Here is a 71,335-nt window from a genome sequence, read left to right as displayed (position 1 = left end):
TTCTTACAGTAGTGACAATGCGATCACCCCAGTTGATGGCATTTCTGAAAAATTCCTTGACATCCTCAGTCAGTATGGGACCAGATTCGTCAAGGAAGGATTGAAGACCGGTAACAATGAGACTTTCAAACATGTGTTTCTTTGGATGGTCATAGTCCCATTCGGCCAAACATGAGCCGAAGTCAACACTTAGAAAATTTCCCAAAGTTCGGCTTGGCATGATTATGGTCTAGAGAGAGAGATTCAAGAGGAATACAAGTGATTTTGGATGTGGTAGAGTGAGAGGAAGATGACTCCTTAAATAAGATCGGTTTTGGAGGGAAAATCTGTGCATTGATTGTCAGTTTTGTCTTATTAAGGAAGAGAATCTTTCCCTTTTAATGATGCATGGGGAAGGGGCAGATTGCAAGGCTCGAGGTAAATATTAGTTGGGAAGCGACCAGATTAGTTGGAAATTAAATATGTAGGTGGTTGGGAGTTATCTCATTAAATAAGATTATCTCATTAAGTGCATTTATCACATAAACAACATTGATTAGATAGAGACCGAAAGTGGTAGAGATAAAGCCGAAATATGTCATACAGAAATGAAAAGCACAAATAGAACCGAAGTGGACATGGATGAAGCCGATATGGTCAGATTTGAGTTGAATAATAATACATCCGGTGCATGAAGCAAAATGACCGGATGCAAGAAGGAGTGACTTAGCGGTTCCTCCTCCACTCTTCCTCAACCCGATCGTAGAACGAGTCGATGATCTCCTTGGTGAACACTTGGCTGCGGTCCAGATCTTCGCCTGGACAGGTTGGGACCCCAAGCTCCTCAAACAGTCGGCTGATCTGGGGAACGAGTGCTACTGACCTGGTGCCGATTATCCAAATAAGGACATCGAACAGCACCCTGGACCAGTTGACCGGCGTCCTTGTTATGATGGCCGCCATCATATTGAACGTTGCCGTGCAATATGTGTTGGTTACATCTTTCCCGAGGATGCTCCTCCCTATGATGTCGTTGAGGAGCTGGTATTCAGCCCTCAAGGGATATTTAGAGCCATGGTCATCGACGGGCTCATCAGATCGAGAGAGAGAGAGAGAGAGACCTCAGCCTTAGTGTCGGCTGGAGGATGGAGGTCCGTGAGCCCTTGTTTGGGCAGACCGAAGCACCGAGCAAAATCTTGCTCGGTGAAGTCAAAGAGAGTACCTCTAACTTTCGATTGGATGTGGGTATGGAAATATGGTGTCCCCCGGTACACCCTGGCATTGTTGAAAAATTCCACGACAGACTGAGGATAGATGGTTTGATTATCATCCAGAAAGTACTGGAGGCCGGTATCCTCCAGCTGTTTGATCATTCGATACAGATCATAGTGATCTGTATCGGAGCAAGATTCAAAGTTAACTTGTAGGATGTTTGTGAAGATAGACATTTTGCCTTAGAGATGGAGAGAGTGTTTTGCCTTAGCTTTGTTTTGTGAGTGTTTGAGTGAATGAGTACTCCCTTTAAATACTGGTTTCGGGGCTAGCCTATTGTCCGGGCATTAAGTGAGATGATGTGTATTAACTGCAGGGTAGGAATCTTTGCATAGAATAGGCAACTTTGCAGGTCTAGGTGTCGGTCATAGGCCTGGACTGTGAAAGATATCAAAAGATCTTCACGTCTTTTTAGGCACGACCAGGTTTATTTAAAAAGGCAATGATGCAGAGCAGAGACCTTTAACCTCTGATAACTATTCCTCTTTTGTTTGAATTTCAAATAATCTGGGGTAGCCTTTTTCCGAACCGGTCAGCTATCAGTTGTTCATCCCGATGCGGTTACGTGGTGCATGCACCAAGTGACCGGTCGGTTTGCTCTATCTGATAAACTGGGCGGTTCTTCCACAGACACCCCGAAGATTCAAGGTTCAACATCTTAGGAAGAATTACCGGTTTGTCTGTCTGAACCGATTTCCTTTTAAGTATCCTTTGGGAGGATTTGGCTAATATCGGTTAAGCCGAGAGTAAGTCTAAATTGAGAAAACTTAGCTTCCTGCAGCGGCTTCGTGAAGATATCGGCTACTTGCTGATCGGTCGGTACGTACTCCAGCCGGATATGCTTCAGCGTGACATGCTCTCGGATGAAGTGATGTCTGATGTCGATGTGCTTGGTTCTGGAGTGGAGAACCGGGTTGTAGGTGATTGCAATGGCACTTGTGTTGTCACAGAATATCGGGGACTCTTCGGCTATAATACCGAAGTCCTTCAGCTGCTGTTGGATCCAGAGGAGTTGAGAGCAGCAGCTTCCGGCCGCCAAGTATTCAGCCTCCGCGGTTGATGTAGCCACCGATGTCTGCTTCTTGCTGTGCCATGACACCAGTCGGTCACCTAGGAACTGACATGTTCCACTGGTGCTCTTCCTATCGATCTTGCACCCTGCATAATCTGCGTCTGAGTAGCTTGTTAGATTAAAGGATGAGTCCTTTGGATACCACAGACCGACATCAGGAGTGCCTTTTAGATACTTCAGTATCCTCTTTGCGGCTGTGTAGTGGGATTGCTTTGGATTTGCTTGAAATCTCCCACACACACCAACTGCAAACAGGATGTCTGGTCTACTCGCTGTCAGGTACAGTAGGGAACCGATCATGCCTCGGTATGCAATCTGATCTACTGATTGGCCTTCATCATCTCTGTCCAGTTTGATTGATGAGCTCATTGGAGTAGCCGCCGAGGAGCAGGTGTCCATACCGAACTTCTTTAGCAGCTCCTTGGTATATTTTGGTTGACTGATGAATGTTCCTTCCTTAAGTTGTTTAACCTGAAGACCTAGGAAGAAACTTAATTCTCCCATCATACTCATTTCGAATTTGTCAGTCATCATTTTTGAGAACTTGTCACAGAGCTTTGAATCGGTGGAACCGAAAATGATATCATCTACATAAATTTGAACGAGTAGGATATGTTCCTTCTTTTCAAACTTGAACAAAGTTTTATCCACCGATCCGATGGTGAAGTCATGCTCTAATAGAAATGCGGTTAGCGTATCATACCAGGCCCTAGGTGCTTGCTTTAGACCGTATAAAGCCTTGTTCAGCCGGTATACATGATTTGGAAATGCAGCATTTTTGAAACCGGGTGGTTGTTCAACGTACACTTCTTCACGTAGATCACCGTTCAGAAATGCACTTTTAACATCCATTTGAAAAACTTTAAAGTTTTTGAAAACCGCAAAAGCTAGAAAAATTCTAATGGCTTCTATTCTGGCTACAGGAGCAAATGACTCTTCAAAGTCAATGCCTTCTTCCTGTTTGTAACCTTGAGCCACTAATCTGGCTTTGTTCCTCGTGACCAAACCGTCCTCATTGAGTTTGTTTCTGAATACCCATCTTGTTCCTATGACCGATTTATCTTTCGGTCTGGGAACTAAGTACCAGACTTTACTACTCTCAAACTGGTTTAGTTCTTCTTGCATTCCCAAGATCCAATCCGGATCTGACAATGCTTCATCTATTCTTTTCGGTTCAATCTGGGATATAAACGCAGAGTTAAAATATCCTTCCAGAAGTTGACCCCTAGTTCGAACAGGTTCTGAAGGGTCACCAATAATTTGCTCAGGAGGATGTTTACTGTTTCTTCTGAGATTCAGTTCAGGAGTGTCTACCAGGTTGCCGTTTGTTTGATCAAGGCTAGACTTGTCGGTAGGTTGACCGAGATTGTCAGACCGACCGACTCCCTCGGATTGGACCGAAGTGTCAGCTTCCTGTTGTGAAACAGCTTGATCCGGCTGGGTATCAATGTTACCCATTAGGTCATGGACAAATCGCCTGAAGACCGGAGTCTCATCTTCACTATCAGAATGGATATCATTGTTTTCCAATCTGTTGTGTAGGTCAAAGCATGAAGTAGTGTTGCTCTCAACCGATTCATCGAAAACAACATGAATTGTTTCCTCCATGGTTGCAGTTCTATTATTATATACTCTATATGCTTTACTTACTGACGAGTATCCTAGCATAATGCCGGTGTCGGTCTTTGCATCAAAAGCAGTGAGTTGAGTTTTACCATTATTATGAATATAACATTTACAACCGAAAATCCTGAGGTATTTAAGTTTAGGAACTCTGTTAAAATAAACCTCATATGGTGTTTTGTTGTGAAATCTGTTAATCAAGGACCGGTTTTGTGTATGGCATGCAGTGTTGATAGCTTCAGCCCAAAATTTCTGAGCAATACCGGAATCGGCTATCATAGACCGTGCGGCTTCCTTGAGAGTCCGGTTTCTTCTCTCGGCCAGGCCATTTTGTTGAGGAGTCCTAGCACTAGACAACTCGTGTCTAATGCCGGATTCATCAAGGTATGCAGTTAATGTGCTATTAGTAAATTCGGCACCTCTATCGCTTCGAATGCAATTAATACGAGTTGATTTTTCATTTTGCAAACGCTTAAGGAGGTTGATTAGGTTTGATACCGTTTCACGTTTAGATGGTAAGAATATTACCCATGTATATCTAGAGTAATCATCAATAACTACCATGGTGTAAAGCATACCTCCTAGGCTTATGACCTGAATTGGTCCAAATAAATCCATGTGAAGAAGATCTAGACATCGGCTAGATTGGAGATTTCCTTTGCTCTTAAACGATGACCTAGTTTGTTTACCCATTTGGCATGCTGAACAAACCTTATCCTGGTTAAATACTATGTCCGGGATGCCTTCAACTAGTTTCTTACCACGAATGTAGTTTAAGGTTTTCATGTTTAGATGGTTTAGTCTTTTGTGCCATAGCCAGGTTTGATCAGTCTTAGCTATCATGCATATAGGGTGTTCTACTCTAGTTTTCCAGTCTACCTTGTAGATGTTACCTATCCTATTTCCGGTTAGTAATACAATACCTTGAGAATCCTTAACTAAGCATGCATGTTTAAGGAATTCTACCGTGTATCCGGCATCACACATCTGACTAATACTAAGTAGATTAAAACGTAGGTTTTCAACTAAGAGTACATTATCAATAGTTAGGTTACCATGGACAATCTTACCCTTGCCCACAGTTTTACCCTTTGAGTTGTCACCGAAGGTAATTGGAGCACCGGTTACTGATCTGATGTCGATTAGCAGATTGCTGTTTCCGGTCATGTGCCTGGAGCAACCGCTGTCCAAGAACCATTCGGAGTTTCCTAGTCGTTTCTTTGGATCCTGCAAAATGTACATATTTACAACTATTTGGTACCCACGTTTACTTGGGTCCACATGCGATTAGTCCCTTAGGTACCCAAACCTTGATAAATCGAACGGTCTTCTTTGCTAAAGTTTCAACTGTTCTCCTCACACTTGGTCTGGTGTATTTCGGTTTCCCTACAGATGACCTAAATGATGGTGGTCTTTGGTTTGATGATCTATAGTTTGATCTACGTGGTTCAGGGAAGTCTTTCTTATATTTGAGGATTTCTGCTTTCCTTTTCTCAAGGTCAAGCCATGAATCGGTTGGGCCAACATAGTCATACTTTGTCTTTTCTTCCCTATAATGTGCGATCTCCTCTTCTTCAGCTGTACAGGTGCTCTTAAGGAATTTTATAAAGGGAAGGTTTCCTTTTGTAAGCTTTGCTTTCCATATGGATTTTCGGTTTTTAGATCTGTTCTCTGTGTATCCTAGGCCATTCTTACAACGAGGATGCCTGTATTCTTTATTCAGATTCTTTACTATATCGCTAGATCTCCTATAGGCGGCCATCGTATACTGAAATCTGGCATTCTCTTTCTCGGTTAGTTCTCTAGTCGACTCACTAGGTTGTTCGATCTTAGGGTCTAATTCGGTTTCTAGGGTATGAGTATCATCAGATTGCATGACCTCCGGTTCGGTTATGATGGGTACCTCTGGTTCTACTGGGATAGGTACTATGGGATCGGTTTTGATGTTGAGGTGCTTAGGTAACATGGTCAATAGGTTCTTATATTCTTCTACCATGTCATTCAATGCATTGTATAACTCATCTTTAGTAAATTCTTCACAGGGAGAGTCAAATACCTGTTCCTCATTTGCCATGAGACATGTGAGGTCATCGTCACTGTCACTGTGAGCCCATAGGCTTCCTCCATCATCGGCTATCAGTGCTTTTGGCACCTCACTTCCCTCACCGGCTTGTTGATAATTGTTTCTGTCATTTTGATATTCCGGTTTCTGGGTATCCCTCCTTGGTTTCCTGCATTCCCACTTAAAGTGTCCCATACAGTTACAGTTATAGCATCTTACATTGGATTTGTCACCATAGTAGTTGTTTGTCGGTTGGCTCCTTTTCATGAACCTCCCAAACTTCTGTGCGAGCATGGCCATGGCGTCCTCAGTAAACTGTTCGGCTGTTCTGATAGGTGCGGGTGCAGGGACCGGTATCGGTGCAGGTGTGGGTACAGAAGTAGGTACAGCCGGTTCTGTAGATGTGAATAATGCTCTGGTTGATGTTGAGGCCGAGACTTCCTCTTCGGTTCTGGATTTCATTTCGAACTCGTATGCCTTAAGATCTTCGAATACATCGTATAATTTCATCTTACGTAGGCTTTTTGATTCCCTCATTACCATTGTTTTTATATCCCAGGCACTTGGAAGAGATCTCAAAACCTTCATAATGACCTCTTTGTTGTCATACTTCTTGCCCAGAGTTGCTAATTCATCTAACACACCAGTGAACCGGTCACTGTATTCCTTCATCGTTTCTCCTGGTTTCATTTTGATGCTTTCGAACTTCTGTGTAGCTACCATCATCTTGTTCTCCTTTGTTCTTTCATTTCCTTCAAAGATCTGGATAACTGTGTTCCATGTCTCCTTCGCGGTTTTGCAATCTCTGATCTTGCAGTATGTGTTTCTGTCCACGCTGTTGGAGATTCGGTTTCTTGCATGGTTGTCCAGATTGTTTCTTCTCCTATCTTCAGCCGTCCATTCTTTTCTATCTTTATCAATGACTATAGGTCCTTCGGTTAGAATGGATTCCATTTCATCATCCAAGGTGACTAGGTGCAGGTGCATGCGTGCCTTCCAGTTGGCAAAGTCATCACCTTCTAGCATTGGAGGCCTATCCTGATACATGTTTGCTTGAGTATTGAAACTAACTGCTCTGATACCAATTGTTAGGATCTAGGTCGCCGCTGGTGGACCGGGGGTTGGACCGGTTAGCGGTTCTCACTCGTAGGGTGGTGGTTAATCCGGTTAGAGATTAACACCGGGGTTTCAATACTACACAACCTGTCACAAACCCTTGAACTAAGTTCAAGCGCAGAAGAGGTTTGCTTTCAAGTTGAAGCGGTACACGTGTATGATAGGCGGAGTCGGTTTCGGATGATGGAGATTTGAAGAATGGTGGGTCGGTTTCGGTTATCTGGATATTCGGTATGGTCAGTATGGAGTTGGTTTGGGGCGGTATGGTTAAGTTAGTCGGTTATATAATGAAGCCAACAGAAAGTAAATAACACAACAGATTTTATGGATGTTCGGAGATAAAACTCCTACGTCACCCCTTCCTCTCGAAACCGCGAGAAGGATATTCACTAAGGAATACAAGTACAATTCGATCGAGACTTATTTCCTGCTCGATAACACGCTTACAATTCACACCGAAATTGTAGCACACACTTAGAATTTAGCACTTAGGCTTTCTTAGAATACCACACTGTTATCACTTGTAGTAAATGCTCTCAACGCTTCACTTGTCTCACTTAATGTCCCACTTAGTAACTCTTAGTAACTGCATTTACTCTTCTGCAACTGCCTCCTTTTATAGGTGAAATATGCCAACGGTCATATTTCGAAGCCTTGAATCTGATTGGCTGATCAGAGATGCAGTGATTCAGTGTCTCAGACCTGCCGGTCGTCTCAGACCTGGTGTCCTGTTTCAGACCTGCCGGTCTGTAAGGCAAACCTGTTGGGTTTGTCTTTTACTTGATATAGGCACTGTCTGCTTGGACAGTTGTCTGTACTTTGAAGATTTCCTTTCTGGCTTATCCCGAAGTAGAAGGATCCGGTAGTACTGTCTTCTGCAGCCTACAGGCTTTCCTCAGACTTGCATGGATATGGAAGTATTCAGTCTGTTTCTTTGGTATCATTCTCAACAGATACCCAAATTGTCTTCTTGTACTGTTCGGTCATTTGACTTGGCCGAATGTCTTTGGTAGTGAAGTAACCGGACTTCTTCCGGTTATGCTTGCCTTATGGATTGATCGGCTGTATGATGGTTCCGGTTTTTGAGCTTTGGCCGATCCTTCCTCTGTGCGGTCACGTACCGAATACTCTTGATCGGTTTGGTAGCTTGACCGGTTCGGTTTCTTCAGTTGGTTTTCTTTTGTTCATCCGGTCCGGTTTCTTGTTCCTGCATGGGAAGTTTGTTTAAGTTAGGTTTATTCGAACCGGTATGAATTTATCTAACAATTATTCTAGAGGGACTTGAGGTACATCAGATATAGGTTTTCAATAACTATGGTTCTTCATAATAATTTTTTTTATTCAATAGAGCCAAATATAAAAACAACTAAAAAAACCAGATATATTAAAGAGAGAAGAGAGCAAAATCTATGTTTAATCTGTTATGACCTAATAGTTATAATATATTACTCATCATTATTGTTTTAAAATTTGATTTTTGTTTCTCGTCTTATTATTGAAACATTATTTTTTTAATATTTGGTCGGTTTGAACAGTTTCAATGACGCCAAACCGACAAACCGAACTGTTAGAGGGATCTATTTGGTAAAAATGAAACCGTAATGGATTTGTTTGATCGGTTTGGTTTGGTTTGGTTTGACATGTGAATTGTAAAACCCTTGGCTTTTGCGTTTATTGCGAATAACTCGTACTTTTAATGAATGAGATCGACTTATATATTCATTCAATAGAGTTTTTGACAATCTAATAATTAATCAATGTTTTTAAAAGATTTAGGGAGAACATGAATAATTTTATAAAGCCTTCCTTAGATATTTATGAATTATCAACAATGTGGAAAATTTGATTAATTCTTTAAAATAGTCATGGGGCTAGGTTTGGTTTGTGTCCTTTGGTTCACTGTCGCCTTCTATCTTCTCTATCGCCGCGGCGGCGGCAAGAGACTGAGCCTGTGCCGCCTATTTTGCTCTTCTCTCTGTTTCAAAATAGTGGCGAACAATCATTCAGCCATGTCAATTAGGGATATTCATGGATTGTGAAATTGCGTCGCATAAATGAATTAGTGAAAGATGAGATCTGGTCATCATGGTTTGCTCCTGTCGGATCTGCCAGTGACTATCCACTTCTATCCAAATGGGTCATTTTTGGTGAGGTAATTAGCTTTCAATTTTTGTTTTGTTTTGTTTTTATGGTTTCTGTCTTGCATATTATCAAGGTTGTAACTTTCCACCATAATTTCACTTCTCAGCTAGTTTGTAATGGCTCATGTGATGGATCCTCGGAGGAGAGGTCAACAGGGTGAGTTATGGCTTTCATGCAATGCTGTTGTTGCACATGTAAATTCATCAAATACTTGCATATAAATTGGTTTTCATCTTATTGTCTATACCGTTCTTCCTTTAGTGATTACACTATCTATTCATATTTTTAATAATGTTTTCCATCTTTTAATCTACATTATTCTCTTAATATTAATTTCTCTTAGTATCTGCAATATTTATTCCTTTACTAGTGGCATATAGATATACATTCTTCCTAGAATAGCTGCACCATCTTTGTGGAGATGGACAAATATGTATCCCAATTCCCAGCCCACAAAATAGGATGGATCCATATTTATACAACATATTAGGAAGTTAGAATGAAACTTGAATTTGTTTGGTTTAGATGATGTTTAAGGATAAATATCTGTTGACAAATTACACTGTCACATAAACTACTAAACCAATTAATCTTGCAAAGATGAAAAGGGTTTTAATATGGTAAAAAACATTATTTCATGAGGCAAACATCTCCGACTTCTTTCACTTTAGCCCATTTAATAACTATGAGCAATATCAATAATATAACCCAACTCATGCGAATTTCCAATTGAAAATGCGACTATATGAATAGTATAACTGGTGCCATTTTTTTTTGTAATCTTCATATATTCAACCTAACATTTGTAACCTAAATCTTTCCAACTAAAGTCAATCTTTCTGCTTGGATTTGTGAATTAGTGGCAGGATTGTGTTATGTTTGTCTTCATCCATCCAGCCAACTAATTGTTCACCAAATCCTACCCAAACCATCCAAAACTTATATAGCTAGAATGGGATTTTGGTCCCTTGAATGAGATAGAAAGACACTCTAATGGATCGACATTCCTTTTAAATAACATTCTTTATGTTTTTGATGCAGATTGCTCTAGGTGGTAACATATTGAAATTGCGCAAGAAGAAATGACAGTTTGATATCATTGGTGGCGTTATATATCTTATATTGGCCTTTTCTATGTTCCCTCAGGTGGGTTTTATCAGTATACTGTTCTGATTTGGAAGATTAGTTCATTTACCATTTCTAACCTGACATTCTCTTACCATGCAAAATTGATGGTAGTAAATGCTTTTTCTTTGAAGTTGGTGTTATAGAAAATGCATTTACTATTTAATTCGTTAAGCAGATCTATGAATAATAAATGCACTTTAATCAAAAGGGTGTAACCAGTTGTGTGCAGTATATATGTTAATAAATCTACTATGCTTTTTAAACATATCAATAAAAAACTTCTGTGCAATCCCTTCCAAAATAGGCTAGTACTTTTTGTAAGTGAAGTTTGAGTGAAGCTGGATCTCCATGTGACTAATCATTTATGATTTTTCTTTCTCTTTACAGTATAATCTAGACCACATATTGCAGAGAGACACTTTTTCTGATCAGCTTGGGAGATTTCTGTACCTTCTGGGACACTCATATGTGTCCGCAGGAGGGAGGGGCTACTATGGTGTTAAATTGTTAATAATTGTCATTATTTGTGTTCCTCAAAAAGTTTCCCGAGGGAGGGAGGGAGGCAGGCTATAATTGCAACTCTTCATGTTTCAGTGCACCTGTCTGCAGCGCTAATTCTCATGTTGTTGCTGGAACTAGGTATTGAGACATGTATCCAACATAAGCTGCTCGCCACTTCAGGTCATGTCTTTGTTCTTCTGTTTTCATATGGTTTGTTCATCTTTTTATTGTGTGTTCACAAGCCACCCTTTTCTTTTGCTATACAATTTGTTGTGCATTACCTTCACCAAGGCTAAGGTCTTGTTTGATATAGGTTATTGAAAATCAGGTTATTTGGAGTTAATTGAGTAAAAAACATATATTATGTTTTTTTTTGGAAAATGACTTATTGCCATTTAATAAAACCCCAAAAGGGAAAACGAGTACATGAGTTTTGAATTAGGACAAAACAAACATTTGTCCTAATTTTGAAACAAAGAAAACATTAAACCTATCAATCCAACAAACCACAAACATGAATACAAACAACCATCAAGAAACAAATGAATACCAACAATAAGCAAGCAAATTACATCATCTCGCCTTGAACAATGAAACTTTTGTCACTTCCTCGAACTTGATTCCCTATCTTTGGCATAGCTCCCAATTGTCTGAATTAATAGGAGTCCTCCTCCAAGTATGAATAAGAGAGGCCATCGAATACAATATCACTCCATACTTGTTCCTCACCTTTCCAAACTCTTGTGAACATTCTAGCATTTCTCTCCATCCAAACATGATACACTAAGGCTCCATAGAAGCATTTGAAGATATTGGCCTTGAAAGAATTGCCTTTAGTCTTTGTGAGACTAGGCTTTTGATGTTACTCCAATCAATCGGGAAACTTTGTAAACTGAAATTATTGGCAAACTTCCTCCAAAGTGCACTAGTGAATGCTCAATCACCAAATAAGTGAGGAATTGTTTCTTCACAATTATACAAAGGACACAACTCGTATTCGGTTTTGTCATGAATTTGTTGATTCTATCCCCTAGTCATCAGCCGTCCTCTATAAACTAGCCAAAGCATAACCTGATGTCGGGAGATCTTAAAAGACCACACTATGATCTTAAAAGACCACACTATGATATTAAAAGACCACACTATGATATCATTCTACAATCTGTCCTCTAGAACGTATACAATGTCATGCCAAATTAGAATTGAACTTGTTGTTCCTTCCATTCATGCACATCAGCCCTATCATGATACTTGATTAACAACATCAAGTATTCTTACCCCATCAGGAAGTAGCTTGTTGCATTGACCCTCTTGATTAACAACATCAAGTATTCTTACCCCATCAGGAAGTAGCTTGTTGCATTGACCCTCTTTGCATAGGCGTGGGACCTTTACAAACAAATGAGGAAAAAAATAAACCTTAAATCTCAAAAAAAAATTCTCTCATTCAAACTCATCTCTCTTTCTCTTTTATTTTCATGATCTCTCTCACTCCCTTCTCATGGCAACACCACCTTCTCTTAATTTTACAAAGTCAATCGGGTCTGTCAGAGACAACCATTCCCTCATCATCATCTGTGCTGTGGTGGGGGGTGTTTTTCTCCCTCTCATTCTTGCTTATTTCTATAATTCTTATTTTCGGAACACTGAAATACTCCCTCCTCAGCCTGATAGACTCGATGATGATCACATCATCGAGTCATTTGCGATTGTCACGTTTTCGCAAGAGAGTCAACCAGAAGACTCTCCCGGTCATCGTGACTGCAGCGTATGCTGTTGCGATTTCGAGACGGGTGAGCAAATTATCATCTTCCCCGTTTGCCAACATCGGCATCATGCTGTCTGCATTAGGGAATGGTTCGGACAACAAACAACGTGTCCAATATGCCGTCACGATTACTCTGGGTGGCGACCGGACCTGGAGGTGTAGACCGTGTAGCAGGAGCAAAGGTGGTAGGGTTAAGTTCTATGCTGTTTTTTTTTTTTATTTTGAGGTGAAAGTTTGAATTACTAAGATTAGTTTTATCTACTTTCTTGTCTGTTGATCTACATATTTAAATTAATAGTAACTGAAATAAATTAAGACTTTATATATATATTACAATATTATAAATTATACAAGAAAGTGAGATTGTTTTTTTTTTTATGTATAATTTTATGCTTCCGGATGATCATCTGTTTGGCTCGAAGATGAATTATCTGGGTCAACTTTGTCTACTTCGGGTTCATCGGGAAGACATAATAAAAAAATTGTGTTACAACAAAATTTGATAAATTTGATTCAATTCATGAATTATCAAGTAGAGGTGTTTATAAATACAAACAAGAGTTAAATTTTCAATTTATCTCTCATTTGTATAACTGGCTTTGATTACATGTAAAAAAATTGATTATCTTTTTTATGATACTATTATTATTATACTATTATTGATTATTTATAACAAGAGAAAAGAAAGAAAAAAGTGATAGTAATATACCTGGAGGTATTTTATAATTAATATTTGTATTATGTAATCTTTAAGAACTTCTAATCAAATTATTTGTTTTAGATATTTATTCATTAAATTATTAATTTTAAAATGCACTATTGAATAATGTAACAAAAGAAAAAAAAAATTATTGACCAATGTGGTACTATAGTGAAAGAAAACATTGTAGGCATATTACATAATCCTCTTTTCTTAAATAACAAGCCCAATATCAAATTTCATCACAATACTGAATCATAGATCATATGTGTCACTTGAAACTATGAAGAAAATTATTGATTTAATGAATTTTGAAAAAAAAAATTATATAGTTTTAATTTATTTCATTTATTATAATATATATTTTTATTCTAGCTTGAACCATTATCAATTTTATTTTCTTTTAATATAATAAATAATTATTATTAAATAATAAACCTTTAAAAGTTGAGGGAGATAAAAAATATTTGATATGCCTTTCATAATATATATACTTAAGAATATATATACTATGTCAACCTAAAACTCTTCAAACACACTTCAAAAACATTACAAAATTATTGAAAGAGTGAAGTTGTTTCCTTATAAAAAATTTAATGATAATTGAATTTATAATGCATTGTTGAAATAACTATACATTTAGGATTAGTCTTAATTTTTGTTTTGTCAAAACATTATATATGCAATCTTATGATGTAATAACTTTGTAAGAAATTCAATATTTATATTTCATAAAATTTATCTTTTTTTTTTAACAACATGAATAGAACTAATTATATTTGTAATTAAATATTTATTTTTATTTTTATTATGTTCAATGACATACCTTTGTAAATTGAATTCAATTATGGTAAGTTGCTATTTTATTTATTCTTATTTCTTAACCCATACATCTTATTATTTTATTTTTATTATATTGTCACATAAATTTATATGTCAAAGTGTCTCTATTGATAAAAACATATTTTATGTTACCTCTCCCTTTAGATGTGAATCATGTTTATAAATAAATATTTTTGTAATAAAAGATTAAAAATGAATAATATAATAGTTTCTTTTGAAAAAATAAATGTTTATTTTTTTTTCACACAAAATTGTTAACATATGAAAGACAACTAAATTTACAAAATCAGTTTTAAGGGTTTATATGGTTTCTTCATCAACAAAGTAATAAATTGTGATGATTGAAATATCTAAAACTTTGATCATATAATAAATATTTTAAGGATAAATTTCACTTATGTCGATGGTGTATTCAATTTGAGTTTCTTTTTAAGTTAATGTGTTATTATTTGAATACTAAATTGATATATCATTCAAAATTTTAATTATTGGCTTAAAGGGTTGGAATAAGATTTATTAATGTAAACACTTTATATTTTTCTATTATCGAGTTTGTTTAGAATAAGAATAATTTATTTGTTCTGGATAGAAATGTATCTTATTATTCCTCACATGGAAAGTAATATTTTATTTCTTGCTTATTGTAATTAATAATTAATTTTTATTTTTACTCAAATACTGTTAAAAGAAATTGAATATTTTTATACTTTTAAATAATTTTTACTTTTTATTTTAAAAATTCTAAACACGGTCAAATATTTATTATTAAATTTTTTTAACGTTGGAATACAAAGCCTCAAATACTAGTTATTTAAATAACCCTTAGAGGAATCTTACAAAAAGATTATTACTTTTGGAAAGTATCAAATAACAGCTTTATATGTATGCATAACATGTATAAATGATAAGAGTAATGATAGGGGGAACGAAACATTTGCAGCGAATGGGGCAGCTAAGGACGTGGAGTGCTGACTAGACAAGCTGACTCAATATATATTTATTTTTCTCTTTATTTTCATTAATAATTTTCTCTTTCTTCTCACTACTTACCTTTTCTCTTTCTTCTCAATACTTACCTTTTATCTCTCTATTAATTAAATTAATTAAGACTCATTCAATAAAAAATCAAATATTATTATTAAAAAACATTTAATAATTATTCTCTTTAATTTTTATTATCATAAATATGTTTTTTTTAAATTATTGTAAATACGATTATTATACACATTTTAATTAGAGGAGTGATAGAGTGAGGGAATTTAGTGAGGGAAATTGGTGAGGGAATGACGTGGCATCACTTTCATTGGTTGGAAAATGTAAAAGTGAGAGGAAAGAGAGAAAAGAGAGAAATTATTTGATTTTTTCAGCGAATAAGATTATGCCACGTCATTCCCTCACCAAATTCCCTCACCAAATTCCCTCACCAAATTCCCTTACCTAATCATTTCTCTTTTAATTATTTCTCTCTCTCAATAATTTATTTTTTTATTGAAAAAAATAAATTTTATTTAATTTTTTTATTGAAAAAAATAAATTTTATTTTTAATAATAAAATTTACTTAAATTAAAATAAATAATAATTAATTGTGTTATATTTAATTAAAAATATTTAATTGGGTTAATATATTATTTTATATTAATAAATTACACAATCTAATTAAAGTAACAAAAAAATATGATCCAAAATATAAAATAAACTTACCAAAAAAACATGGTCCAAAATATAAAATAAACTTACCAAAAAAACATGGTCCAAAATGTATTATAACATCTACTCTTACAAAATCAAACAACATAATATAATCGATAAATTGTCTTTAATCATCTCATCGCAATAGTAGTTTTTACTAGTCTTCTAGTAAACATATTGAAATCCAAAATTTCAAATTTACAAGACAAATTAGAAACAATATATAATTTAAAAATAATATAATTTAATACTAAAAATAATTGTAAAACATAATAAATCAAAGCTTTTCTAGTCTTTGTAATTGATTTCTTCACAATTTGTTCAATAACATATTGTTTTCTCTTTGTGGGTGAACGACTTGGCCCTCATACTTTTTATGGAGAGTGTATTGTTTTTACACTAGATATTGTCACTCCTTTAAAGTTTTCAACAATTAAGAGTTTAAAAAAGAGAATTAATCCGTTGAGTAAAAATGATTAATAATTTATTATTATTATTATTAATATATATTATTAAATTAATAGATGATATAATTAATTATTTGAATTTAAAAAAAACATATTTATGATAATAAAAATTAAAGAGAATAATTATTAAATGTTTTTTAATAATAATAATTGATTTTTTATTGAATGAGTCTTAATTAATTTAATTAATAGAGAGAGAAAAGGTAAATAGTTAGAAGAAAGAGAAAATTATTAATAAAAATAAATATTGAGTCAGCTTATCTAGTCAGCACTCCACGTACTTCGCTACTCCATTCGCTGCAAATGTTTCGCTCCCCCTATCATTACTCAAATTATAATTGAATTAAATCGAAAATGAGATTTTGTTTTTTGGGTTGAAATAAAAAAATAATTAAATTATTAAATATGAAGAGATTTAATTAATTACAAGATTGTGGCTTTTTGGCCAGGCCACCAGTTTCCCTTAGAAACTCCTTATTTATAGATATATTATTTATAAACATCTTTATTTACAAATAAAAAAAATTAATATATAAATAAAACCCTTAAATTATTTCATATTTGGATTATTTATATATCTCACAAAATGTGACAAAGTTGGGGGCTTTAAAGGACTAAATAAAATAGAAAATAGTTTAGGGGCTAAATGTAAATAATTCAAAATAACAATGTCAAATGATGTAAATTTATTAGTAGAAATAAGAAAATATCATATAAAATGATGGATAAACATAAGAATAAAAATCTGATATACGAAAATAACATGAAATTTGATAGATATGATCATCAATAATAATATTAATATTGATTATATAAACATGTAAGGATTACAAAACATATATTCTAATTTAATAATATGTCTCTATATAACATTTTTAACATAAATTTTATGCCCTTTTTCAAGCAAACAACCTTACTTTATAATTTATACTACTCATAATTATATAAGTGACAGTAATTGATGAAAATGGTGAATTATTGTGTTAGTCTATTTTAAAATTAGTTGAAATGTGAGAATATTTTAACAAGAAATTAACTAAAATTAATTTGAAAAATCAATATTATAAAATCTTGATAATATAATGAGTCTTTTTTTTTTTTTTTGAAAAATGTCAATTTTACCATTAAACTATAACGGAATATTCACGTATATCACTTAACTAATTTTTGTTCGTTCATACCACTGTAGTTGAGTTTAATGTTCATCAATGTCACTGCCGGACAAAAATATCCAATTCCGTTAAGTTCTCCGCTAGATGATGACACGTGTGATTAATATGTTATTTTTTTAAAAAAATAATATATATTATATTTTTATTTTTATTTTTATTCATAATTTCTAAATAATAAAACTTTTATATTTTTAGAGGCATTAACCAAACAATAAAGACATTTTGAGAGACACTTACAATAATTCTTTTTTTTTTAAATTAATATATTTTTAGCATTTATTTTTATTAGCGTTATTATTTAAAAAATATTAATAAAAATAAATGTTGAAAATATATTAATTAAAATAAAGTGAATTATTGTTAATGCTTTTCAAAATATATAATTTATTTGATTAATACTCTTGAAAATATAAATTAAGTTTTATTATTTAAAATAGTGAATAAAAATAAAAATAAAAATAAAAATATAATATATATTAATTTTTAAAAAATGACATGTCAATCACATGTGTCATCATTTAACGGAAAACTTAACGGATTTGGATGTTTTTGTCCAGTAGTGACATAGATGAATATTAAACTCAACTATAGTGGTATGAACGAACAAAAATTAGTTCAATGATATACGTGAATATTCCATTATAGTTCGATGGTAAAAAATTGATATTATTCTTTTTTTTTTTTTTTAACTGTAGTTTTCTTTTTCTATTTTCCATAATACCTTGTTGTGTAGATTGTTTATAAGAAGAGATATTATATTTGACATAGTAATATGTCTTTATATAGCATTTTCTTAATATAAAATTTATTCCCTTTTTCAAGTAAACAATTTATATTACTCTACTCTTTGAAATTAAACATTTGGTATATTATTTAATAAATATACATTAATTATTTTCATAATAAAAATTAAGTTCAAATAAAATAATTTTTTAAAGTATAATTTTTAGGAATTTATTTAAACATATATACTAATTATAAAATATATTTATTATTTTATTGATAATGGAATAATAAATATGTATATTAGAATTTAGAACTTTTTAAAGTCATATATAGAATTGGGAAATTCAAAATAAAATTGAATATTTAAATATAGAGTTTGTTCTTAAATAAACTTGAGTTTATTTAAAAAAATATTGATAAGTGTTCGTTTTGAAAATGTGAGTTTTTTTTAAGGTATTAACCATCAAGTTCACAAAAAGATAATCTTAATAAATTAAAATTAAATTATAATAATTTTCTATTATTAATTACTTGTTTATGCTCCACTTGTCTTACTTATAGGCTATGACTCTAAACCCAATAAAATTCTATGGCATATCATCAATAAATTAAAGTTAATCATGAACAAATTATTTCGTTTTATTTGGTATTATCTCATTTAATTTTGTGTAATTTATTTAATTTGTATATGATAAGTTTTAGTTGAATTATGATGTTAAAATTAATAATTTATTACTTACTTGTTTATAGATAATGATGCAGTAATGTTAGATAGTCATCTATATGTGCAAATACAAGTATTTAATTAATATTATAAAATTTTAAATAAAAAAAATGTATGCACATTTAGGACTTGAAAATTAATTTGTTAAATAAAAAAAGTAATAAGTTAAATTTTCAAAAAAATAACCAAAATTTGTTAAATTAACTTTATATATAAATATTATAATATTATATAAATACATCAATATAAAGTTGATCAATTTTTCATCACATAATTTCATCCGCAACTACATTAATTTATCGAACAATGAAAACCATACACATATCTCATTGCAATTTGCAATTAAGTTGCCACTAATATAAGAAATTAAGTATTATATACAAGATGTTCAATCCTTAGTTATTTTTTTTTGTTAAATTATACAAGAAAGTGATATTGTTTTTTTTATGTATAATTTTATGCTTCCGGATGATCATCTGTCTGGCTCGAAGATGAATTATCTGGGTCAACTTTGTCTACTTCGGGTTCATCGGGCAGACTTGACTTAGTAGATTCTTGGTCTAATTGCTCGTTCTTTTTATTAATAGACGATGTCTTTGTTAAATGACTATAGTTACCCTTCTGCTTAAACAGTTGGATAAAGTGCGTTTTGCAATAGAGAAACCCGTCGAGCGCAGCATAGTTAGACATCTCAAGCTTGCATCCTCCGTGGGCACATTTGAAGCATAACTTGTGATAAAATTCTCCTTCAACCGTCACCTATATGTATATTCGCAAATTTAATTAATTACAATTTTACCCTTATCATTAATAATTATAAAAATTGAATACCTTCTCAACAGGGTATACAGTCTTCTTGCAAGCAGCACATTTATCTTGGGTACCAGAGAAAAGAGTTGAGACCTTACTTGGAGTCCTAGTCTGTTAAATAAAATTCATATAATAATTAATTTAATTTAATTAGTATAATAAATGAAATAAAATAGGTGAGAAGTAGGATTATTCACCAGCATGCTTTCCCTCGCAGCTGATAATAAAAACAAAACAAAAAAATGTATTAGTGTAACAATAATTATTTAAATAACCCTTATAGAGGAATCTTACAAAATGATTATTACTTTTAATAAGTATCAAATAACCATTAGAACTTTATTTGTATGCATAACATGTACAAATTAAAATTTAATTAAATCGGGTTGAAATAAAAAATAATTAAATTAATAAATATGAAGAGATTTTTTTATTTACAAGATTGTGGTTTTTTGGCCACGCCACCAGTTTCCCTTAGAAATTGCTCAAAATGTGGTTTGCAATACAAGACTCCTTCCACCAGTGAGTATCTACCCATCTGTAATATATAAATATATTATTTATAAACAGCTTTATTTAAAAAAAAAATTCAATATATAAATAAAACCCTTAAATTATTTCATATTTGTATCTACAAAATGTGACAAAGTTTGGGGCTTTAAAAGACTAAATAAAATAGAAAATAGTTTAGGGGCTAAATGTAAATAATTCAATATAACTAAGTACATAATTTATTTTATAATTTATATTACTCACCTCATATATAGGTGAGACATTAATATGGTGAATTATTGTGCTACTGTTTTCAAAATTAGTTAAAATGTGCAATTATGAAGATTTTGATAAGAAAATAAGGAGAATTCAAAACATGGTAATAAAAAAGGAGATTGTTTGTGTTTTATTTGAAAACGATATTTTCTTTTTTCTATTTGACACCAAACCTATCAAGTTTTGAATACTTATTATTTCTATGGATTTGAACTTGGGATAGGGTTTTTTACAAATATTTCTCGGAATTAATAAAATGAAGTTGTTAGGTACGTAATTAAATGTTTATATGTTACCTCAAGGCGACCATTGCATTGTTTACATCTAAAGCATGTCTTATGATAAGGAGTACCATCGGCTGTAATCATCTCCGCGAAATGGACAGTTTTATCGCAAGACTTGCATTTCTGCGTTGTCCCGGTGAAAGTCGACATGATAGCTTCGGCCTCTTATTATCTCAAACCCTAGACTTTGGTTGGAGATATATAGAACAAGTTACAATTTTTCCAGGATTGATTGATTGATATTTCATGAGCAATGAAATGAAACAAGGGTTTAATATGATTTCAGCTTCTTTTTTATTTTAGTATGTTTTAAGAATAGAAACAAAGGCTAGGCTATAATTGGATGCTTGGATAAGATGAATTCCTTATTTTTCGTTTTCACATTGAACCAATAAATTAAAATATTGCAACTTGTCTATTTCAAAACCATAGATATTTTAACAATAATTAATATTCAGAATTAATTAATTGGGGTCTTGACTCTTGGATTTTGTATGACATTTTGATCTTCAATCATTTAATTTATTTTTTTCTAATGTTGGAGACTGAATTATATATGGGTTAAATTAATTCTAATTAGGGTTTTATTTTTGTGAATAAAAACAATAAATTAGTTAAACCAAATAGTTAACCTTCTTTAAAAGAATCAACTAGACATTTTAGTCAACTTGATTTAAGGTAACATTTATCAAAATCTTACCATGATAAATTACTATTAATATGTTTCAACAAAATTATTTTACTACAATATAAGTTATCATTATCAGAATAAAAATACTTATTATCAATGAATTATGTTAAATTAAAGTTGCGAAGAATATAAAACTAACAAAACCGACTAAACAATCTCTTAGGAACGTAGCCTGAGGCTCGAAACTTGGCGGCCGATTCCTCCACCATGACCACGTCTTCACCTCTTTTGGCTATGATCGCAGCCCTCTTCTGTTCCGCTGCTTTTTGAACTTCAATTTGTTTGTTGTTCATTTCCTTTATTTTCTCCGCCTTCATTTTCTCATACTTTTCCTAATGAATTTTTTTTCCAACTATTATCTAATACTCAAAATTGGAAAAAAAAAACTATTTTAAAATGATTAATTACCTCAATTACCCTTAACTCGACCTCCAAAATAGCTCTTTTACTAACTTCCCAAGCACCTACTCCTGATAGTTTCTTGTATGCCCTAATTACCATTATATATTATAACACTAATTATATATCAAATCTTGTAATTTGCATCCGCTAATTACAAATTACAAAAGGAAACCATATTATCTAATTTTGGGAATTAGATAATCTTATAATTATAAGATATTTAATAATAAAAATTGTAAATTGTTATTAATAAGAAATGTTAGTTTAAAGTTTTTATTTAAAATAATAATAATTATTATGTGAAAATTGTATTCTAGAAAAAAAAAAATATTAAAAACAAATGGGTTGGGTTTGAAAGTTTTTTTAGTTATTTTTTAAAATTAAAAAAATAAATAATATATATATATATAATTATTTATTTCTTTTTTTGGTATGCTTAGATCCGCCCATATAATATCTTCTTAGGTTACATTAGAAAGACCCAACATAATTGTATTTTTTATTTTTTTTTATTCAGATCATGATAAACAATATTAAGATTCATTTCAAAATAAATTCTTTCAAAAAACAATTATAATTATTGAAAAAAAAATGATGAAGGAATTGTGATTGAAATAATTACTTGGCCTCTGCTTTGGATTTTTCATTTTCTTCCCAAGCTTGAATCAAAGCTAGTTTCTTCTCCATTTCAACTTTCTCCAGCAATCCCTCTATTTTTACCAAATTAATTATATACAACATTAATTACTACATAAATATTATATATATATATATATATATATATATATATATAATACCTCTGTCAATGGAGTCGCTCGATTCTTGAAGATCATCTGAGACCTCTGTTTTGAATTAAATAACTCAAATTATGATTAAATCTATCAAGAATTCAAGATCATACAAAAAGAAAGAGATTGGAAAAGTGAGAAACAATAATATATACGTACTTTCAGATGTAATAATTTGTGATTTGGACGTCTCTCCGGTGTTGATCGAAACGAGTGAGGTTTCGCCATCGGGAGATGGAATTTGAATCGGAGAATCAGGTTTGAAGTGAACTTTCTTCGTCTTCATCATCTCTATAATGTTAGGATTTCAAGTTTGATTTGAAATATGCAGTTTACTTTCTTAAGAGAGAAAGATGCAACTGAAAGTTGGTAGAAGTTAGAATTCGAATAGATTGATGGACTACTTTCAACAATAATATTGATAGTTAAGGAGGAAAAATGTGTGTATGTTGATAGTTTGAGGATAAATTTATAATCTTTATATGGTTAGGAATATATATTGTAGATGTAAATTGATTTTGCTGTTTGGAGTATGATATTGCTATATATATATATATTATCTTGGGAATTAAATATGAAATATTGTAACACGTTACAAATTATATAATTTACTAATTAATATTAACATCCTTTTTTTTAATACAAAATTTGATAAATAAAATTAAAATATTAATTGAATTGAATTCAGATATAATTGAGTAAGTTGAAGATGAAATACCTTATTTGAGTGTTTATACTATTTAGCTTATGGAATGATTACGTGGGATTGTGGGTTATCCAAATTATGTGAAGTCTTTCTCCAAAAATTAAAATTTTAGGTATTATGTAAATTTCTTTATACTCCACTTTTGGAGTAAAAAACAAAACAAGGCCCAAAAAAAAATTATATATATTATTATTTATTCAGCAGAACTCGTTTAAAAAAATATATATTTCTTTTGTTTGATTTTATTTATATTTATGGATGCAGACTAGAGTAATATTTTCAAATCAAGGCAGTATTGAATAGCTCATATTGAAGTTAATAGAAAATTTTGATTCTTCTCAAGATCATACAGTTCAAATATATTATTATTATCGAGATAATTTATTTCATATTCTATAAAAAGATCTCAATCTTAAAAAATTATTTCAAAACCAAACAATCCAGTAAAATTTTAAAACTGGATTACAAGATCAAAATATGATAATATTTGATCATTTTTAACAGTGATACTCTAAAAGAGAAACACAAACATACAAGACCCTTGTTAATGGTGATAAACCAATTAGGGCTCTTGGGCAGTTCCTATTCCATGAGGCAGACAGTCCATCAAGGAAATGTTCATTCGTGGATGTGAATGACAAGCAAAATAAAAAAGGACATAGCATACATGTCCCACAAACAAATCAAAACAAACAATCCCATGAGAGAACATTAAAAAATAAACCATAAAATGGCTATGGTATTTGCTTGCTATGGTAAGCTACTCTTGATCACTGCCTGGTTCCTCATCCATTCAACCAGTTCTACTAACAACAGAAAAACAAACATTAAACACTTTATAAATTCTCAAAATTATGTAGGGGCAAAATGGGAAAGAAGATTCTCAACAAAATCATAATTTTATTTGAATAATCCTAATCCAATCCAATCCAAAATAGATAATCCAAATTAGCATTTTGGATTGGATTATTAATCATTCCATTAAATGTTCAGCCCTATTTCAAATAGGTTCAAAAATAAATTACTTCTAAATAATGTAATGATTTTTTATTTATTTTTTGGACCAGTTTCATGGGAGTGGTTATGGTTAGTAGAATATCTCACCACTATGATCTACTTGAGTTGTCATTTTTTTAATGCATGATAGTGGTGTGTCTTTTTTCTTTCGAATTTAGGAAGCTAACATGAGTCCCACTTCAACTTAGGTCCCTAGTAGGGTTGGTCTTATCTTAAAAGTACCACCAAACGTAACAGAAAAGAAGAATACACATTAAGAAAAACGAAAGATCACCTTTTAATACAGCAATTCCTGGAAAACAGGATCCACAGATTTCCCCCATTTATTATTATACAACTCCAAAAGATTCTCAGCAGGTGTAACACCTGAATTCAAGACAAAATAGGAGAAACCAAAACAAGGATGATATGATCAATCAAAGAATAGGGACCTTAAAAAGAAACAAAACAAAACAAAACAATCACAATAAAATTACCTGTTCTAACAACCTCTGAAACCGCATTCAGGAATCCTGTTTCCTTGTAACCTCTTCTATCCAAACCATCCTGTGTAGCGTAACATTCTTATTGTTAAAAGAAAATTTTATCATTAGCCTTTATTAGAACAAAAATATGTTTCTATTATATCACCTTGGCTAACTGGAGAACATCTTGTGCTACATGCTTAAGCATCCCATCTCGAAATGGTGTCTTCAGACCAGTTCTCGTTACCTAAACAAACTTTTAGTATTATAATTTGTACACACTACCCACCTCTTAACTATATATAACAAACTTGCTTTTGCTTTCTCGCTCATATAGTAAACTGGATGACAATGGTATAAGATCGCAACAGATATTTTTAACACCAGAAAATGCAGGAAATAATAATACCTTATTCCTTAACATCTGCCTTTCTTCCTTGGTCCAGTCAGCTGTCAAGTCAATGACAGCTTGCAGAGAGATATCATCGTATAACAAACCCACCTGAAATTTGAAATTCAATGTGATAAAGAAGATGCATCATTGATAGCTGCAATAACAATGTGATAATGGGCATCAAAATCTTAATAGTAGTATTTTGAAATAAGTACATTTGATAAATTCAACTGAAATTAAGCTTCAAAAAATTAAGCTGAGTAATATAGTATCAGCATACAAAAGTCAATTTATTAATCAAATTACGTCCCTACAAGGGTAAACTAGTCTTTTAAGTATGACATTAGTTTCACCTTTTATCAAATCAACTTGAATAACAAGTACTTAAAATTCAATTATTTAATTTGGTTTATTCAACATTTATTTTTCTACAGTTAACTAATTCAACTTAAAATTCGGTATTTATTTTTCAGCTTTATCGATTGCACCCTAAATTTCCTGGCAAATACATGAGTAATACAAGATTTTTTCTCATTCTAGAATCTGCACAAACTGGCATGAACGTCTGAAGTATAATCTATTGTGCATATGGATTAAATGTGCGTCCATACCCAATTACTATTACTTAAAATTACTTAATTATCTAGGTTCAACTCAAATTAAACTAGATAATTCGGTAAGCTATGATTACTTATTTGATAATATAGTATCAGTGAACAAAAGACAACTTATTAATCTTATTACGTCAATATAAGGAGGGTAAAATAGTCTTCAAGTACTTTCCCAACATTAGTGTTACCTTATATCAAATCAACTAGAATATCAAGCACTTAAAATTTAGTTATTTTCAGGTTTATTTTAATGTTTATTTTTCATAAATATAATTAATTTGGCACCTCAAATTCAATAAGCAGCACTTCAACATATATTTTTCATGAAAGTCTGAACTATAATCTATTGTGCATATGAATTAAATGTAAGTCCATACCCAAAATGCTGGTAAGGCACATAACCTCCTCCATGGTCCCCCATCAGCTCCCCTCATTTCCAGATACCTCTTCAGCCTCACCTAAATGGAAAAGAACATTTAACAAGTTTCTAAAATGGACAAATCCATTGAAAGATCCAAGAGACAGGCACTCAGCCCAAACCTCGGGAAATATTGTTGTCAGATGATTTTCCCAATCATTCAGGGTTGGAAGTTCACCTATAAGAGGTGGTAGTTTCCCCTTCATGAAGTCCTGCATAACAACAAAAATGTATACTTTAATTATGTTAAAAACATAGATGCTGTAAAGTTAAGAATCAATAAACGACAGTGAGTATAGATGGAAACCCTGAATGACAATCCAGTACAGTCGATATACTTCTTTTTTCGATAGACAAAGTACATCGGGACATCAAGGGCATAGTCCACATACTGTTCAAACCTGAGAGATGAAACATTACAGCATATCATCTGTTTAGAAGCTTACACAAGTAGATAATGGGAGAGAAATACAGGCAACTGCTAACAGGTCATGGATCAATCAAATAAAAATAAAAATATCCAGAAGAAGTTGAATTTTAGGCCTTTTCGCATTTTCAAACTATCTTCTAGTTAGCTTAACTTTATTCAATCTCAACCAGTTCCATTTCATAGATATGAAATCGAATCAAAACTGATAGTTTATAGAATGCGAAAACAAAGATCAGTAGGGAACGGATAACAAAGTAAGGTTGTTAGACTTAACCTATCAAATTATAACAGATAGTTTATAGACTGCTAAAAACAATGATTAAAATTTCAAATAATGAAGTTAATTAGGAATGGATAACAATGTAAGGTTGTTAGACTTAACCTAAAATAATGTTCAAAAGAGTATATTGAGAGTTGATTTATCAAGTAAAAGATGAAAGATGTCGCCTTCTGAGCAACTTTATGATTTCAAAATTTTAAAATATCAATTAATTTAGCATTTCATATTACAATGTTTATCAATAAATATTTCAAATGGAGACATTGCTTTCTCATTTCCTTCTATCGCCCAAAGAGAGGACTTACCCAAATGAGTCATCAAAAACAAAAGGAAGCATGCCAGCCCTGTTATTGTCTGTATCAGTCCAAATATGGCTGATGAAACACAAAAAGTTCAAAAAGTTATTCCAAAGTAATAATAAGATAATAAACAAGAAAGCAGATGGTCATTGTAAGAACCTTCTCATGCTAAGATAACCATTTGGTTTGCCTTCAGTAAATGGTGAGTTAGCAAAGAGTGATGTAGCTATCTGTTTCAATTTCACTTTTAAGTTTGATTCAATCGACAAAATGAACTATAAAGTAATAATTAAGACAACAGTTTCTTACAGGCTGCAAAGCAAGACCAGCGCGGAATTTTCTAATCATATCTGCTTCAGAACTGAAGTCAAGATTGACCTATACAAGAAACCTCTCATTTAGTCAACATAAGATATCGAAGCAAACTACATGAAACATATATATCAGGAATCTTCACTGTAATCAAAAAATGAGAAACTATCAAGAATAAGATATTATAGACTTAAAAAGACAATTTGGTTTGCAGACTTCTGACCTGGACTGTGCATGTCCGGAACATCATATCAAGTCCAAGAGTACCAACTTTTGGCATGTAATTCCTCATTATCTCATATCTTCCCTGTCAAAATACTGTATCACTATGCCATCTGAAAGTATATTGTGATGAATATAACAAGATTGTAAGTAAATGGGCAAGACTAATTAATTATACTAATGGAGGAAATGAAATGAACAGTACTATTGTGCTATTAGCATGATGATGGTAGCCTGTCCTCAAATAGCTTGTTTTTTGTCAGTTAGTACTATTGAACTTCCAAATTCTCAATAATCTTTTTGTAATCTTTAACTCAATAATCCTTTTACTGATTACAAAAATGTTTATGCACGTAGAGGGCCAATACTTGTGACTGAAGAACATGTTATTTCCCAGGTTTCTTCCTTAGCTAGGCACAAGGTCATTTTGGTACTTTCTTCAATACATGAATGGACCATAAATTTACAACATCGTCATAAGGTGTGGTTCTGTTCAGTTAACTCCAAATAAACACCCTAAAATCTTCATAAAATGCATAAATATGGTAGAACAGAAAGTTACCTTGGGCATTATAGGTATGTCCTTGATTCCCCATTTGGGATGAAAACCGATCCCTAGAAATCCAATTCCCATTTCTTCTGCAACAGCTTTTACCTAAACAGTAACACACCAAAAGGAACACACGTTTTAATTACCACAAGATGCACATATGCTCATATCTTCTCAAATTCAAATGAGTCTCCAGGTAACAGTCAATGAAAGTAAGTTATACTATATAAAAATAACACCATTGTACAACCAGGACAAATGACCAAGGAAAGAACAGACAATAACACTGGTGGCCAAAACTGACATAATATCCTCAGGAATATAGGGAGTTATTTTTGTTCTTAAGAATGATATTAATCAATCACTTTGACAACACTAATATTTTCCAATCAAGTAGATGCAGTAAATGAGCTAAATCCAGACTTAAGTGATATGAGATAAGAAATGCAATATCAAGATCAAATGAAATAGGTGACCTGATATTGCATTGGGATACGCAGACCCCAAGATAAAAATTCTATCATATATCATGATAGGAAGAAAGGATACCATGTTTTACACAAGCATTTCTTATAATCATGAGCATACTAATGAGTGAAACTTTTGCCATCACCTATATTAGCCCTCACCTGATAAAGGTGTGAATTAACTTCAGCACAAGTTTGATGTAATGTCTCAAGGGGAGCACCACTAAGCTCGAATTGGCCTCCTGGTTCAAGTGATATGCTTTGCTTACCCTGAAAAACAATTGTGAAAATACTTTCCATGAAAATAATCAACTTATACATAATGTAGAACAGTTTTAAGAGAGATTCTATTCTTTTCAAATTTGACTTGAAGATGTCAATTACTTTTCTATAAGGAATTGAACTTTGGAAAAAGTCTGTTAAAAAGTTGTAAACTGGAGAACAACAATGAGAAATTGATTACATCAAAAAGGCTGTTTCGTAAAGGATATACCTGTTTTAATCCAATAATTTTGTCACCCTCCATTACCTTCTCCCAATCAAATCTCTCAGAAATACCATTAAGCAACTCTTCTATTTGTGCATAACTCATAGGCTGTAGAGTTTGGAGCTCAAAACCGAACTTCTCATGTTCTGTTCCTATCCTGCAAATCCCATTGATTATAAGGGCACCTCTGGCTAAAAAATAGATGGTCCAAATAAAGGAACCTAATATCATTGTATAGTTCATGATCCAGCAAAGACAAATCATTGAAATTTAATCACACAAAGAAAGGCTTGTAACACAAAATGAACTGTATTAAGAAAGATGGCACTTAAACTTGAGTACCAACCTCCAATTTTCTTTAGGCTTGCATCCAGAAGCAAGGTATCCCACAAGGTCTTCTTTCGTCAATGGCTCTGTGGCGATCACAGCATCTTCAGTGGGAGGGCTTGCAGCAACAATCATATTATGCTTTCTTTTGGACCAAGTTCTAACACTATCCATATGCCAAATATGCGCTTTCTTTGAGGAAGACAAGGACCGGAAACCATAACAGACAGTATCCTTCATCTTGACAATTTCCATATTGCTTCCAAAGCAGCTGCCAAACTTCCATGATCCCTTCTCAGAATGGATGCAATTGGATGGACCGGCCTGAGATATAAGAGCCATACAGAAACCTTGCAGAATCATCAAAGCAAACATTAAGTTAGATAATGAGCCTCATAAAGAAAATGACAATCAATTGACACAAAACTCACAATCAAATTCTCAAACTAAGCTGTAGAAATGACAAAAATCGTCTAGCAAAATCACCAAAAATACATAAAAACGAATGATAAGGATTAGTTTAAGTTCTAGAAAATCAGTCCGGAACTTGGAATTAGTTCATAAAAGTATCCACAGAGCACAGTCCAGCACGTAACCCTCTAAAAAACTATTTGCACCGCATTTCAAGCAAACGAAACGGAAAATGGGACAAAAAAATCGAGCTGTCGCCTCTCGTACTTATGAACAAGCCTATATTTTACATAAAAGAGAAACTCGCAATCAAATTCTCAAACTAAGCGGTAGAAATGACAAAAACTGTCTAGCAAAATCACCAAAAATGCATAAAAACGAATGATAAGGATTAATTAAGTTCTAGTATTCTGCGGCACAAAAAAAACAGTCCGGAACTTGGAATTAGTTCACAAAAGCACTCAGTCCATCCCGTAGCCATCTGAAAAACCATTCGCATCGCATTTTAAGCAGACGAAACAGAAAATGAACAAAAAAAATCGTGCTCTCGTGCTTATGAACAAGCCTATATATTACATAAAAGAGAAACTCGCAATCAAATTCTCAAACTAAACTGTAGAAATGAAAAAAATCGTCTAGAAAAATCACCAAAAATACATAAAAACGAACGATAACGATTAGTTTAAGTTCTAGTATTCTACAGCACAAGAAAATCAGTCCGAAGCATCCAAAGGGCTCAGATCATCCCGTAACCATCTAAAAAACTATCTGCATCGCATTATAAGCAGACGAAACAGAAAATGGACAAAAAGAGTCAAGCTCTCGTGCTAATGAACAAGCCTATATATTACATAAAAGAGAAACTCGCAATCAAATTCTCAAACTAAACTGTAGAAATGACAAAAACCGTCAAGCAAAATCACGAAAAATACATAAAAACAAACGATAACGATTAGTTTAAGTTCTAGTATTCTACAGCACAAGAAAATCAGTCCGAAGCATCCAAAGAGCTCAGTTCATCCCGTAACCATCTAAAAAACTATCCGCATCGCATTATAAGCAAAAGAAAAATGAAAATGGACAAAAAAATCGAGCTCTCGTGCTTATGAACAAGCCTATAGATTACACAAAAGAGAAACTCGCAATCAAATTCTCAAACTAAACTGTAGAAATGACAAAAACCGTCTAGCAAAATCACCGAAAATGCATATAAACGAATGATAAGGATTAGTTTAAGTTGTAGTATTCTACGGCACAGAAAAACTATCCGCATCGCATTAAGCAAACGAAACAGAAAATGAACAACAAAATCGAGCTCTCGTGCTCATGAACAAGCCTATAGATTACATAACAGAGAGATTCTAGTTCAAAATCAAATCGAGCAGAAATCTCGCTTGTCCGGAGAATTGAAAGCGATAGAAATTGTATGAAAACAAGTCATGATTGACGAATTACCTAGGTCGGTGACTGTAGTCGTCTTCTCCGAGCTTTCTACGGGAAGAAACGAATCGAAAATGGAAAGTGAGCCTAGAGAGAGAGAGAGAGTGCAAGTTCAGATTCTTTCGCTGCTATTTCTACCAAGGATCGGCGGAAAGTTTAAGCGGACGGTCCTACTCTTCCATGTGGCTCCCACCTCTACACAGGTCATCATGATCTACACTACAATTTGATGTCTTTTTTTCATAAATTATTTATTTTTATTTTAAAAGTTAGTTATATGAGTTATTTAACTCATTTTTTTATTATATAAAATAAAGTAAATTAAAATAATTTTAATGTGATATGGAGTTTGATGATGTTTCTTTAATGATACTTGCGTCACTTTTTTTTTTTTTTCATTTTATAGTATTGTTTTTGTTGTTAGCTCTTTAGCTAGAAAATGATATAAATATATTATTTATCAAAATTATGTGATATGGAGTTTGATGATGTTTCTTTGATGATACTTGCGTCAATTTTTGTCCTTTTCTTTTTTATGTAGCTCTTTAGTTAGGATATGATATAAAAATATTATTTATCAAAATCAAAATTATTTAAAAAATATTATCTAAAATATAATTGGTTGAATGGTTAAAGTGTGTTTTTTTGTTGAGGGTCAAAATTTTGAACATCTTTTTTAAGTTTAATAATTTGTGATTTTTTATTATTAAAGTTATACAAAATAAAATTTTTTAAAAATTTTATACGTAATTAATTTATCATTTACGTGATATTTATAAATAAATAAAATATTCGTACCAATAGTTTAACTAACATTTTTTAGCTAATTAAAAGTTTTGACTGATGAATTTTAGAGTATCGTTGATCAAAATCTTTAATTCACTGGTGAATTTTAGAGTATAGTTGATCAAAATCTTTAATTGACTGAAATCAAATGGTTAAATTAATAATATATATTTTATTTATTTATTTATAAATGTCACGTAAATAATAAGTTAATAAAATTTGAAACTGTTTAAAAATTTTCGTTTTTATATAAGTTTAACCAAAAAATTCTAAAATGATAAGATCTGAAAAAAGATGTTTAAAATCTCAATCGGTCCAATTTGACTATTAGACCCAATATATATATATATATATCTATATATATATATAATATACTTAAATTTTAAAGTGTTCGGATTGTCGGGTCAAGAGTTGTGATTAAAGTAACTAGGCTAATAATACTTTATATTTTAAATTTAACACCAAATTTGATCAACGGGCAGATATTTTAAAATTAAATATTTTTTGAGCCTTAAAATAATTAAATATTTATTTATTTATTTAATATTAAAATTTTACACAATATTTTTTTTATTTCTCTCTCTCTTCAAACCCCAATATAAAGGCCCATAATTCCTAAAGTAAACCCTAATTTCTAATATATAATTCATTCATCATAGTCTACCCTAATTTACTATACATCTTCTTCATCACTCTTCATCTTTTTTTCTTCATCATTTTACTCTACATCTTCTTCATCAGTTACTCTTCTTCAGTTATTATTCTTCTTCGATCACTCTTATCTCTTTTTCTTTAGTTTTTATATATTTTTATTCAGTTTTCACAATTTCTTTTACTCTTCATCTCTTCTTCTTCATCATTTACTCTACATCTTCTTCATCAGTTACTCTTATTATTATTCTTCAATCACTCTTATCTCTTCTTTTATAGTTTTTATATATTTCTTATTCAGTTTTCACAATTTTCTTTTACTCTTCTTTTTTCTTCTTTCTTCAATCTTCACATCTCATTCATTCACAAAATTTTATTGGTGATTAAATTTGTTTCAACTTCTTTTATAGTTATTATTTTTTCTTTTAGATAATTTCTTCACGTATTAGGAGAAACTTATGTTTATATAGATAAAGTTGAATAAATATAAAAAAACACTTATTTTCAATTGATTGAGGATAAAAAAAGTCTGACAAATAATATTAGGGATTTATGATAAAAAAAATTTAATATATTATATATATAATAAAAGTATATTACAAATAATAATGAAATAGATAAATAAAGATTAATATATTTTATATAATAAAAATAAATATTATGGATATAATAACTAATAGTTATATATAATATTAAAAGGATAAAAAATATTAATATAATATATATAATAAAAGTAAATAGCAAGTTGTAATAATGAGTATATTGTATATAATATTGAAAAAGATAAAAAAAAACGTTAATATATTATATATAATAAAAGTATATAATATATATAATATTAAAAAATATATAAAAAAATGATTTATTATATATAATTTAATTTTGGTTCAAGCTTTCGAGTCGAGCTTTTGGGTAATATAGTCGAGTCGAACTCGAGCTCAAATTTATAAGCTCGTTCGAGCTCGAGTTCGAGTTGAGCTAATAAATACTTAATCGAGTCGAGCTCGAGCTCCAACAAACTTAAACTCGGCTCGGCTCATTTGCAACCCTAGTTCAAAGGGAATCAAGGCGGAAACCCCCTTCTTAATGGCCAAATCTTTACCAAAATCGATCCTCTTTTTGAAAAAATCGACAGAAATAAAGCTTGCGACAGCGGGGATGATTGAGCATGGGTTGTAGAATGTAGAACGGCTAAGAGGAGGAGGAAAAATGAGAAGAAGATGGGAAAAAGAGAATGTGGACGCCATCAAAATTGTTGAGGAAAATAATACTTTTTAAGAGAAGTTGATCATGAAGAAGACGATGAAGAAGAAGTTTAGAATAATAATAAATAAATAAATAAAAATCAATATAATGTTAAATAAATAACGGACGTTAGAGAGAGTCTTAAATATAATTAAACAAGAAAATAAGAGTTCTATAAATGACAAAATATTAGGAGAGTCCTAAATTTGAAAAATCGCTTCAATAACAGTCTTAAATTTATCATTATTTCCTTTTAACAATATAAATTCAATTTTTTAACTAACTAATCTATATATATAATGTTGCTTAATTTTTAAAATGTCCAAATTGTCGGATCGAGAGCGGTGGTAATTTGAATATATGTGAGAGTAAATGGATACTTGGGTCGGATTGTAGGTTGACTTGTCCATAAACATTTTTATCGTAATATTTTTTTCACAATTTTTTATATTATTACTCATGCAAATGAACAGATACATGTTAGTTTGAATAATAGTAAATAAATTAACATGCATTTAAGGTTTTTATTACTATTATGCTCAAATTTATTTCCTATTATATATAATATTATATGTAATGACATTAATAGTACTTAAATAAGGCTATGAAAAAAATTGTAGGTAAAAAATATATATATTATTTATAAATATTTAACATATATGAAAAAACCGTAGCTTGAGTACAACGTGTGATATCTAATAGAATAAGGTCGTGAGGCTAATAACGTTTTAAATCATTAAAAAATGTTAATAAATTTATTAATTAATATATATATATATAACACTATTTTATTTAAATAAGATATTTGAATAAATATATTTTTAAATAATTTTTTTTTTTAAAAAATCATCAAATAAAAAATCCAATTTTTAATCTGGGTGTTCCAAACAATGCATTTTTAATTTTTTTTATTTGTAGAGAAATAGTGTTTAATGAAAAAAAATGTATAATACGCTAATAGCAAGGAAAATGTAAATGGCCAACCTGAATGTTGAATCGAAGTCAATTGTTCAATCCGATGTTTTAGTGAGTCAAACCAAACTAGTTGACCATGAATAAATTTTAAAATATATAATTGAGTTGCAATTAAATACATGAATAGATATTTAAAAGTATAAATAATAAGATTATAAAGTTTTTCCCTTTAATGTTACTTTTATTTTATTTTATTTTATATATATCCGTGTTCATAAATTTCTTTGTAAGGTGTTTAAATAAGAATCAAACATTTTATTTAAAAATTATTTTGTGTTACTTAAATTATTTTAATGGAGTTTTATGTACACTGCATTATTCAGCAAAACTTTTTTTTATGAAGAAAATTATTTATTGAAATCGATCTTGTAAGTTGTAACCGATTAATAAATCAAAATCAATAATTTGATTTTTTTTTTACAACATATATGATTTAATTTTACATCTAGGTATACAAACTGAACCACACCATTTACACATTTAAATAATAAAATTTAATATACAATATTTCAAACGATGTCAAAAACTGAAGAAAAATAATTAAATTTGTCCAAAATATCAGACAAAAAAAGATCTTAATAGTATATTTGGTGACGTTATTGTATAGTAGTTATACTCTATATAATTTTAGTCAAGATATATTCTATTGGAAGAAGAATAAATAAAGTTTAATAACGAATAGGGTTGCGTTACGTAATGAAACATCAAACATATATTATATGGTTTTAAAATGACAAATAAAAATGCTGTTTTTGCACAATATACTTACTAAGTCGAAGTTTAAACAAGGACAAGCTTTTAATAACCAATTACATTACATTACATCACACCACCCACCCACCCATACATCAATTTATTGTTTTTTAAGTTTAATTATTATTCACTTTTAATATTTTATTAGATCTCTTATTTCATTGATTTATTTATTTATTTTAACTTATATTACAATTAAATGGTCAATTTAGTGGTATTTAACATTTTTTAATATAGTGGCTTCAGTATAAAAAGTTGTTTTGCATTTGTCGTATTCATTTTTTTTTAATGACAAAAGTCCCGTAAGTGCAATTATCATATTTTATATAAGCTTTAATTTTGAATATTTACCTAGTTTGATATTTGTGACTCCCCAAATATAGGCTTTCCATCCGTAGCTTAGCACATGTCGTGGACACATGGCAATACGGGAAATACATCGCGAGGTGACTCGATGTTCGATGCGTTTCAACATTAGTTTGCGTGCCTGGAGCTTTGAAATTAATTATGTAAAAATAATTAATTTTTGTTTAAATTTTAATAATTGGTTTGTGTGCCTAGGAGCATTGGTTTAAGAAAATCCTAAAAATATTAAAACATCATTTTCTGATCTTTCGGAATTATTTGAAGATGGATTCGGGTTTCAAAATTACAAAAAAAAATGAATTTTGAAAAGTGGAACCAAACAGGCCTTAGGACCCGAGTCCTAGGGTCTGGGTCTAGTTTGGTGGATTTGGGCTCGGTCTAGACCGGTGTGGTAGGGACCAGGGCTCGGGCACATGAGTCAAGGGACCGGAGGGCTCAGTCCTGGGTTCGGGAGGCTCAGTCCCAAACTCGAACTACTTGGTCATAGACCTAGGAGACTCGGTCCTGATCATTGGTCCTAGGGTTAGAGGTACTCGGTCATAGGGTTAGAAACATTGGTCTTAGGCTAAAAGAAGGCTCAGTCCTAAAGTTAAAAAACTCGGTCCTAGTCCTCGGTCCCAAGTCTTGGGTATTGGTCATGGGGCTCGATCCCTCCTCAAAAACATCGGTCGTCGTCCTCGGTCCTAGCTCAAGAACACAGGTCCTTAGTCTCGGTCCTGACTCAAGAATTTCAGTCCTCGGTCCGGACCGAAGATGCTCGGTCCTATTTCTTAGTCCCGGTCCTACAGGACTCGGTCTTAGGACCTTCATTTGGTTTGAAAAAAATTACAAATGCTTAACTTTTGATTTAGATCATGAAATCATGATCTGTAAGCTACAATTAGTTCATATGATCATGAATAACATAGGCCCTAACATAAATCGCGATTATGGGATCTTTACAAAGATCAATTTTTAAAAATTATTTTTAGGTCAAAATTTGAGATATTTTAAATTAGGCAATTTCAAGGCTTGATTTTTTATTCTATTAGCTTTGAAATGATAGATATAGTTGAATACAACTAAAACATTAACATCATTAAAACAGTTTTGAAGATTAAATTAAAATCTAAAATTTTCAAAAACACGGTTTGATCAAACATGATCAAAACGTTGCTACAGTCATTGACATGTTTCACAACTAATTGAATAAAAATAGATAAAACTCAAGAACACAAAATTTTAAACAATCCAGTTTTTAAACTTAATTTTTCAAAAATTTATTTCAAATTGATTTGATCTAATTTCTTTCAATAGAAAGTTCATACACTGTATAGGGATTGATTATATAAAAAGAAAACACATTAATAAGCCCTAGAACATATCAAACAAGAAAATTTTGAAAAAAATCAAACTTTCAATTACAAATCAAAATACAAAGATTATGGATTCATACCAACAGCTAGAAAACACTCCTTAGGTGTGTTGAAAGATTTCGAGAATCCTGGATCAAAGCTATGATCACTAGAGAGAGTTTTAATAAAAACCAATTCTTGGTCGGAATCTTCAAACCTTGATTCTTACTTTAATATGATGTAATTGTTTGATGTCTAGGTAGATGAACCCTTAGAGACTATTTATAGTCACTTAGGTCGGTCGGGGGAAGGTCAATTCAAGTCGGATTGGCCGATCGTCGATCTTATCCCTAATTTCTTATCCATTTGTGGCATTCTATTTCTAGTGCAAGGTGGTCAACCTAGCTATGGAACTATTATAGGCGATGACGAGGCGAAGATAAGGGCGAAAGAATCATCGGATAAGGTGGACAGATGGCGGAGATAACCCTTTTAGAAGAAACGTCCAACGACGATCGCGAATCCGGCGAGCGCTCCGTTCCAGCGAAGAAGAAGATCGAAATGTCGTTGTTTCGGTGGACGTAATTCGCATTCCATCCATGGTCAACGGCCTTGACTAACGGGGTTAGTCTATCCCGTTAGTTGTTCCGGTGTGGGCAAGCGCGTGCGACTTCGTTACATCCGGCTGTGTGGCGCGTTTTTGGACGTTGGATGATGCCTGGGTGCTCGTCTGATGGCTCAGGTTCCTGCTGCAAAAATTAAAAATAATTCCTACTATACAAGATTATCAAATTTAATTTTTATAAAAGAATTATTTGAAATTGATTTTTCAATCCTTTTTCACGTTTTTTTCCACCAAAAATTACACAAAAAATATTTCTATCAACATAATCAAAATTATGTTCATATTTTTATTTTTATTTTGGGTATTTTTGGGAATTTTGGATATTTATTTAATTATTTTTAAATCATAAATTACAAATAATTCATAATTAAATATTTTCAACCCTTCATTGGCTTAATTTGGGTAAAATAAATACAATACTTTAACTTCAAATTACTTTTGAATTTTTGAATATTTTTCATAATTATGGTTTAATTATTACAATAATTAACTCTAAATTCGGTTTTAATTCTTCTTTTATGTTATTTTGAATTTAAAATTTCAAAATATTGTTTTAATATTATTAAAAATAATAATATTTTTATAAAATATGGTAGGTCAAATTTTAATGCATACAATATTAAATATTAAATTTCTTTTTGTTTTTTAATTACATTTTTTTCATTTTCTTTTGAATTAAGAAAAATTAGAATAACACTCCCACAACCATGTTCCTAATTCCATGTAAAGTTTTTTTTAAAGTTATTTATCTAAGTTATAAAAACTCATTTTAATCAAAATTTCAAAAAATATAACCTCATTATTTAGTTCTTTATATTAGAATCATTTAAAAATTCAAATATTATGTAATTTCAAATTGTTAATATATTTTTTAAAAATGTTTATGTGCATTAAATATGATGAAAATCGTTTGAGGACAACAACAAAAGCATGACATAAATAAAAAATAAAGAACAAAACTAGAAAATAAAAAACGTTACTCAATAGATTATCGAACTCGTAAATTCTCGAGAATAATAATTATCTCCTGATGGACTGTATCGACTTTCCGAAATTAATCTAAAAAAACATCATAATAATAGTATTATGAATGATATACATCGGACGATTACGATTAGTGAAAATTTAACGATTTCTTTATAACTAGATAGTCAACTAAAAATAATTTAAATGGTAACCCAATTATGTATGCCTATAGACGGATCTATGTAGGGGCTCGGATGAACTGAAGCCAAATAAAAAAAAGTTTTTTTTACGGTAAAAATGTGATATTACCCTTAATGTTTTTTTTAAAAATTTCAATATAATTCATTATTTAATTATTAAAAAATGGTAAAACATACATTTATTCATTCGTTTATCTAAAATTTTCTCGTTATTTTTTAAATACACCCAAATTATAAATCATGGATCCATTTCATTCTCTCCTCTCATCTATTTCATCACTCAAATCATTAACTAGAATATTAAAATATCCTATATTTTAAATTATTATTTATTTATTTTTTTATATATATCAATATATTTTAAGTATTTTTACTTTAAAAAAAAAATATTTTCACTCAAAATCATCCACCATAAGAAGCTCTTGGTTATTTTAAAAATAGTAGTAAGTCAACCTTTGTTCATATCTTTTTACTTAAATAGAGCTTTATAATTGAAAGAAGGGGTTGCTAACTCCCTTTCAAAAAATTATTAGTTTCCAAAAATAAGTAAACAATCATTATTAATCATTTCATTTGTGATCAAATTAAAAATATATAAAGAATAAATTATTAAATTGGGACTTCCTTATTAGGGTAATAGGAATTTATTATTATTATTATTATTTACAATTTGAGATTCATTAAAGTTAAAATTATGCATTAACTATTTATATGGCATCTAATGTTTTATGAACTATTATTATCAGTTAAGTTTATCTTAGTAGGTAAAAGAGAAGTGATAAAGTGAGGGAATTTAGTGAGGGAATTTGGTGAGGGAATGACGTGGCATCACCTTCATTATTACCTTCATTGGTTGGAAAATGTAAAAATGGAAGGAAATAGAGAAATTATTTGATTTTTTCAGCGAATAAGATTATGCCATGTCATTCTTTCACCAAATTCCCTCACCTAATCATTTCTCGTAAGTAAAATTTTATTTTAATTAAATTATAAATAATATTTTATTAAAAATATTAAAAAATAGTTAATCTTAAATAGTAAATATTTTAATTTAAAAAAAATATATGATTTTACTTTAATAGAAAATGTTTTTATTTTTATCTTCTAGACAATACTTTTTTTTTGAGAAATGATTAGGTGAGGGAATTTGGTGAAGGAATTTGGTGAGGGAATGACGTGGCATAATCTTATTCGCTGAAAAAATTAAATAATTTCTCTCTTTTCTCTCTTTCCTTTCACTTTTACATTTTCCAACCAATGAAGGTGATGACACGTCATTCCCTCACTAAATTCCCTCACTCTATCACTCCTCTTTTTTTTTACCCTTTTGAACTAGTAATTTAAGTTTAACAAAACGTGGTAATAACAATTAAAAAAACAATAATAAGTCCACAAGATTTTAAATTATTTAGATAATTGAATTTGATACACATGAAAACAAAGGTTAGTATAGTCAATCTTTGTAAAAAAAAATCAACTGGATTGTCACATCGTACATTTTTAAACCCTCAATTTATAAACGATGTCCGGACAAGCGAATAAAGAGGGAATAAAGAGGGTTGATTCCCAAATTTTAAAGAATCAATAGTCAAAATCTTTAATTTGCAGCGTTTGAAAGCGTTAATACAATACCCTTGTTTGTTTGATATAACTTTAACAATAATAAAAATAGCCTACAATTTTTAATTTAAAATAAAATATCTTGAATATCACTTAACTCTGGATAAGTAGCCCATTTAACCATTGTACCAATAAAAAAACTAAAATAATCAAATAGTTTTTTTTTATAATAAAAACTACCAAAATCATGTAGTTTTTTCCTTCATACTCATATAGGTTCGTAATACGGGCCCTAATATGTATTTGGGCCACAAAATATTAAAATCAGCTAAATCTGGGCCATTATGATAATAAAAAATTAATATAATACTTTTAAGCCCGTTAGGGTGAATTTCAAAGAAGATGTCTCAGCAATCAGCATAAAAAAAATAAACAATAGTGGTATAAAGTTATGTAGGACTACAATGTCACTTACAAAATAAAAATAAAGAAACTAAACTGATTCTTATGTTCAATTTTAATGAGTTTAACTTTGTTAAGGGAATAAACTATGGTCTAAAAAGTATATGTGTTCTTTAAGAAAATAATCATTTTGTGACTCAATGTTAAAATAAAATAAGAAACTACATACCCAAGCCCTTATTTTACTTTATTTTGGGCCACAAAGCAATAAAGAGAAACTGAAACTGGCCCATTATAAAATGAAAAATTAGCATTATTAATTAAGGTCCTGTAAAAAAAATAATTAATTAAACAATAGTGATATAAATTATCACTTAAAAAATAATGAAATTAAAGTGTAAATGATATTAGAGTTTAGACTAAAATATATTATCTATTGAATGAGTAAAATATATATATAGGCAAATATACAATTAAGTGTTTTTTTTTATTGATGTTGTAATGTGTAAATGGTAACACTACAACAATTCATTGTTTTTATGATTTATTTAATTTATTGGAGGATTAAATTTTACATGTTATTAAGGTCTTTCATATTAACCAAAATTTCTAATTTTATATTAATTCAAGCTAAAACTTAGCTATCAGATATTCTTGATAAAAAAAAATTAGGGTTAACCAAAAAATATTAAATAGAAGAGTGATATGACTTTTACTGGTCACAATCTTTTTATTAAGGGAAATTTGAATAAGAGAGTTATTTCCAAATTTAGCATAGGCTAAATAATTTTTTTAAATATAAAATTTTCCTTATGCAAAAAGACTTTATTACCCTTAAATTAAAAAAATCAAAAATCATGTTAGTGGGTCTTTCAGTTTATTGTCTCCCCCCTTTCTCTCCCAACCGAACCTCCTCGTTTCAGTTTTCCCTTTTCTCCACCAACCTTCATCATAGCTGCGAACGATCCAACAAAACCAAGGAAACCGGGAAGCCTTGCCGGAACGTCTTCAACAGTCATGTTAGTTTCCGTTTCTTTTCCATCGTTTCATCACTGAAATGGAAGAATGTTTAGGGTTTCGTCGTTTAGAGTCTAGGGTGTAAGTTAGGTCGTTGATGAATGATTTTAGAACTTGGTTGATTGGTTTTACGGTGGTATATACATCTGACGAAGGCGACGATGCATCTGTCGCAGGCGACAGATGCACAGTCGCCTGCGACAGATGCACAATCGTCTGCGACAGCCTTCGACAGCCTGCAACAGTCTTCGACAGATGCATTTTAAACCCAAAATTATTCAGTCAGCCAATAAACTTAAACCCTAAACAATAAACACTAAAATCCTAAACCATTCTTCCATTTCAGCATGTGTGGAAAGTAAACGAAAGAAAACGGGAAAAACTAACCTTCAATGTTGGATTGTCGTTCGTTCTGCTTGGATCGTCGTCGTCGAGGAGGTGGAGGAGGCGGACAGTTGTCGGGGGCTCGGACAGTCGTCGGGGGTCGGGGGAGAGGTGGGGTTTCGTGGCTTGGATCGTCGTCGGGGAGAAGTGGGTCGTGGGCTTGGATCATCGTCGGGGAGGGGAGGAAGCTGTTTGGAAATATGAAAAGAGGAGAGGGAGGGAAAACTGAAGGGGAGAAAGGGACCGGGAGAAACGGAGAAAACTGTTTTTTTTTTTAATTTGAGGGCAAAAAAGTCTTTTTCATAGGCAAAATGTTAAATTTGAAAAAATTATTTGCCCTATGCTAAATTTAAAAATAACCCTCTCTCATGAAGGTTATTTCGTCAAATTTCCCTTTATTAAAGGGAGATTCAAAAGTTTCACGATATTTCTTAAACTTCTATAGTTATAAATAAAATAATAAATTTATGTTAATTTAATCAAATTAGCACAAATTTAGTTTCTAAGTTTTGTAATTAAATTATTAATAAAATTATTACACTCGATACAATTTGATACATCCATCATGTATCAGAAAAAAAATAAAAATAAATAAACTCAAGAAATGATAATATTGTTAGACTCTTGTCTTTAATGTATAAAAAACTTCTTTTATATTTGAATAATTTTCAAATAATAACATTTAATTAAATTAGTATTGTCAGCACCTTTAAAACTTTCACAAAATAATCAATTATTTTTATAATTTCAATATGAACAAATAGTTATTTAGAATTAATCAAACTTAAATTATTTAAATAATTTTGTTCAAAATAAAATTCTGAAAATTTAAATTGTTTAATAAAAATATTTTAAAGATATTAATATTAATAAAAAATAAATTATTTAAAAATGAAAATTTAATAATAATTAATTAAAAGTTTGATTGATTTATTAATGAAATAATATATGAAAATTAGTACAGTTATTAAGAGATTATTTAAAGAATTCAAACCCAGCAATTCCTACCAAATTCAAAAAATCTATTTATTTTGATTTTTTTCAAAACTAAGGGAACAAAATCAATGATAAACAAGTTCAAAGTTAGAAGTTAAAGGGCATATTTGAGTTTGTTTCCAATTTTAGGTACATTTATTTTATTCATTTTATATAAAAATTGTATTCATCCACATAAATACGTAATAAACACCATTATAAAATTAAGAAATTATCATTTTTGAGTTATTAAATATTTTTTGGAGTTAGGAAATACTAAAATAATAGTTTACTTGGCCTAGAAAATTCTTTCTCGATGAGGTAAGTGATTGCCACGTGTACGGTAATGAAGTATTCAAATGGGTCGGTAGTGGTGGGACCCGACGGCCAAGCTTACAAATGTGGATGTGGATGACAGCAGGACTTAACAGCCACGTGTCCATATTATGACGTTTGGGCGGTTCAAAAATTAAAAAAAAAAACGTGTTTTAAAATCGTCAAATTATTATTACCCCAAGAAAGATTTTTCCACCTATAAAATCACATTTCATTTAAAACCATTTTCATATATATTGTAAAACCCTAAATTATAAAAACAAATATTAGGAGGAATTGTGGAATATAAATCTAAACCCTAGATCCTAACTTTTATGAAAAAATTGGACATTAAGTTTATGATCACACTATAATAGGTTCAAAATTTTATTACTAATTTAAAAAATATATTTAATCACACAAAAATATCAATTCAATAAGTTAATAAAGTCTCCTTTATCAAATTATTCAAATAATAATGTCTACACTATTAAATAATAAAAGGGATAACGCAAGAATTAGTATAGGTCGGACAAAATTATTAACAAATAATTTCTTAAATTCCTGATGTTTTTTATTCAACTAAATATGAATGGTTTCTTGAGATGTCACAAAGTTTTTTATTTCATCTCTTAGCTCTGGTCAAAAATTAATTTTGTAAAAAAATATAAATTGAATAAATAAAAAAAATATTATAAACAGCTAATTCCATATATATTATATTTGTTACCTAGAAGTGGTTTGGCCGTTAACTCCATAATAATTTTAACATTTGAAAATGAGAAAAATACAAATTTTACTTTTACAACCATTTATTTTTAGCCATTAAAAGAATGAAATATTTAAATAGGAGTAAGCTAAAAGAAGGGTATGTAGTACATTAATGTGAAGTGAGAAGTTTGTTTCCTCTTTCTTTAAGAGGTGGGGATATTATTACATAAAATCATTTATTTTATTTATTCTTATAAATATAAATAATATTTGTTAGTGACATAGTAACAGCAATAAACTTTAAATATTGCTGCTCAAATTAAAAGTAATTATAAATGAAAGTCTTCAAATTAAAATATTATTTAGTTGGAATTATTAATTATTTAAATAATTTTAATATAATTAAATATTATTTTATTTTTTCATTCATTAAATCACTTAATTTATTAATCAAAATATTAAAATATTTTTCATTCAAAACTTTATCATTATATATAAATATCGTTTAAAAAAATAAAAAATAAAAATCACTAATTTTTCAAACAACTCATAAAAAGAAAGTTAATATATATATATTCTATATTATTTTATTACATTTTCATTAGTTTTTTTATCTAATTATTTTATTTAAAATAAATAAAAAGAATATAAGGTAAAGAAACATAATATAAACATTACTTTCTGAATATATATTATTTTTAATGAAATAATTATAAATTATTTACATGAAAATGAGTTGTTTTTCAAACATAATGTTGATACATGTGACAGATATACCTCAATATGATAACTATATAAATAATTATTATAATTAAATAAAACTTCATTTAATGTCACATGAATCCAATTATAAGGGGACCAATTGATAATATTGCAAAATTGAAGGACCCCTCCCACCATTTTAAAAATAAAAAATAAATAAAAATGAGATAGAGCATATGGGTTGTGGGGCCATTACTGTTTTGCGCCAATCATGGTAAGGTGATTTAATTTATAAGGCAAAGAGGAGTTGTAGTGGCTCATAAATAATTGATTAATTAATAGAATATCTTAATTTAATTAATTTGTATACTATCATAATCTACATTATCTATATGTTATATGTTTGGGTAGTTGTGATTGTGAATAAAACGCATTATCGCATAATCATATATCATCATTATCATTAATACATTACATGTAAACAATAATGTATTCTTACTACTATTAATTATATCAACCAAATGAAGGGTTAAATTGGATTTCTTATTTGAGAACAATACATATTTTAGACCTCTTTTTTTTTTATTTTGTAATTTTATATATTTATTATTAAAATTATACAAAAACAAGACACAGCGCAAGGTTTAACTGTTTCGAACGCCATTAATGTATCATATACGTGATATTTTTAAATAAATAAATAAATAAAGTTATATATATCACTAATTTATCTACCGAATTTCAACGAACGAGAATTTTAACTAGCAATTCTTTAAAATTCGATAGTCAAAACTCTTAATTCTTTGAAATTCTATAGTTAAATTAGTGATATAAATTTATTTATTTATTTATAAATGTCACGTATATAATATGTTAACGACCGCTTAAAGCAGATAAGTCACAACATCATTTTATATAATTTTAATAATAATAATAACTCTCTAATTTCACAACTTAACCAATAATATTCCACATAATTATAGGAATTTTATTGGATATTAATCTGATTATTCCTTCAAATTATTTTGATAAAATAATAAATAATTCATAACAAATGTATGTAGGCTTCATTCATTCATTGTTTTGTTTAGGATATCGAAAATTGAAATTGCAGAACTGAATAGTGAACCGGCAATGGCCCACGCATGCAAAAAGACAAACCGGCCCGGTGAACCCGGTTTGTTACTTTAGAAGAGTGAAATGAAAAAAATAAAAGTGGTCCCCCCATCCGACACCACTACAAGACGAGGATATTGCCTGTTGGGCCATGTGATCGATCTTTCCAGGCTGACCGCTTTCCTCAACGGTCATAAAACGGCTCGATTTTTCATCTCTCTCTTTCTTTATACACCCGTTATTATATAACCCGGCCAACTTCAATGAGACCGTTGCACCTTAAACTTTTAATTAGTGGATAATTGTGAATTATAAATTGATTAAAAAAAAAGTATATTCTTGTAAAAGAAAAAGACAATATAAAAGTAAACATATTATTACACTGGCTCTACCAACTATAGTAGTGCTAATGACGGGCCCTAGGGATTGTGATATCCATAAGCGTTTGTTATTATTTTTATTAAATTTAATAGTGTTTAGATGGTTAAAATAATTTTGTTAATATATAGGATTATAATTTATTGGTGTTTTTATTTTTTTGATTTTGTGAAAAGTTGAACCGACGAAATAATTATAAATCGAATGAACTCGTTTATAATTTTATGTAATCGGGTCAACGGTTTAATAATAAAAAACTATTTTGATAATTCTTTTTAATTGAGGTAATTTTAGCTTAGTGTTATAACCATATGTTTTTTTTAAGATTATTTTAATTTAATTAATATTTTAAGTTAAATAATTAAATTATGTAGTGATTTAAAAATAAACTCAAATAATTTATTTACATAAATATTTTTCTTGACGGATAAAGAGTTTAAAAACTGACCAAACAGTTGAAATGATTTTTTTTTTTAAATCTATCAAATTGAGTCACTTTTGAGTTTTTTTTAAAAAAAAATCAAACATAATTTTATCAATCAAATTACTAAATTATATTTTTTATTTATTTAAAAAATTATTTTATCATTATATATTACTGCCCTTTAATATTTTAAAAAACACAACTTAAATTATCACTGATCAATATTTTAAAAATTATTTAAAAACACCTATTCTACCAGCTCTAAATCAGATTTCTAATAAATCCTGAAGATTCTTACTTAATTAATAATTCAAATTGACAGTCAAAATTAATGTTTAAAATAATCGTATTATTTAAAACACCTATTTTCTAGCTAGCTCTAAGTCATATTTCTAGTAAATTCTTATGAATTTTACTTAATTAATAATTCAAATTGACAGTCAAAATTAATCATTAATTGTTAATTATGTTATATATACATAACATACCCACTCCAGATCATACCTTTACTTAATTTAAATTAAAAGATTAGGTAGAAGAATATATTGAAATGAAGAACCCATAAGTAAGAAGCCGTAACAATAAAACAAGTTTAATATAATATAATATAATAATATATCTTCATTATTATTAATATTATTATTAAATAAATATAAAATTTCAGACACTCTGTAGAAGATGATAAGGACAAATCAACCAAACCTTCTCTCTTCTACCCCTTTCCAGAACATACTCGCTGCCTTCTTTCTCTCTCTATTTTCTCTCTCTACCTCCATTAATTTACTGTAATTTTCTTCTTTTTACTCTCTTTTCTCTCGTGTTTCTTGTTTTCAGCATAATGGTAATAATGGGTTTTTTAGAAATTCCAAATTTTGAATTTAAAGAATCCATTTTTCTCTCTCTCATTACTGTAACTTTTCATCTATAAAGTCATCCCTACCATCACCCTTTTCTCTCCACTAAACCAGAAGCGTGCTAAAGTAGCAATCTTGATTCTTGAATTTGTGTTTGTGTGAGAGAGAGAAAGAGAGAGATTCAATGGAGCAGAAAGAAGAAGATGTTAGACTCGGAGCTAACAAATTCTCCGAACGACAACCAATCGGAACCGCCGCTCAAACCGACAAGGACTACAAGGAGGCGCCGCCGGCTCCTTTCTTCGAACCCGGCGAACTCAGTTCATGGTCTTTCTACAGAGCTGGAATCGCCGAATTCATAGCCACTTTCCTTTTTCTTTACATAACTGTGCTGACTGTAATGGGTGTTTCACGAGCACCCAATAAATGTGCTTCAGTTGGTATTCAAGGTATCGCTTGGGCGTTTGGAGGCATGATCTTTGCACTTGTTTACTGTACCGCCGGAATTTCAGGTAAAATAAACATAACCCACTAATTTAATCTTGTTTTTTTGTAAATGGGTATTGATAATTATTTGAAATGACTGATTATCAGGAGGGCATATAAATCCTGCTGTGACATTTGGGTTGTTCTTGGCAAGGAAACTTTCTTTGACTAGAGCTATCTTCTACATAGTGATGCAAACCCTAGGAGCTATTTGTGGTGCTGGAGTTGTTAAAGGGTTTCAACCAAATCTTTATGAAACACTCGGTGGTGGTGCTAATGTTGTGGCTCATGGTTATACTAAAGGAAGTGGACTTGGTGCTGAAATAATCGGTACTTTTGTTCTTGTTTACACCGTTTTCTCTGCAACTGATGCTAAAAGGAGTGCCAGAGATTCTCATGTTCCTGTAAGTAGTTTTCTAGATATAAAGATTTGATCTTTTGTTGTTTAAATTGTTGGGTTTTAACTTGGATGGATGGGTGCAGATTTTGGCGCCGTTGCCTATTGGGTTTGCTGTGTTTTTGGTACATTTGGCGACTATTCCGATCACCGGAACTGGGATTAATCCGGCGAGGAGTCTTGGAGCTGCGATCATCTACAACAAGGATCATGCTTGGGAGGATCATTGGATATTCTGGGTAGGACCATTTATTGGAGCTGCACTTGCTGCTATGTATCATCAGATTGTGATTAGGGCTATTCCATTCAAGTCCAGGGGATGATGATGATTGGATCAAGATTCGAGATGAAGATTAATTTCCTTTTTAATTTATTATTATTATTATGTATCTTCTTTTATGTTCTTGTTTGATTAATGAGTGGATTGAGACACACCACTAGTTTGATGTGTATGATCTTAATTATTATGATTATGTAAGAAGGAATGGGAGTGTAAATTATGAAGTTTAAATTTGAAATCTTTTTATTATGTTTATAATTAATTAAACACTAAAAAAATTAATACAATGATCTTAAAAAACAAGAACAAAAACAAAAGATTATTGAATATGCTAGGTTAAATGAGTTGTTGATGTTATGGAAGGCTTATTTAAAAGCTAATAAACAAACCTAGTTGGGGATAAGGTTTTGGGAAACACAACCTTATCTGTTTGTTGATGAGTGAGTATATTAATATATATTTGTATCTATTAGATTATTTATTATTATTATTTGAGGGTAGGTTAACTTAGTTTAATTATTATTATTTTTGAATTAAAGATAATTAGTTAATTGGGTTTGAAGTCATTAAGGATAAAATTTCATTTTCTATAACTTTAAATAACATTAATTTAAAATTTTAAGATTTGAAAAAAGTATTTGAAATCTAAAATAAATAAATAAAAAATAATAAAAAAATGTTTGAATGTCTACTTTTGAAGTGTTATTTGACCAAACTAATATCGTTTCACCTAAAAAAATTTTTTTATGTAAAAAGGAAACTAACTCGTTTGATGTTTGTTTTTCTTGAGTTTTTTTTTTTTTTTTTTTTTTTTTTTTTTTTTTTTTTTTTTTATAAAAACATAATTGTTTCATATAGTTATGAATGAATGGAATAATTTGATACTAATCTTTTTAATAAAAAATTCAAACTAACAAATCAAAGAAAAATACAAGGCTACTTTTATCCTTACAAATTTGAGGGATGAAATTAGGCATATGGAAAAGGGAAATTATGATAATTATTTAGTTTTAAGATTTTTTTTTACTATCATCTACCAAGTTTGGTTTTGGAGAATGACAGTTGGGCACCGATACTTTCTAAAAAGAAAATTAAATTATTAAGAAGAATTCCTTTTGAATTTATTATTATGTATCTTTTTATGTCCTTGTTTTGGATTGAGACACACCACTAGCTTGATGTAAGACCTTCATTATTGGAAGTGTAAATTCTACATTTAAATGTGAAATCTTTTTATTATATTACAATTAAACACAAAAAAAAATAATACTAGATTATTTGAGTATACTAGATTAAATGAATTGTGATAAAATTTGGTTTAAATGAATTGATAAGATAATGTTATGCAAGGCTTTATTTAAGCTAATAAACAAACCCATTAGGGGATAAGATTTTGGGAGACGCAACCTTATCTGTTTCATTGATGTCGTATGCTTATCTTTTTATACTATTAGATTATTAATTATTATTATTATTTTAAAATAACTCATATAATAAATAATAAAGTGCAGTATAATGTGGTTATTTCAATGCTACCCGTATAAGTAGTGCATTAATCTATTAAGAAAGCGGCACATGTACAAAGAGAAAAAATAAATAAATAAAGGAGGTGATGTTTCACTTTTGTATATGTGTCATTTCAGAAGTAGAATTAACCGTATAATGTTTATCAGATTCCAACAATTTCGCATATTTTTTACCCAACTTTTTATTATTGAATAACTATCAAAGTTGTCAGTTGAAAAGTTAAATAATCTACCACATAATTATATACAAAGTGTCTCAAAGTTGAGAAAAAGTTATTTCGATTAAATTTTCATCAATGATTGAAAAATGTATTCTCTTGAAATCAATTATGGTGTGTAGAGTAATTATTAAAAATTCTTAGTTGTAACATATATTGTTTTAGTGTGACTAAAATTCGAAAGATGGTTTAGTGGTTGTAAAAGATCTATATAACGGTTGCGTGATTGAAAACATCTTAATTATATAGGGTGTCTCGTAAGAATTTTATGACATTATAAAAAAAAATTATATTATGATAAGTCGTTGTCGTATTATTATAAGAATGTTAAATTGACGACTCACTTACTTTTGAATTGTCAATGATGTCTATTATATAAAGTTTTTTTGTGGGGGTATGATTGAGATTCACTAAGTGATATCCGAGTCTTCGGTATTTGTTATAAAGTTTAGATTAATGCGACTGATATGACAATAATATATATTTGTGTTATAATTTTGATTATTTTATGGTGGACTATCTAGTTGGAGAGAAATCGTCGAAGTTTCAATGATCGTACTCGTTCGATGTGTATTATTCATGATGTTTTCTTATATTCATTATAATATATTCATTATAAAATGTAGGTAGAGTAGGTTCTTCGTTCTTCTTAAAATCAATAAATTTGATAATCTATCGGGTAACGTGTTTATAATTCTTTTACATAATTTTTTATGTCATATTTTATCATTGTTTTTAAAATATTTTTATTAAATATACATAAATCATAAAAAATTTAAAATCAAATCTAGATAAAAAAAAATTATATATTTCTTTTAACTTGATATAAAAATTTATTAATTTATACTTTTTTTTTTCTAATGGTTTAAAAGAGTTTTATATAATTCAATAATATATATGTATTTTTTTTTTAATAAATGAAAACAAATTCACTCTCTTCTAATACTAATCTATGTATTTTCTTCTTATATATATATATATATATTTTCATGTCTCTTATCATTTCTAATATAAATGGAGTGACATTTAAAAAAAATAAAAAAATAAATGAACATAGAAGGTAGTTAATGATCACATTCGCTAAACAAACATAACATCTAGAGACAGACAAGGAGTAATAACCGCAGTTCTCTTTCTCGTCCGTGTTCTGTTGTCTGTCTGAGAAACAAAACTAATTAAAAAAAGATGTGGATTTTAGGAAGAAAAGGGGCATCTGGGTTTTCTGCTCGATCCACGGCTGAAGAAGTTACTCAAGGGATTGATGGAACTGGTCTCACTGCCATCGTTACAGGTTTATTATGTTTTTCATGATTCATTTGATCGATCGATCATTTATTAGAATTAGAAAACCCAATATTCGTTTTGATTGAATATTAGACATTTTGGTTGGTTGGAAAGATTAGGAATCTCAATTTCCTTTATTAGGTTTCCTTCCAATCTGTTCTTGCATCTTCTCGGTTACTTTACCTTGTTGTAGCTTTAAGTGTTGAGAAGTTTTGATTTATCACGTCAAGTGTTGGCCCTGTGTATTGCCATGTGAAACTGTTTCCTTCTTTTGCACTTTTCCTGGTAAAAACTCTGATCTTGTTTTGTCCAAGAGCCTTTTGCAATTTCAGTATACCACTTCTTCTCTGCCATCTTCACTCTTCCTTTACAGTCAGATATAAGATATGCAGACTTTTCTTCAAGAACCTAATAGACTGAAATGGAATATGAACCATAATTAATACATATAATGGATGACTCTAGATTGAACCAACTATGCTAGGGTTTTGTGTGAGATTTGTTTCTAATGAGAGTCTTTTTCAAACGATGAAATGATGTTTCTTGATTGTATATTTCTTGAGAAAAACCCATTAGGGCGGATCTGATTATACAAGGAAAAGTGAAACATAAAACAAGATTTAATCAACACATGAAAATAGAAAGAAAGAATGTCATCTGGCCCTTGTTCCTCGACTTGATTGTATATTTCTGTTCTCCGTTTAGCTTTTGTATGGTGACTGATTTTGCTTTTTTTCCTTTTTCTTTTGATCTCAGTGTAAGAGTTGAGTTCTTGCGCGTTATTTGTTGTACTTGTTCCTGTGGAAGATGCAATCTTTCTGTTTTCGGCATATTTTAATTTGTCCTAGGTTCGATTTTCATTAAGAATACCCCGACTGAAGTGGGGGATCATGGTTGAGGGGGTTTCCCTAGAATAAACCCTTGTTTTCAAAAAGAAAAAAAGTAATTCCTTTGGCAAAAGGTTTATTTGGAGCAAGAAGACTAAGATGCAATTTTGGGGTAGTGTAAAATTAGTAGCCGGTTTGAAAATAACTTCAGAAGTTGTTTTGTTTCATAAGTTATGAATGATCTCATTTCCATGATTCTTGGAATAATCTAATTTCATGATCAGGGGCATCCAGCGGGATTGGGGAAGAAACAGCCCGTGTCCTGGCCTTACGTGGAGTCCATGTTGTGATGGCAGTTAGGAATGTGGAAACTGGTCGGAAAATTAAAGAAGAGATATTGAAAAATGTACCAAATTCTAAAGTCGATGTTATGGAGTTGGATCTTAGCTCTTTCGCGTCTGTAAGGAAATTTGCTTCCGAATACAAATCCTCAGGACTTCCGCTAAACCTTCTCATGTAAAATTTGAGATTTAAGAATTTTCATTTCTTCTGCTGTTTTTTTGTTCATTGAAGTGCTTTTGTTTGTCTTAAAGTAATAATGCAGGCCTTATGGCTCCTCCTTTCAAGCTTTCTCAAGACAAAATTGAACTGCAGTTTGCCACCAATCATCTAGGTTGATTACTCAAATTGACCAATAACATTTTAAATATATTTTTACGCTGATAATCATTTACAGGTCATTTTCTATTAACGAATAATCTGCTGGAGACGATGAAAAATACAGCACGAGAGAGCCAAAGGGAAGGAAGGATTGTCAATGTTTCTTCTTTAGGTCATCAGTTTGTTTATAGTGAAGGAATCCGTTTCGATAAAATCAATGACGAGTCAAGGTAACATATAATCAACTTTTTTTAATTTGTTCTTTTTTCTTATTAATCTATTATGACTGTTTTGGTTTTGTCAGTTACAATAGTATATTTGCTTATGGACAATCAAAGCTTGCCAACATTTTACATGCTAATGAACTAGCAAGGCTCTTTAAGGAAGAAGGTGTGGAGATAACTGCTAATTCTCTTCATCCTGGATCGATTTCGACAAACCTTCTTCGCCACCACAGCTTTATTGATGGTAAGAGGCCTAATCTCAAATCTGCAGGATTTTAAAAATAAATAAATTTGGGTTCTTGATGTTAACTTGTTATTGCAGGATTGGTTAACATGGTTGGGAAATATGTACTGAAGAATGTTCCTCAGGTTCTTGGATTGTTCGCAAAATTGTTTCAGAAACAGGTTTTGATTTGATTATACATATTGATTTTGTTAAGTTTACGTTTGTTTGAAGGGGGCGGCTACAACATGTTATGTGGCGTTGAATCCTCAAGTGAAGGGCGTAACTGGAAAATATTTCTCTGACAGCAATATAGCCGAACCGAGCTCTCTGGCTAAAGACGGTGAATTGGGAAAGAAGTTGTGGGAGTTCAGCCTCAGCTTTTCCAAACTCTAATGATGATGATGATGATTTGGATTTGGATGAATTTGCAGGTGTTCATCTCTTTCTCTTTGGATTCTGTGTCTACTATGTAGTTTTAGTACTGAAACTAAGTTGATTTTGTTTTTGTATCATATAAATTATGGGCTTACTTTGTGTGTTGCTATATTCCTGTCTTAGAAAGTGTTACTAATGTGGATTTTATCTTTTTTTTACTTGAATAAAGTCATAGATGGTTTGTTTATGGGATTGAATTGTTTAATAGAAAAATGTTGATCTCTTTGACTTTAAATGTATAATTTTGTTCTTCTAATAAACATCATAGTGAAAAGTAAAGAATTACAAGATTGAAGAAATGAAATTCTGATTATCCAATTCTAATAAGAGAGAATTTAGCAACATTGGATGAAAAGTTATCAATGAAGAATTTTTGACATCTAATCAATTGAAAAAGAAATGATTTCATCTCGCTTTAACGCAACATTTGTTTGATATAGAATCTCCTTCAATTTTAATTGGATACACCACTAAAAGTTGCTGACTTTTGAATCAAATGGATTGAATCGAGCTCTAACAATAAAATCGCGGACGACTGAAAATCAATTTTATTCATCATTTGGTGGATAATTTGGAAAGAAAGAAATATAAGAGTTTTCGAAAGAAAAAATATGGATACGAGCGTCTTAAAGGATTTATGTTACACGCGTTCGCCTCAATCCGATATAAAGAGGCTCGTACATAATGAAAATTTTTCGATCTTATTAACATTTAAAATTCTTTCGTTGTTTTCTTATTTATTGTTTTGTTTTTTTCCTTCCATTTTGTAATGTTTGAACGCATCTTGCACGCATCTTGCGCTATTTTTAATAAATTTTTTTTTTTTTAAAAATAAATAAAATAAAATTGAGTATGAGAAGAAACTTGATAAAATTCTCTATATGAGAATAAGAAATTTCTTATTAATTCTCTATATGATAACATTATTGGGAAATGAAAAAATAGCTGTTTTTTTGACAAATAATATTTTTACATGTTCTTGAGAATATTTTTTGTTTCTCCTTCGGAATGCGACTAATCTCCACAAGTTAAGCACATAACATGCAAACACATCCATCCAACCAATTTAATTTAAACGTGCCTGACAGACTCGAACTCAAAACCTTAAAGAGTCTCAAAATATCTATCTCTTTTTATCGTTAGGCTAGAAGAAGAGATAAGAATAATTATGTAACGTGAAGTAAGAAAAACATATTTAAGAGAAGGGTAAGCCTTAAATTCTCTCTATTAATGTTGTCTTCTTTTATCACAAGGATAAACAAGATCAACCTTAACCTTAGTTAGATATAAAATGAGAATGTGAGGCTTACCTTCAATTAAATGTGGTTTTCTTCTACAGAGTATAAATAATATTACTTCTAAAAGTATTAAAGATACTTATCATAGTTTAAATAAAATGAGAATAAAAGAAAATAAAATTATTTTCAAAATAAACCCACATCAAATAAAGTTCTTCTAAACCAAATTTAGAAACCAAACCAATTCAGAAGAAATAGTATAAGATTAGCATCTCAACAAATGTACATTGTACACAATTATTTATCATCCTTACACTTTAAACAACTTGGTAATAACACAATATTTTTTATTTTATTTTTTAAAAAGAAATGAAAAGGTGAAAGAGAGCAATAGAAAACAGAATAGTTTGTGAGAAAGTTTCAATATTGTTGTTCATCTTTTTCATGATTTTTTTGAAGTATATTTGATGAAATGTACACATATCTGTATTTGTTTTTTTTGTATCTTGATCTGCACATGAGAAACAGCAAATTCCTCTCCTTTATAGTTACCTGAAAAGAATAGTCATTTTCAGTAACTATAAATAATAATAATAATAATTGCAAAGTTTTAATAAACTCACCAAGAACAAGTATAAGTCACCTGCTTCACCGTTGTCATTTTTTTTTAGAAATAAATAAAAAGATTATTTGGTGAAATCTGTCTTTTTCTTTTTTCTTTTTTTTATAAAGGTATAAAAGTATTGACAACCAATAAATTTTTCTGTGTATCAGAATAAAGTAGGATTCCGATTCTTATTCATCTTTGAGTTTGAGTGATCATCCCTGAATAGGTGTCGAGAAACCTGATCAGCCAATGCTGACTGTCCATTTGGAACCTTTCTGATTTCACTTTCAGGGAGGAAACTGTTTTTTCTCGGTGAATTCATTAGGTGTGATGGGGGTTCGCGATAAATTACTGGAGAAGAGTAGATAATAGGTTGTTGATATTGAATATTACGGAATGAGGATGAGCCAGGTGTATTATGTGGACTGGAAAAGGGAGGAGGCGATAAACTAGAACGCATAATAGGAGAACTAGTCAATGGAGGACTAGCCAATGGAGAACTGGCCAATGGAGAACTAGCCAATGGAGAAACTGGGCATGAAATATTCCTCTGTTGTGGTTGTTGTTGTATGTCGTTTAAGTAACTGCAAGAAATTTCGAGTCAATAAAATAATGACAACAATTTAATTGGAAGTGGGGGGAAAAGAGAGACGAACCTGGATCTCAAACTGGATTTTGATCGCCTGGAGGGATGATGTTTGGAGTTTGGTTCAGAATCTTGGGATGAAATGTGTTTATTGTATTCGATGACCTAAAAATGTTTCAATTGGTGTTAGCCAGCATAAAGGAGAATATATCAAAAGATTTATTTTAGTCAATTTTTGAAAACTGCATTTAGTGTATGAAATTTATTGACAGTTTCTCATCCAGATCCAAGTAGGGTCAGGTGATGAAGCTCACAATTCATTTGGAAATATGGAAACTTCAGTTAGTTTTGAAATTTATTTTGGCAGTTTCTTATCCGGATTCAGAAGTAAATGAAATAAAACGGAAGTGTTTCAAAATACACATGATACTGATTCACATTTTCAGGACCAAGACATGCTTTCAAAAGAAATCAACCTCAGCATCCTATTTGGAAACACTTGCGTTTTTATTTCTGAATACGGATGAGAAACTGTCAAATAAATTTGAATACTAAATGCAGTTTCCAAATGTACAGGAAAAAAACCTATTTGCAAACACTTCAGTTTTTATTTTCTGAATCCGGATGAGAAACTGCCTAATCGTTGTGTTTCCAAATGTACAGGCAAAAAAATTATTTGGAAACACTTCTGTTTTTGATTGATGAATTCAGATGAGAAACGGCCAATAAATTTCAAAGACCAAAACGCAGTTTCCAAATGAACAGATTTTAGTGACACCTATTTGGAAACGATGGGTCTGGATTTGTATCCGGAACTAGATGAGATCACGTTTGTTGGAAATGATCCAGATCTTAGATTAGATACCATGTCAATTTCTTTTGGAAGCCCTTTACAACAAAAATTTGAATCTGTCTAAATTAGTTCTGTTTCAAGCGTGATCTGATCTGTATTCGGATCTTGACTCCATCAATAAAAAATTGAACCTAAATTCTGTTTCCATGACATGATGAGATATTGTTTCCAAATGTACATACATTTAGAAACTGCATTTAGTGTTTGAAATTTATTGACAGTTCTCATCAAGATTCGCAAATAAAACGGAAGTGTTTCCAAATAGTTTTACATAGATTTGGAAACTGCATTTTGTCTTTGAAATTTATGGCAGTTTCTACTTTCTAATCCAGATCCATAAATAAAACAGAAGTGTTTCCAAATAGGCATAAGCAAAGACGAGCAAAGTAACACATGTCAAACTTAAACAAAGGTGTAGTCCATACCAGAGATTTCATTCTGTTTGTAACAATTGGTACTTCTGGATGATTGGGATTGGCGATGGGTCTTTCTAAAGGTGAAACAGCTCTTCTTATAAAAGGATGGTCCAAAAGCTGAGCAGCTGTAGGACGATTTGCAGGATTTCGCTGCAAACACTGCCTTACAAAATCTTTTCCATGATCACCAAGCTCATCTGGAATAACAGGAAGCTCCTTACTATTTCCTATCTTGAACATAGCAGCAACCTATTGAGAATCAACCAAACAAAAACGGACAAGCATATTGAGCAATACAAACCAATATTTTGTCACAATCACGATCTCATCAAAAAACGCCAAAAGTTAATACTCAAAGTGATTTTTTTTTTTTCGTTTGATATAAGATGTTTTCTGTATCATAAACATTATTTTTGGATTATGATCCAAATTATAGTGTGTTTTTTTACTTCATTGAATTTTTTTTCTCAATCATGATCATATTATTTTTGTAAATCATTGTGATTCTATTTGAACTAATGAAACTTACAAAATACAAATTTGAAAAGAATTTTGATACCAAAAACAGCAATATGAACAATGAAAAGGAAAAACAGCCCAATAGATTTTTCCAGATCATGATCAAAATAAAAGAATTTTGGTACCTAAAACATTCTAATATGAACAGTGAAAAAGAAAAATAATCCTCAAGATTATTAGCTAGTGAACTTAAAATAAAACCAACTCACCCCTTCATACTGGCTCCAGGGTGGCTTGCCATTGGCCATCTCCAAAACAGTGCACCCAAGACTCCATATGTCTACAGCAAGATTGCAACCACTTGAATTCTTTATAACCTAACCAGACCAAAAAAAAATGACAATGGACATCCATCAAAGCTGGCTATTAACAGCAGCAAGGAAAGCAAAGACTAGGTAATAAGCTAACCTCGGGTGCCATCCAATAAGGGCTTCCCTTTAATGATAAAGGACAAGGTTGTCCGTTAATCTGCAAAACACGATGTTACGTTAAACAACATTATTGAATTGTCATTTGAAGCACACATAATATTATAAAGCATATTACAAAGGTAGTTAGTTATATTGGCCAAGTACCAAATACGACAAGTACCAAATACGTTTCAAATTCCATAGTATGAAACCACAGTTATTAAGGTTGCGTATGCCTTGGGAATTGGGATGAAAAGCAACTATTCCTTGAATAATTTAGCTAAGCTAAAATATACGACGTCAAAGATTTTCACATAAATATTACAGAAATAGTAAATATGGATAGGAAAAATTTGTGATGGATCTCCTAATCTAGAAATGACATTCTTTTTCTAAACACACTTATCCTCCTTTTTCGTCACAAACGATCATAGTGACATCTCTCGTAACAAAAATTGGTTAAATTTTGAACCTATTCAAGCCACATCCTACACTTGAACAATTCCCATTTCTTTTTCTCCCCTTGGAGAATTGAGTGTGTTAACAAATAAAGCATCATCCCAAACTAAACAAAACTATTTCCACTACCGATATTATCCCCAAGTTCATTGATCGTAGAAAAGTTGCGCCTATTTGGTTTCTAGCAACCTTGCTCACTAAAATCTAGACAATAATAACAAGTAAAATATCAGTGCTTCATTTTAGTACAATGATATTTATTGGTCCATAGAAGAATGTTAGGCTAACCACCCCCATAAATTTATCAAGTAATGGATTTTTTTTTATATTGAAATTTAAGAAAATAAAATATAAACTAGGATATTTATAATTCGACAGCCTTATAATATTTAAAGATACAATCAATTAGGAAAGTCTACCTATAGAAAAACTCGGAGCGTTAGTAGAGTAGACAAAGACAAATCAAGTCACTTGACTCAAGTAATACACTGTCTAACCTAGCTACATTGAAATCTATGAGCCAATTGATCACTTCTCAATTAGGCCCTAAACTGCTCCTAAGAAGAGACAAGGAGCAAAGACTTAGCCAAAACCATTGCGAGTATATGCATGGTTTATGGGGCCAAACAAATCCAATTGTTTGAGTATATTCTATCTCAACAAACCTATATAGTCCATTTATCTAGACCATGTACACCTTATGTTATGCATGACCTACCTAAGAACCTATACAGCCTACTTCAACATTCAAAGCCGGATTGAAATTATCCACGAGAAGATTGGACTCGCAAGGAATACGAGTCAAAGCTGAGCTTGTTATAAAAGTTAAGCTAAACACATTCAACATCTTTTTTTTCTGTATTGGTATTATAAAGAGATTAACTTAATGGCAATCCATTAAGAAGAGATGACAATAGCTGTTGAGTATTAAGTCAACTGAAACTTACTTAGCACTGTGTTATTAATTTGTTAAATCATATCCAAACGTAGATTTGAAATTTATATTTCGTAACATTTTATTTTCATTGACTTGACATCTCAACACTTAATATTTAATGTTGAGGTTTCAATTTTATCAAACAACTATGTTGTTTAGAGTAAATAGGCACTACCCAATCCAAAACTGCTGGACTAAATAATATTAGCCATAAATAATGAAATGAAACAAGATTTCCAAATAAGTTATGCATACTGCAAAGGAACTCCAGACTCCTACGCAAATTTGCAGTTAACTAAGATAGTAACAATTAAAAACATGTTCGCTTACGAGACTATATTTACACACAATTATTGAACCAGTTGATCCAATGTCATAACATGAAACACATCCTTACATGCTTTGCCATCCCAAAATCTGCTAATTTCACACAGCCGTTGGGATCAACAAGTATGTTTGCTCCTTTGATATCCCTGAGCCAAGATACACCATTGTGAGCAACAATGCCATGTTTATAAATGGAAGAATTACAAAAATAACTATAAAAGCTAACCCTCTGTTTTTGTTTTTGCAATTGACGACAAATGCCAATTCCACCTACCTATGAACTGTGTTTTTAGCATGTAAATATGCAAGCCCGCACAGGATTTGTCTAGTAAAGTTCCGAATAGCTGTTTCACCCAATGGACCATAGTCTTGAAGAAGCTTATGGATGGAACCACCAGATACATATTCCAAGTATATATATAGCTTATTATCATCTACCTGTTATCACATGATACAGAGAGGAATATGTCAATGTTATCAAAGCTTTTTTATTTTTTATTCTCTTTTACATTTCCCCCCCAGCTAGTCCGACAATTGAGTCTCAAGAAAATAAATTAGCATGAAAGATAATTGAGAATAAACCTTCCAGATTAACACAACTGAACTAGTAGTTAAAGAACACAAGTATAAGCAGCGTATCAATAAAATCATCATCATTATCATTAAATAACAATGATAAGGAGAACAAGTGTAAACAGGGTTATCTTTTTCTGTTTTTTTATAGGTAATTAAGGGAGAGTGTATAGAATCAAGAACAGGGTAAACAAGATTCTTTTATTTTTTGTTAACTTGTGGTTTTTTATAGCATAATTAAGGGAAGTGGATACCATTCTCAATCTCTCAAATTTCGTTTAAAAAACAAATACTTAACCATTCAATCAAGTCTTGACCATAAATAGACATTTCACTGAAACATCTGATGCATAACATCATCCTACACAATGCTTTTTTTTCTAGTCCATATTTCCTAGGATTTTGAGATTAGGGTTATCTCAAATTGACACCATGTAAAAAATAAAAAGATACATTATTGAAAGTATGTCGTCTTACATAATAGAGATCAACTTTTTGTAGGAATCCATAATTGTATTCTAATCAAATTCTATCATATTCATAAGGATATTATATAGGCAAAAAGGGAAAACTTATACACTAGGTTTTTCAATCAGGACAAAAACATATGTGATCTTAATAAATGAGCTAAATTGTACATGAACTCTACTAATAAGGTTCCAAATTAAAAATCCGTTAAATTAACGGAGTTTATTAACGTAACTAGCGGTTTCATTTACCCAAGATCCGTGCCCCCCTGCTCAACTGCCTCTTTTCTTCCCAAAAATTGGGTAAACAGAAACGTTATTCATGATAATAAATTATATTTTATTCAACGGGTGGTTGATTTTGTACCTTATTAATAAATTCATATGTAATTTTGCTCAATTATTAATAAGTGGGTATTTTTTGAAAATAAAAATAAAACTATATATACTGTTACCCTTTTCTCTCTATTTGTGCCAAATTGGGACCTCAGCTTGTGCGAGATGCCACATCGGGACTTTGATAACCAAAATTTGCGCATATATATTCTGTTTTTCTTTGAATGGTATCCTAATTGCATAATTCTAGCAATAAATCATATCTAATATCACAACGCTTATAAACAAGAGAAACACCATCCATGAACATCATTCAAAGTAAATCTCAGAATTTCATCATTGACTATGCAAACAGATCTACTTAGACTCCAGGAACCTATCATTAGATCTAGAAGAACAGATTGGAGATAAATAATCCTACAAAAACTAGAGATAGTCAGTATTTCAAACAAATTAGAGAAACAAAAGTCTGTTATTTGGATAGTAGAGGATACACTAAACCAGAAAGAGAACCCCAAAAGTGTTCAGATAACTTACTGTATCAGATCCATAGTACTGCACTATATTTGGATGCTGCAAACCACTTAGAAGTGTAATTTCCTGCAAATAGTTACTTGCAAGTTTGAAATATAAACTTGAAGTAAAACTTCTGAAATGATAAAAGCTTCTTTTTGTTCCCTGCAACTGAGATCGATAAGAAATACAATGAGTACTTACTTGTACAAGCTGTTGAGCACTTTCCTTTGATTTTTTATCATCAGAAAATAATGTAACCTCCTTCATTGCACACATTTCCCCACTTTGACTACACATAAACCAGATGAAGAAAGGTAAGAGGAGATGATACACAGAGGATAACATATAACTGCGTAAGGCAAGTTCTTCTGAACTAATGTTTCTTTGTAAAGATCCAAAAATACACAAGATTGGCTATTTCCAAAAAAATAAAATAACTTGTTCAAATATGGAGCCAATCCTAATCATGTGATTCAAAACCTATGCAATGATCTAACAACATATGGTACTCCTTTCTTCTGTAAACAAGGTCACAAATAGTAAAGATGATACTAAGAACAGACCTCAAGACAGTTCAGATGCATACCTGTTAAAACCAAGGTATACATGTCCAAACGTGCCCCTACCAAGAAGCCGCCCTTTCTTCCAACGCGAATCAGGAGTTTTTGGAGTTTCAACTTTGCCAGGACTTCGTGGAGCTGCTGGAGAGCTTGTTGTCGAATATGATGCAGGAAAGGGGTTACAGTTGGGGATTGTAAGTGGAGGTAGAGGCAAGCGGTAGCTTTGTTGCTTTTTATCAAAGGAGGCCATAATAGGAGACTCTATGGCTGCAGCTCCAGCTCCAGCTCGTTGATGCACAGGGGTAACAGAGCCACTTTGTATTCGGGAGGTAGGTTCAGATCTTACCATTATTGGACTAGGAATAGGAGAATGTTCAGTGCTGCACCTGCTGTGTGGCCTCCCTGGCATATCTCCTACCACTGAATCATGTCTAGAACTCCGTCCCTTACCCGGACTAGTACACTGTCCAGATCCAGTTACAGCAATATTTGTGCATTGTTTACTCCAACAGCTCCTGGGCATCCCATAGCCAAACAGTCTCATAGGACTTTTAGAGGGACTTGAGCTGTCTGGAGCACAGCTGAAAGCACCATGGGGAGAACTCCACAACTTGACAGTAGGAGAACCTAAAGGTGATGTAGAACAAGTCTGGTTTTGTAATGAAATGCTAGTTCGCAGCATCTCCTTTGAATTCTTTGAGTCTTGAACATGAGATATATCTTTGCGTCTCATTCTTCACAATACAAGAAATATATCTTTGTTATAGAGAGTAAGCACAAGAAAATTATATATGGAAAAGATAAAAAATAAAAAATAAAAGGTTACCTAGAATGATCTTTCAGGGCATTTCTATTCCCATTTTTGCTCAAAGAAGATGTTTGAGGAGTTAAAAGTCGCGGTTGAGATTGATTGTCACTATTATGATAAACAGAGGACAACTCAGATACTCTCTCAACATGTCCAGGTTTAGGCAGGGTCTGTAACGGTGTTACTCCTGATGTAGTTGGCATGTCAATTACAGCACTAGAACTTGCTTTTCTTGAAAGATTTTTTCCAGGAAGGGGAAGTGGATGTGAATGCGACCATTCTGAAAAGCTTTGACACCGTGGTACTGAGGATGATCGTGGTCGCAAATGCAGATATAATCCAGATCCCTTCTTAGAGCTAATGTCAGTCAATCGTCTCTTGAGAGACTTCTTAGACCCATTGCTTCCATTCTCTTCACAAGAAAGATGGAGTTTCTTGTTTATGGTATAAAATATGCTATCCTTATTCGATATGCTTTCCTTATTCTGTATGCTTTCCTTTTTCGGTATGCCTTCCTTTTTCGATATGCTTCCCTTACTCGATTTCTTCTTCACATCTTTGGAGGTAGATTTTCCCCACCATGGAGGCATATTTTATGCAACAGATTGAGAAAACCAACGAGACGAACACCTTATTACAATAAACTATCTAGCATGTACAAGATGGCATTTCATGAAATGGAATTATTGCATTGATGACTTCTTTGCTGCACAGAATCTGAAAACTGTTTACCAATCATTGAGGTAATTTACTTGTTAGAATGCTTTGAACAAGTTATGCCTGCAATTGTTCAAACATTTATTTAAAATATGCAAATGAATCCAAAATTAAATATACTCAAGTTGTATTCAGTAAAATTGTCTTTATCATAGGAGTAAAATTTCGTTTTCTTAACCTATTCTTTCAGTGCGCATACTATTTGAATTCCGAACAGAGATGATCATTACACAGTAATAAACTCTCTCAATGATTTCTGATAAAACGTATATATCATGTGAACGGAAAAGCAAAAGTTATGTCTATAGAACACGCAATTGCCATATGTACTCATATGCATGACTCTATAGAGAAACGTTACGTTCAAAAGAGCAACGGTGAAAACAGGTTAACCTCAAACAGCTAAATCGCTAACAAAACGACGCTGTCGCTATTTACCTTACAACAACAATGACGATGATTCCAGTCGTAATCGAGCATTAGAAACTTCCACCGGAACTGAAATCCACGAGAAGACACACAGCATAACCGTCACAAAATTTTCAGAATCATCGATTTCTAGAGGTGAATGAGAACTGAACTTACCAGCTCCAAATCGAAAATAGATACCGGACGGCGGCGCGACGGCGTCTAGACGGCGGTTGACGGCAGTTCTACGGCGGCCGGAATTCACATATCCGACGTAGCGTGAGCTGATACTACGGTGAAATGGAAAACGAAGGAGAGAAAGAAAGAGATGGGAGTCTCTGTAAGAAAGATGTAGAGAGAGAATACAAGTGTACACTGTTCATAGAGTGAACGTTAATTAGAAAATAATAAAAAATCATTTTTTATTCGTAAAAGTAAAATAAAATTATTAATTAGCAAAAATAAATAATAATAAAAAAAAGCAGAACTCATTTCCCTCGTTTTACTTCTTATTTTGTAACTGTTCCATTTATTATTATTATTTTTTATTTTAAATAATATTTGAAAAATAAAAAGTCAATAAATTATTTAACTAAGGAAAGGTAATTTAATGAAATAAGTAAGAGTTTAGTATACATACAATATTAGATTTAACATTAGAAGGAAAACATTAATTTTATTAAATTTTTTGTTGAATGCAATCTTCAAAATAGATCCTTAGTTTGATCAACTACAAATTATTTCCAAATTATAATAATATAATTTGAAATAAAATAAAATTACAGATCTTAATTAAATGTCATAAAATACAATCTTGTGTTTGGATTTTAGCAACGAAAAATGCTCAATCTTTTTATGGGGGTCCATATGAATAATAAACTAATATTTTTTTATGTCATTTTAGTTTAGTTGTATTTAATTATACATATGTAGATTATTTTAAAATTTAAAAACAATTAAACAAAAATTAAGAAAAAAAAGTGTGGAAGTACTAATTATTATATAATAAATCAAATTTGGAGTTAAAACAATATTATTTGACATTTTTGTTGAGATAATCACATAATCAAACTGTAATATGTGGGAGATTGAATGTATGATCTTCAAGATCTAAAAATTTCATTGTTTTTACATTGGATAGATCTGAAATGTTCCATGTTTAATTCATCCATATATTTTTTTTGCAAAGCTCAAAGAAAAAAAACAGAAAATGAAAGTGGAAGCAAAGAAAAATTCATACTTATGATCTAATGAAGTATTGAGAGCTTATATAAAATCTAAATTAGTTTGGGGCCTAATTAAACAAAAATAAAATATTTGTAAAAAAAATGTTTCTACTTTACAAACAAGAAACAATATAATCTTAACAAACAAAAAAAAGAAAAGAAAAAGAAGATACTTTAGTTTATTTTTTTTACAAAAAGGAACTTTGGTTCAAATTTTGGATAAAAGAAAAGGTTAAATGATTTTCATGTTTTATGGTTCACCTTTTCTTATTTTTGTACTTGTGCATGTGCTTTATGTGTATGAGTTCAACAATAAAATATAATATTTCTTCTATTCACTTTTTTTATTTTTATTTTTTATTTTTTTAAGAATTCCTATTATAGATTTCTCATTGTTCTCCTCACATGAATAGGCAAAATGGTCACATTTAAATATATGCGGAATATAGAAATTGTCACATTTAAATATATGCGAAATATGGAAAAAACCGTTAAAATGGTCACATTTAAAAATATATATTATCATTTTGCCCCTTCATATAAAGGGAACATGGATAAAACCCGTCAATGGTCACATTTAAAAATATATATATTATCATTTTTTGAAGGAAGATCCTCTACTCTATTTGGTTGTGTTCCCTCTCACATGAGGAGGGGCAATATTGTAATAAAAGAAAAACTTTCTCACGTGAGAGAGAGCAAAAGGAACACGACCAAATGGGAGCAGAAAATAGGGAGCAGAAAATAGACTAAACATGGAGAAACTTGTAACATCCCCTGCTTTGTTTATTGTGGGGTTATTTAAGATTTTTTTAAAATAAAACATTGGTTGTGATAGTTTATTTAGGTTATCTAGTTGGTTGAATTACTATAATATTTTTTATTTAAAATTTATAAAAATAAAATAAGATATTTTATTAATGAATTAAGTGGATGTGATAATTAAAATAAAGAATGAACTGCAGTTGTAAATTTGATATTAAATGACTTGGTCCTTTTCTTTTGTCAAAGTTATTTGGGGGCATTTTCTTAATTAAAAATTATTTTAAAAACCATTTTTCATTAAAAGAAAATAGTTTAGAAGCTTATTTATAAGTTTTCTCCTAATTTGTTTTTTGCTAATCTAAATCAACACCATTGTTTGTCTTAAATATTATTAATTCGATTATGGTAAATATCCCAAACAATATATTAATAATGCAATATTAATGTATACATGCATTCATCAAATCATATTAATTTATATAAATAACAAAACTGAGAAGAAAAAAATTACCATTTAAAACAGTTTAATCGGCAAAATAATTTTAAAATGAGAAATAATTTAATGGTTAACGTATTCATGTTCATCTGACATCATAATTCATGTATTAGTTGCGTGAATTATATATGAAAAGATTTCTTTTTTGAATAATTATATATTCTTTCTTCAATGCAAAATTGATACGAAAGTAAATAAATAATCATTTTATACTTGAAAAAGTGTTCGAACATATTCATATAAAGTGAATTCAAAATCTTTATATTTATTCACTAATGGTCTGAAAATTCAAAATAGATAAATTTGTTAACACGTGCATATAAGAAGTGGGGTCTAAAAATTATAATTTGGATAACCTTGAATTTAATGTAATAATATATATCAAATCGAGTAATTACACTATAAGCTGAACTCGATTAGATTTTGAAGCATACATGCAAGTTTTCTATAATAAAATCTACCGATATAAATCTTTTAACAAAGGAAGATAATTAATGTTTTTATTTCTTTGCATTAGATGGATATTTCATTGTTTTAGATGCATAAAGATAATTTGTTGTAGGTGTTATTTGGGCATAAAGAAATTGTGGAACAACCAAGAGCTAAACTAAGTTGTCAAAAATCCAAATTACAAATGCATATATTAATATTATAAAAAATAAAACATAACATTGTTAACTATGAACGCCATGTTTAAAGAACTTGACAAGAAGAAATAATTATCAAAAAGAATATTATAACTAATTATGCAGTAGTTTGCATAAAAAAATCGATAATATTTAAGTTCATTGATATGATAAGGTTGTTAATCAATTACTTATAATATATATTTGTCCTAAAATAATTGTAAGTTTAACTTTTAAACTATATTTATATTAGATTATAAGATAAACTTAATTACTAGATTAAGTGAGCATTTAACAAGTGAAGTGAATGATGTAAAAAAATGTAATGGATAATATTGTAGTCATTCTTCTCAGACACGATCCACCGTCCCTATATTATAACCTAAAATAAGAACATATAAAGTTAATCAAGAAGTGCTGAAATGGAATACGGACAAAGAGACAAAAGAGAGGTAGATCTCACCGAATCAGAAGATGCGAAGATTTGAGTAGATACTAACCAAGTAACAAAAGTAAGCGCGGAAATAACAATCGCAGAGCGGCGGTGAAAGCGAAAAGAAGAAGAGAAATAGGCATTCATGTATTATGGAAAAATTAGAATATTATCTCCGAGAGTAGTAACAAATGACTCTTGGTAGTTATTATCGAGAACTAATGAATGCCTATTAATATTTCTGAGAGCATTCGTTTGCTCTCGATGATACTTTTCGGTAATTGTGCATATTCTACTAGTGTTTAGCGATCGGTGGTTTGAAATTAGTTATCAAGAGTGTCAAATTTCGACCATAAAATAAGAATTGTTATATACTTTTAGTTATGTTTTTCATTTAGTACTACTTGAAACATTCAAACTATTTCAAACAAAAATAAATACAATAAAGAACAATTTTAAACAAAAATAAATGTATAATAAATAATTTCAAACAAAAATAAATGTATAAGTGTAAGAATGGAAATTTAACACACCCATATTTATAATAATATAATAATTTTAAAATAATATTTTAAATTTTTTAATTTAAAATAATCAAAAGGAAAGGAAGAGTTAAGATTAAATTAAGATTAATTATTAGGATAATTAAACTTTAATTACAAAGTTAATTAAAGACAAAAAATAATTTGAGATTAAAATATTATATTTATTTACTCAAATTAAATAAAAAAAGAAATTAAAATAATTTAATTATAATTTCAACCAATAAACTGATTTAGATCTTATTTGACTAAAAAACTGATTTCCTCCTCAAATAAAATTAAATTTATTCTTACTACGGGGATAATTGTCATTTTGGTGTAAGTTATGTCTAGCATACTGATTCAACCATATTATGAATTTTGTATCACGATATCATATTTTATATTTCGTAATTTTTGTCATAATATTTATATTTTAACTATATAATTATTTAAATATTTTTTGGATTTTTTTTTTCATAAGTAATCATAAAGTCAATATAATTGTTATTATTTTCTTTATTTTTGTATTGTTTTAAAAACTTCTTTCAATATATATGTTTTATAATAGTATATCCTGAAGTAATTTATAAAATAGCTTTATAGTTAAAATGAATTTATTAACAATGAATTTCGACACTTTTTAAGAATGTTAGATAGAAATAATTAAATAAATTTCTCACAATTTTGAGGTTTCTAAAATCTCACTAACCAATTGTAACAATCCAACATAATATAACAAATTAGAAGTCTATTAAAAAAACATTTGATTCTTGACATAATGCATTTATTTTATAACAAATCTTTTATTTATTTATTTTTGTCTAAATTTTAGGAAATTAACATTAAACTCATAACCTCTTATTATTTATTTGGTCTAAATTGAATCAATCTTGTAACAAATTCTTATAAAAAAAGATGTTAGTACAAGTTGCATAATATTTGAATTGGTTGCAGTAATCGAGAAAAGAACATGCAAGAAAAAACTCAAATAAGGCCGGATTGATATGGTTTTGATGAAATTTGTTGTTTTTAAGCTGTTAATGGATATTTTTTTTTTGTAAAAGGTAATTATTTTTGGATGGTAAAAGGAAATACTATGTTTTTGAGTAATATTACTTAATTAATTAAGAATAATATTTTATATTATCTACTAAATAAAGAAAAGAAGAGAGTTTTAATATTTGAAGATCAAACAATATATATAGTAATGTTTAGTGTGCTTGTTTGAATGCGGTCAAAATGGTTGAAATTAAACATTTGGTATATTATTTAATAATTATACATTAATTATTTTCATAATAAAATTAAAGTTCAAATAAAATAATTTATTAAAGTATATCTACTTTTTTATCGATGAATGAAATAATAAATATGTATATTAGAATTTAGGACTAGATTTTTAAAGTCACTAAAAATAAAAATATAGAATTAGGAGATTCAAAATAAAATTAAATATTTAAATATAGAGTTTGTTTGGTAATGATTTATTTAAATAAACTTGAGTTTATTTTAAAAAAAAAATGTTGATAAATGTTCATTTTGAAAATGTGAGTTTTTTTTTTATAAAAAAATTTAAAGGTATTAACCAATTGAACAAGTTCACAAATAGATAATCTTAATAAATTAAAATTAAATTATAATAATTTTTTATTATTAATTACTT

At 30.4% G+C, this 71,335-nt stretch overlaps 7 protein-coding genes and 1 long non-coding RNA gene across 9 annotated transcripts; 4 read left to right on the top strand and 4 right to left on the bottom strand.

The window, feature by feature from the left end:
• Window positions 1–8,956: 8,956 nt before the first annotated feature.
• LOC124927712 lies at window positions 8,957–11,361 on the top strand. Its single transcript, XR_007098427.1, has 4 exons — window positions 8,957–9,276; window positions 9,373–9,422; window positions 10,308–10,412; window positions 10,782–11,361. It is a non-coding gene; the product is annotated as an uncharacterized LOC124927712 (long non-coding RNA).
• A 1,035-nt stretch (window positions 11,362–12,396) lies between these two features.
• Window positions 12,397–12,825, top strand: LOC124928152 (putative RING-H2 finger protein ATL37). The gene has a single exon (XM_047468680.1). It carries the CDS (start codon window positions 12,397–12,399, stop codon window positions 12,823–12,825), a length of 429 nt encoding a protein of 142 aa, XP_047324636.1.
• Window positions 12,826–19,441: 6,616 nt separating this feature from the next.
• Window positions 19,442–20,997, bottom strand: LOC124928147 (LIM domain-containing protein WLIM2b-like). The gene is made up of 5 exons (XM_047468676.1): window positions 20,860–20,997; window positions 20,234–20,333; window positions 19,993–20,012; window positions 19,817–19,906; window positions 19,442–19,744 (listed from the first exon to the last, which is right to left on the bottom strand). Exons 1-5 carry the CDS (start codon window positions 20,995–20,997, stop codon window positions 19,442–19,444), a joined length of 651 nt encoding a protein of 216 aa, XP_047324632.1.
• A 603-nt stretch (window positions 20,998–21,600) lies between these two features.
• LOC124923778 (remorin-like) lies at window positions 21,601–23,027 on the bottom strand. Its single transcript, XM_047463750.1, has 5 exons — window positions 22,888–23,027; window positions 22,738–22,782; window positions 22,563–22,650; window positions 21,947–22,028; window positions 21,601–21,870 (listed from the first exon to the last, which is right to left on the bottom strand). Exons 1-5 carry the CDS (start codon window positions 23,015–23,017, stop codon window positions 21,673–21,675), a joined length of 543 nt encoding a protein of 180 aa, XP_047319706.1. The 5' UTR covers window positions 23,018–23,027; the 3' UTR covers window positions 21,601–21,672.
• Window positions 23,028–23,875: 848 nt separating this feature from the next.
• LOC124925665 (glutamate--cysteine ligase, chloroplastic) lies at window positions 23,876–31,701 on the bottom strand. Of its 2 annotated transcripts, none has more exons than XM_047465737.1 (17): window positions 31,579–31,701; window positions 29,732–30,062; window positions 29,392–29,542; window positions 29,061–29,168; window positions 28,444–28,536; window positions 27,883–27,966; window positions 27,657–27,725; window positions 27,507–27,577; window positions 27,354–27,422; window positions 26,646–26,739; window positions 26,461–26,550; window positions 26,298–26,378; window positions 25,325–25,417; window positions 25,082–25,162; window positions 24,928–24,997; window positions 24,726–24,817; window positions 23,876–24,240 (listed from the first exon to the last, which is right to left on the bottom strand). In XM_047465737.1, the coding sequence occupies exons 2-16, from the start codon at window positions 30,052–30,054 to the stop codon at window positions 24,729–24,731; spliced, it is 1,566 nt and encodes a 521-aa protein (XP_047321693.1). In that variant the 5' UTR covers window positions 30,055–30,062; window positions 31,579–31,701; the 3' UTR covers window positions 23,876–24,240; window positions 24,726–24,728. The 2 variants fall into 2 exon arrangements, with proteins under 2 accessions (XP_047321693.1, XP_047321692.1); XM_047465736.1 differs by having other exon boundaries at window positions 23,876–24,237.
• A 16,702-nt stretch (window positions 31,702–48,403) lies between these two features.
• On the top strand, window positions 48,404–49,714 carry LOC124925857 (aquaporin PIP1-3). The gene is made up of 3 exons (XM_047465974.1): window positions 48,404–48,814; window positions 48,897–49,192; window positions 49,272–49,714. The coding sequence occupies exons 1-3, from the start codon at window positions 48,487–48,489 to the stop codon at window positions 49,506–49,508; spliced, it is 861 nt and encodes a 286-aa protein (XP_047321930.1). The 5' UTR covers window positions 48,404–48,486; the 3' UTR covers window positions 49,509–49,714.
• A 2,613-nt stretch (window positions 49,715–52,327) lies between these two features.
• On the top strand, window positions 52,328–55,114 carry LOC124925492 (short-chain dehydrogenase TIC 32, chloroplastic-like). The gene is made up of 7 exons (XM_047465505.1): window positions 52,328–52,500; window positions 53,605–53,836; window positions 53,914–53,993; window positions 54,057–54,210; window positions 54,285–54,448; window positions 54,527–54,573; window positions 54,662–55,114. The coding sequence occupies exons 1-7, from the start codon at window positions 52,395–52,397 to the stop codon at window positions 54,821–54,823; spliced, it is 945 nt and encodes a 314-aa protein (XP_047321461.1). The 5' UTR covers window positions 52,328–52,394; the 3' UTR covers window positions 54,824–55,114.
• Window positions 55,115–56,381: 1,267 nt separating this feature from the next.
• On the bottom strand, window positions 56,382–65,948 carry LOC124927077 (mitogen-activated protein kinase kinase kinase YODA-like). The gene is made up of 14 exons (XM_047467422.1): window positions 65,780–65,948; window positions 65,633–65,692; window positions 64,496–65,257; window positions 63,696–64,403; window positions 63,311–63,398; window positions 63,131–63,193; window positions 61,492–61,655; window positions 61,288–61,363; window positions 59,493–59,552; window positions 59,294–59,401; window positions 58,575–58,814; window positions 57,367–57,461; window positions 56,727–57,294; window positions 56,382–56,655 (listed from the first exon to the last, which is right to left on the bottom strand). The coding sequence occupies exons 3-13, from the start codon at window positions 65,065–65,067 to the stop codon at window positions 56,874–56,876; spliced, it is 2,595 nt and encodes an 864-aa protein (XP_047323378.1). The 5' UTR covers window positions 65,068–65,257; window positions 65,633–65,692; window positions 65,780–65,948; the 3' UTR covers window positions 56,382–56,655; window positions 56,727–56,873.
• Window positions 65,949–71,335: the final 5,387 nt, after the last annotated feature.

The sequence above is a fragment of the Impatiens glandulifera genome, chromosome 2, assembly GCF_907164915.1.
Source record: "Impatiens glandulifera chromosome 2, dImpGla2.1, whole genome shotgun sequence".
NCBI lineage: Eukaryota > Viridiplantae > Streptophyta > Magnoliopsida > Ericales > Balsaminaceae > Impatiens > Impatiens glandulifera.
Note: the sequence above shows the minus strand (reverse complement) of the source record. Positions and strands in the feature narration are given on the sequence as shown.

What these genes read in the sequence shown, in the direction of transcription:
- LOC124923778 (XM_047463750.1), bottom strand. Translation starts at nt 23,017, where the DNA reads ATGATGAAGACGAAGAAAGTTCACTTCAAACCTGATTCTCCGATTCAA. An exon ending in GAGCGACTCCATTGACAGAG is followed by an intron (nt 22,651 to 22,737) that starts GTATTATATATA and finishes TGGTAAAAATAG; the next exon opens with AGGGATTGCTGGAGAAAGTT. An exon ending in AAATCCAAAGCAGAGGCCAA is followed by an intron (nt 22,029 to 22,562) that starts GTAATTATTTCA and finishes AATGGTAATTAG; the next exon opens with GGCATACAAGAAACTATCAG.
- LOC124928152 (XM_047468680.1), top strand. Translation starts at nt 12,397, where the DNA reads ATGGCAACACCACCTTCTCTTAATTTTACAAAGTCAATCGGGTCTGTC.
- LOC124925665 (XM_047465737.1), bottom strand. Translation starts at nt 30,054, where the DNA reads ATGGCTCTTATATCTCAGGCCGGTCCATCCAATTGCATCCATTCTGAG. An exon ending in AAATTATTGGATTAAAACAG is followed by an intron (nt 29,169 to 29,391) that starts GTATATCCTTTA and finishes ATTGTTTTTCAG; the next exon opens with GGTAAGCAAAGCATATCACT. An exon ending in TTCAGAGGTTGTTAGAACAG is followed by an intron (nt 24,818 to 24,927) that starts GTAATTTTATTG and finishes TCTTGAATTCAG; the next exon opens with GTGTTACACCTGCTGAGAAT.
- LOC124925492 (XM_047465505.1), top strand. Translation starts at nt 52,395, where the DNA reads ATGTGGATTTTAGGAAGAAAAGGGGCATCTGGGTTTTCTGCTCGATCC. An exon ending in TCTCACTGCCATCGTTACAG is followed by an intron (nt 52,501 to 53,604) that starts GTTTATTATGTT and finishes TTTCATGATCAG; the next exon opens with GGGCATCCAGCGGGATTGGG. An exon ending in CTTCCGCTAAACCTTCTCAT is followed by an intron (nt 53,837 to 53,913) that starts GTAAAATTTGAG and finishes TTTGTCTTAAAG; the next exon opens with TAATAATGCAGGCCTTATGG.
- LOC124927077 (XM_047467422.1), bottom strand. Translation starts at nt 65,067, where the DNA reads ATGCCTCCATGGTGGGGAAAATCTACCTCCAAAGATGTGAAGAAGAAA. An exon ending in GCCCTGAAAGATCATTCTAG is followed by an intron (nt 64,404 to 64,495) that starts GTAACCTTTTAT and finishes TGTATTGTGAAG; the next exon opens with AATGAGACGCAAAGATATAT. An exon ending in GCTAAAAACACAGTTCATAG is followed by an intron (nt 61,364 to 61,491) that starts GTAGGTGGAATT and finishes ATCTTGGCTCAG; the next exon opens with GGATATCAAAGGAGCAAACA.
- LOC124925857 (XM_047465974.1), top strand. Translation starts at nt 48,487, where the DNA reads ATGGAGCAGAAAGAAGAAGATGTTAGACTCGGAGCTAACAAATTCTCC. An exon ending in CTGTACCGCCGGAATTTCAG is followed by an intron (nt 48,815 to 48,896) that starts GTAAAATAAACA and finishes ACTGATTATCAG; the next exon opens with GAGGGCATATAAATCCTGCT. An exon ending in CCAGAGATTCTCATGTTCCT is followed by an intron (nt 49,193 to 49,271) that starts GTAAGTAGTTTT and finishes GGATGGGTGCAG; the next exon opens with ATTTTGGCGCCGTTGCCTAT.
- LOC124928147 (XM_047468676.1), bottom strand. Translation starts at nt 20,997, where the DNA reads ATGTCGACTTTCACCGGGACAACGCAGAAATGCAAGTCTTGCGATAAA. An exon ending in AATGCAATGGTCGCCTTGAG is followed by an intron (nt 20,334 to 20,859) that starts GTAACATATAAA and finishes TATATATTACAG; the next exon opens with ATGGGTAGATACTCACTGGT. An exon ending in CTGCGAGGGAAAGCATGCTG is followed by an intron (nt 19,907 to 19,992) that starts GTGAATAATCCT and finishes TTTATTTAACAG; the next exon opens with ACTAGGACTCCAAGTAAGGT.